At 40.5% G+C, this 72,089-nt stretch overlaps 1 protein-coding gene across 2 annotated transcripts; it reads left to right on the forward strand.

Annotated features, from left to right (window-relative positions):
* The first annotated feature begins 32,864 nt into the window (after positions 1 to 32,864).
* On the forward strand, positions 32,865 to 49,883 carry LPAR4 (lysophosphatidic acid receptor 4). Of its 2 annotated transcripts, none has more exons than XM_051968367.1 (3): positions 32,865 to 33,148; positions 38,907 to 39,065; positions 47,040 to 49,883. In XM_051968367.1, exon 3 carries the CDS (start codon positions 47,211 to 47,213, stop codon positions 48,258 to 48,260), a length of 1,050 nt encoding a protein of 349 aa, XP_051824327.1. In that variant the 5' UTR covers positions 32,865 to 33,148; positions 38,907 to 39,065; positions 47,040 to 47,210; the 3' UTR covers positions 48,261 to 49,883. The 2 variants fall into 2 exon arrangements, with proteins under 2 accessions (XP_051824327.1, XP_051824326.1); XM_051968366.1 differs by lacking the exon at positions 32,865 to 33,148 and adding an exon at positions 33,579 to 34,086.
* Positions 49,884 to 72,089: the final 22,206 nt, after the last annotated feature.

Genomic DNA, 72,089 nt, shown 5'->3' on the forward strand with positions numbered 1-72,089 from the left:
TGACAATTTGTTCACTCCTTTATTATCTTCCTCTCTTTTAAATATATTGCTAAGAACAAGTGTAGATAGATTGCGAATTCTCTCCCGACATCCTCCAACTTGTGTCGCCTTCAACACAGAAATGAAAAGTTAACTGAGATCTTTTCCGATTTTCATGTTTGTTATTCTTCCAGTTTAATATTTAAATGACCTTGGAATGATTTAACTTAATGGAGTCTCATGCCAAACTCACTGCAATCTTGTTTTTCCTTCCACTGCTTCTTGTTGTTTAATGAGGTGATACTCCTTGGAATATTGCGTCATCCTCCTTGGTAAGGTTTTCCAAATGAATTTATATTTTAAACTGCTGTCGTCCTTGGCTGCCACATCTCTCTACTTGGCAAGAAGATTAAGTGTTTGCTGGCTGAGATGCTTTGTAGGCTCCTTTGGCCTTAATATTGGGGTGACTCATTCACATTAAACTTCTGTAGGAAATGATAATAACCCACATGTAGATGTCTAGTCTTATATCAATTTCCCATTAAGGTTTTTGTTTTTAAATTTTTATGGGTACATTTGTTTTTGACAAATTAGTCATTTCCTAATAAACATTCCCCTATATCCATAGTATTTTTCATATTAAAAATCATTAAGCAAAATTTTTTAATGTAATGATTGTTACTGATAGTACCTGTAACTTTCTATTTTTGTAGTTTATCTCTCCCCATTCTTTACTTTTTCTCATATATTTTTATTTGGATTCTCCCCTTGAGTTTCATTCATAAATGTTCTTTGTTCTCCCAATGATGATCAAAGATAGAAAGGCACTTCTTTTTCTTAATTTAAAATTTTAAAAAGATCTTATAATTTTCTCAATTACATATAATTTTTTAAAGATTTATTTTTTTAAATTTTGAGTTCCAAATTCTCTTCTTTTTTCTCCTTCCCCCTCCTTGAGAAGGCAAGGAACTGTATATAGATCACACATGTGCAGTCTTGTAAAAACATATTTCCATGTTAGCTATGTTGCAAAAGAAAATGCAGACCAAAAAAACAAACAAGAAAAAGAGAGTAAAAAAAGTATGCTTAAATCTGCTTTCAGACGCCATCAGTTCTTTCTCTGGAGAAGGATAGAATTTTTTTTATCCTAAGTCCTTTGGAACTGTCTTGGATCATTATTACTGAGAAAAGCTAAGTTATTCACAGTTGGTCGTCACATAATATTTCTGTCATTATATACAATGTTCTTCTTTTTCTACCCAGTTCATATAAGTCTTCCAAGGTTTTTCTAAAAGGATCCTGCTTGTTATTTCTTATAGCACAATAGGATTCCACTACATTCATGTACCACACGTTGTACAGCCATTGCCCAATTGATGGACATCTTCTTAATTTCCAATTCTTTGCTATGACAAAAAGAGTCAAATACATATTTTTATACATAAGGGTTTTTTTTTCCTTTTCCTTTGGTCTCTTTGGGATACAGACCTAGTAATGATAATGGATCGCTAGGTCAAAGGCTCTGCAAAGTTTTATAGCCTTTTGGACATAATTCTAAATTGCTCTCCAAAATGGTTAGATCACTTCATGACTCTATCAACATAATGGTCTGAAAATAAAAATGGCTTTGTTTTCTCACTATCTACCCTAATTCTTTCAATGTCTTTTCCTTCTATTATTGCTATAGTTAGCATTTCTAGTATAATATGGAATAATAGTGGTGCACCCCTCTTTTTTATAGCTTCATTCCGGTTTTGGTTTTTTAGATAGTCATCCCATCATAGTCAACTCACACCCATGTCCTCTCTCTATGTATATGTAGTCCTTTTAATTGCTTTACTAATGAGAAATTTCTTAGGAGTTACAAATATCATTTTCCTATATAGGAATAGAAACAGTTTAACTTTATTAAATCCCTAATGATTTCTCTTTTCTGTTTGCCTTTTTGTGTGTCTTTTGAGTCAGATTTGAAAATCAAATTTTCTTTTCAGCTCTGCTGTCTTTTCATCAAGAATGCTCTATTTCATTGAATATCCATTTTTCCTTCTGAAGGATTATACTCAATTTCACTGACTGTGTTATTCTTAGTTGTAATCTTAGCTCCTTTGCTATCTGAAATCTATTCTATGCCCTCTGATCCTTTTATGTGAAAGAACTTGAATTGTTTCTTTCTTGCTACTTGCAATATTTCCTGCTTGACTTGGGAGCTCTGGCTATAATATTCCTGGGAGTTTTCATTTTGAGATCTCTTTGAAGAAGTACTTAATCCTTACTTTATCAAGCTCACTAAGTTATAGCTATCTCTAGTTCTCCTTCATCTAACAACAAGACAGAATAAATATAAAGAAGCAAAGAATAAAGGCTCATATTCACAGGTAATATATTGGCTTCAAATAGGGAGGTCCCAATGCTCATCCTCTTATATCATCATCTCTATGACCTGAACAGGAGTTAGGATGGAAGAAGCAGCCCAAAGCAATGCTTTGCTTTTGTTAGTTAGACCGTTCCAATTTATTCAACACTTTCAACCAACAGTCCTTTATCAACAAACAGTCTTTATCATGTAAATATGTGATGGTTATCTGATTCACATACAGGTATGGTTACATCATTTCATCAGCTAACCACTTGATTATTAGCAGGCAAATATGTTCCAAATTTGGGAGTAGAGCATTTCTACTATATAGCATTATATCATTCTGGTAGTAGGCTCCCCAGTTTCTTTGACATGAGGATTGCATACTGTACCTAAGCACCAGCCCCTGTTAAAATTTGAAAATGAAATATAGGTTTTCTATTTATAGGATTTATATCCATTTAATTATATATTTCTATATTTCTTATTAAAGCTTTTTATTTTCAAAACATATACATGGATAATTTTTCAGTATTGACCCTTGCATAGCCTTGTGTTTCAGATTTTCTCCTCCTTCTCCCCACCCCTTCCCCTAGATGGCAAGCAACCCAATATATGTTATACATGTTAAAATATGTGTTAAATCCAATATATGTAAATATATTTATACAATTCTCTTGTTGCACAAGAAAAATCAGATAGAAACGAAAGAAAATGAGTAAGAAAACAAAATACAAGTGAACAACATCAAGAAGAGTGAGAATGTTATATTGTGATTCACATTCAGTTCCCACAGTCCTCTCTCTGGGTGTAGATGGCTCTCTTCATCACAAGATCTTTGGAACTGGCATCAATTATCTCATTGTTGAAAGAGTCACATTCATCAAAACTGATCGCCATATAATACTGACGTTGCCATGTACAATGATCTCCTGGTTCTACTCATTTCACTTCGCAGCAGTTCATTTAAGTCTCTCCAGGCCTCTCTAAAATCATGCTCCTGATCGTTTCTTCTAGAACAATATATATTTCTATATTTCTATCCATTTAGATAAAAGAAGCACTGCAAGCACTGTGCCCACCCAAAGCTGGATAACCAGGGGACAAAAGCAGTTGGCAGCCTCACTGAAGTGAATATCTTCTTTACTGAAATAAGAACACAATTTTGCCTAGGAAAATGTATGCTGTTCCATAAATTATAGTGTATGGTCCAGTGGGAGAATGCCCAAGCAAATTTAGCCTGAGAAATAATTGGCTATGTATGGGCATAAATCAAAGAGAAAGAAAAATCGAGGCCAAGGAAGACAGATGATGTGGTTTAAAATAGTCAGAAAACTTGAGTTTGAATTCTATCTCTACCACTTTGAAGCTATGAGATTTTCCACAATCTCTTCTGTCCTTTAAAAAAAGAAGACTTTGGACTATGTTGCCTCATATGATCATAGGATTTTAGGGCTGGAAGCCACATTGGACATCATTGCATCAAATTCCCTTATTTAACAAAGAAGTAAATTGAAACTTGAATCAGAACACTGACTTATTCATGATCCTAAACCAAAACTAGTGTTTTTGCTATGACACTGTACTACTTCACTTAGAATGCTCCAGTAATCCCATTGTTTTCAGATCTGTTTAAAACAAGTTCAGCTGCTAATTCTAAAATTCTGCATTGCAAAACTGCTGAAAAGCAGCAAAAATTGTTAGTTCTTCATTGTTAGATGCCAAAGGTTAGATGCCACAATTTTTCCAAGTTCATCTAAAGAAAGGAAGGTAGGGAAGGGCTATTGTGTTTCTCAAGTAAACAACCAGGCTTATTAGCTGTTCTTCAGGCAGAGTGGTATTCATGCTGGGTTATGCCCCAGAAAAACTGTCTACAAAAGCAAAAACACAAGTAGTAGTAGGCTGGTAGTAAGGGGTCAATGATGGATAGGGCTTCTCTAGCAGAGAACACCATCAAGGATGTTTTTTCCAATCATCTAGATTTAAAAACAAGCTATTTGCTTTTATCCAGGCCATTTTGACAGACTGTGAATAGTATTCCCTAATTTGTCCCATTGGAAACAAGACAACAAGAAGCAGTGTGACAAAGGACAGAGGATGCTGGTTTTAGTGTCAGGGGGCCAAGGTTTCAACTGTGGTTCTGCTGCTTGTGTGACCTTGAGAAAGCTGTGTAATTTCTCTGCATCCTGGTGTGCTTATCTCTAAAATGAAAGGGTTTGACTAGATCTTGGACCAGAAATTTGGAAGCCAATCCCTTAATTTTACAGATGAGGAAACTGAGTTCCAGAAATCATCCCTTTTGAATCCTATGATCTCTAATGAGAACTTACTTAATAATAGCTTAGTTTTATGTGAGACTTCATAATTACATAGTACTTTTATCTCATTTGGTTCTCATGGCAAGTCCATAAGATAGGCAATAAAAGTCTTATTATCCAAATTTTACAGATGAGAAAGCTGCAGCTCAAAGCAGTGAACTGGGGCCAGAGTTAAGCCTCAAGCCCTTGATTTCCTTTGCTAGATCATCCTCCATAGTACATACCCTAACTGTGGGTGTTCCTCAAGAATTTTGCCTGGGCTCTTTTCTTTTCTCTCTGTATTTTCTGTACTTTCAACAGTTTAACTATTATCTCTCTGCAAATGATTCTTTCAGTCCCAGTCTCTTTTTCCTGAGCTTTGGTCCTGCATCTTTTATTATATGTTGGATATTTCAAACTATTTCCCTATGCTTTTATATTCCAGCTAAGAGTGATAGACAACACAACAAAGTGGAAGTTCTGGAGATATCTTAAAATCAGCGGATTTGAACTAAATTAATTATCTTTCCCCCAAAACTGTGCCCATTTCCAAACTGCTCTCTTTTTGCCTAGGACATGAAAGCATTGTAGGAATTAAGAACTAATCATAAATCAGTATGCTTGGAAGCTTGGCTTGCTCAGTTTTGTCTTTCACCCCTGATTGATGGTAATGGCTCCACCATCTTTCTAGTCTCTCAGGTTTGGAACCTTAGCATTATTCTGGCCTCCCAACTATCTCTCACCCAACATATCTAATCAGTTGACAAATCTTGGACATTTCTATTTTCACCCCATCTCTCACAACCAAGCCCTTCTCTCTACTCCCACAGCTACCATCTTAGGCAGGCTCCCATAGCCTCTTGCTGACATCACTGCAACAAGCTCCAGTTTAGTTGGTATCATTGCTTCAAGTCTCTCACCATTCTAGCCTGCCCCCATGTTGTTGCCAAAGTAATTTTCCCTAAGCACAGAGCTGATCATGTCATTTTTGCATTGACATGATCATGTGACTCTCCTACTCAATCAATTCTAGTGACCTCTGGAATAACATACGTAAACTCAAGTCCCTCACTACCTGGTGTAAGTCTCTCTCCCTAGCTTCCCTGGACATTACTTCCCCAGGATTATACTCTGCTATCCAACCAAAGTGGCCTTCTTTCTTTTCATCACACACAAAACCTTTTTTCTCATATCTGTGCCTTTGCATTGACAATCTCATATCCTTGGAATGTATTCCTTCCTTATAGCTGCCTCAAAGCCTCAAAGTTACTCTCTTCCTTTGAGATACAGTTCAAGCATCATCTTCTTCATGAAGCCTTCCCAGATCCTCCCAACTGCGAATGCCATCCTTCCCAATCTACCTTATATGTATTTGTATGTATTTATTTTATATTTGTGCTGAATGTATTAATATATGTACTCGTTGGCCCCTCCCTTTAGAATGTAAGTTCCTTGAGATCAGAGATTGTTTCATTCTTTGTGCTTCTATTCCCATCACCTGAAACAGTGCCTGGCACACAATAGGTGCTTAATAAATGCTTCTTGACTGATTGCTTCTGACTCTAAGTTGAGCATGTTTTTCATTGCACAGTGCTATCTCTCTTAAGTCCTGAGGGGCCATGAGTTTCAGTGGCTACTCTCTTAGAAGGCTCTGAAAATTAGAAACACCTACAAAAGCTTATATGCTGTAATTATTAGAGGAGTTGGTAAATTCATAGAACCACTCCCCTAGTTAAAGTAACGAAAGGCATATAAAAAGAATAATGGACCAAAACTGGGAAAAAAATCAAACTCAGACTTAAAGTCAGGGACGAGTTTACAGAAACTAAAAAGCATTTGTTCAAACAGTATTCTCTACAACATTATCTAGAATATTTTTTTTAACAAAGCCTTAGGAGAATCAGCCTTAGATTATCCCAAGAAAGACCTAGAGCCCGTGGGCTTCTTTGAGAATCACAATGCTCCCTTACTGCAGACTTCTTCTCAGCCCTCCCTCAAATTTCTGGTATAATGGTGCCTCCTCTCCTCATTGAGTGGTCAGGATGGACAGGGTTCTTTCTTTGGGCCCAGTGTTCTGAATACTGCCCATGTGGCAGCTGGTACTGGGGGCTACAAGTAGATAAGTTTGTGTTGGGGTCCGTGGCAACTCCTGCCTTTTTTACTTCCTTTTTTTGAGCCGGAAACTGAGTTTCAAGAGGTCTAGAAGTATGGGATTCAGTGACAAGGTCATCTTCCAGCGGGGGCAGTTCTATCCACCTGAGTGGCAGTAATTGATTTGGAGGGAAAAGAACAGTCAGAAATTAGCAAAAAAGAGGAATAGGTAGCTTGGCTATTACACAAACAGGTATTTAAAAGTGATTGGACAATACCAATCTAGATGAAGTGGTAAATGGCTAATTAGGAGCTTTTCAAACTCTTCTGTAGCTTGATGAAGTTTAAATTCCTGCCTCCCTGCTTATTGTTAGTATAGTTGTAGGTTAAACTAACGAATCCTGTTGAAATCATTTTGGTTAATGTAGGCTATGATTCTTATGCTTGGCATTCCTTCTTGGTTAAGTTGAAATAAATCATTTGTCCTATACTTGATTTATGCTGTACCTTAGGTAATTTTTATTCTTTCCTCTTCTGGGGTGACCCAGACGTGATCCCTCACTTTTATAGTAATTAGCATGTCCTTAGGACACTGGGGAAGGGGGTTGTTATTGAGCCAATGAGTGTGAAAATGAGCACTAGGTAATCCTCTAACAAGAGGTCAGATTTTCCTAGAAGGGACCTAGACAAACCCATATTGGTTGGTATATATCATCAGCCCTTGTTGTCTCAGACCTATAAAAGCAAGGACCTCCATGACCCGTCAACGGAGAGGGTTCTGCCTTTGTAGGTAGAGGATTGGACTAGAACCATGAGGTGCTTTCTACCTTGGAATCTACTATCCTACGCTCTTATGTTCCAGCTAAGAGTGATAAACAACACAACAAATATGGAAATAGGGTCCAAAGTTTTGCACAGATTTAACCTCTATCACATTGCTTGCTGCCTTGGGCAGGGGAAGAGGTGAGGGAGGAGAGGAAAAAAAAAACTTAGAACACAAAGTTTTACAAAAATGTAAGTTGAAAACTATCTGTACGTGTATTTGGAGAAATAAAATACTATTTTAAAGACAGAGTAGTGCTCAATGGAGTTAGTTGTGCTAAATCCAAGGGAAGTTTTTTTCCAAAGGACCATAATCACTTGAGTCCCTTTCCTTCCTTCTGAAATGCTACTCTTCTTCCCTTCCTGTCCCTGTCTGTCTATGTTTTGCTTTATGCACTGAACTTTGGCTGGTGTGAGTTTAAATTTGAGATAATACAGGTCTACTGCTCTGTGCTTTACTGGTCTGTCTAAGCTTTTGGTGAAACCCTCTTCATATATCATAACCATTCTTAAAAACTGGGATTGCTTGTTAGGTTCTTTCAATATATTTTTCTATGGCATGGCCTCCAGTCTTCTTATCATTCTGATGCTCTACTTCTGCATGTGTTTCTAAAATGTGACACCCCAAACTGAATAAATTCATCTGGTCCTGCAAAACATACTGGTTTCTCTCTTTTTGAGGCATTAAAATAATGTTACCAACTGGGCCAGTGTATTGAGGTCTTAGAGGTAGGTTAGGGAGTGGGAAGGGCTGAAATGCAAAGCCCAAGTCCTTACTTAATCACAAATTACTTCTTTAAAGGTCATCTCCTTGACTGCACAGCAGGTTGAGTCTCCACTAGACTCAAATCAGACCAATTACAGATTTCTGAAAAGCAAGCGGTTGAGAGAACACTTTGCATCTGAGTTCAGAATTTCTTTCTGATTTTAATCCCAAGTTGGCCATGGTTCATTGGAGAACCCTTTAAATCACTCAGAAAAGGTTTCCAGCCTGGCTATTAAAACACTCTGTCTTTCAGGTAGTTTCTCCTCATTCGTATATTCTTGAAAACCAGATTCACTGGCTCCCTTTGAAGTAGGTGTCCTTGGTCCATCTGGTCAAGTTGTTCTTTCTGTTTCTAGAACTAGTCCTGAAACCTTTGGAATTGTAGCTGCAATATAGATTCTTTGCACCCACTCACTCCTCCCCCGGCAATCTCCTAGTTCCTAAATGAGAAGACCCTGCTATTCAACTCAACAAGCATTTATTAAACCCCTACCATGTGTAAAGAATACCAGGCATGAGGGATGCAGAGATAAAAATGAAATTGTTTCTGCTCTGGAAGATTGCAGAATCATAGATTTTGAGCTCAAAGAGACATCAGCAGCCATTTCATAGACTCAACTAATTTTAATAAATAGGGCGCTGAGGCTAAGATGAGTGAAACGATTTGCCTTACATCACACAAGGTAGGGTTTGCATCCTATCCGGGGTATATAACATGTACATCAATAAATACAAAATCTGTCCAAAAGTAATGTCAAGGTGGGAAAGAAATAATGGGTGTGGGGGCAGTGACCAAAAAAGCCTTGAATGGGAGACAGCATCTGAGCTGAGCTTTGAAAGAAGTTAAAGATTCTACAAGGTGGAAGGAAGAAAGCAAAGCACTGGTGATGGCTATTACAGTGAGAATGTGCACGTTTTTAAGAATGGGTCTTCACGTCAAATGACAGTCTCCTTCCCTGTTATACCTAGGGATTTGGGACTGTCTAGATAAATCCTTAGGACCACTAGGGGGCGCTGCTGCAGAGACCCGAGTTCTGTGTCACTCTGGGCAAGTCACATCACCCTATTTGCCTGTTTCCTCATCTGAAAAGTGAGTTAGAAGAGGCAATGGCAAACCCCTCCAGTATCTCTGCCAAGAACACCCCAAACAGGCTGATGAAGAGTTGCACATCACTGAAAAACAACTAAACCACAAAAGAGAAATCCTTTGATCTATAATTTACCTCTGGAAAAGAGAGCCTAGAATTCTTAGCAACAAATCACACATCATTCCATAGTGACTAATGGGCAGAAAAGGTAACTTACCCCTCCAGACACTTCCTCCCTTTCAGAATCAGGATCTAGAGAAAGAAATTCCTTAAGAATACCTTAGAAATCATTTAGTGTAATTCCTTCATTTTACAGATAAAGAAACTTGAGACTCAAAGAGGGGAAGCGATTTGCACAAGGTTACAATGGTAAGAGCGTCAGAATTCATACCCAGGTCTTCTGATTCTAAAACCAACATTCTTTTATTATATTAAGCTGTGTAGGCCAGGAAGAGGTCCAGCTGAATATGTATGGTGGCAATGAGGTTAAAAAAGATGTGAAACAGGGTCTAATTGCATTACAGGAGAAAAAATTGTAAGTCTATAGTCGGGAGAACTATATTTTGGTCCCTGATCCTCCATTCCCCAAGCTGAGTCAGGCATAGAATTTTCCTAAATTAAAAGTATCTCTAAGAATATGTCTCAGTTTGGCCTACCAATGCCAATTCCTTGCCACCTCGGGGCATTTCTTTATAACTCCTGTAAACTTTTTTTTTTGCATTTCTTAAAATCATAGCCAGCATTTTTTAGGTGTAGCCTACTCCGCCCCTTGACTATATTAAAGGACACAGGTTGTATAACATGTCTCTTTCTGTCCATGTGAGCTATTTAAGAGACTTTCTTTCTTCTAGGTGAAAGGTATTTGGGGATTAAATGATCTGTAAGAAGCCAAAGACTTGGGTATAGAAAGAGCAGCAGAGATATAAACATTATGAGAAAAAAGAACAGGAGACAAAGACCAAAAGTAAAATCAAACTGGCTGAGGATGCTCCCAGGGGCTGAGTTCATTTTCAATCAAGGTCCAGATATACCCAAGGACCTGACAGGGTGTGTGCTCGGCCTTCATTTCTGAACAAGAAGAAAAACTGGACTTCAGACACTGGCGTGTCAGTGAAGGTCAGTCCATTTCCACAAGCTTTTGTCAGCTTCCTACTGAAAATGAGCCAGATTAGTGACCAGGAAAGGGTAGAGGCATCAACCTCTTATAGAATGACACCATTCTTTCCATCAAATGACATAGCATAGAGACTCAATCTCTCTTGCTGTTCATAATGGCTAGCAGTACTCAAATACTTCAGTGGCTCCATGGGTATGAAAACATTATCCTGGGCTGCAGTGAAGAAGGTTCCATATCCATTCCTTCTCACCCTGTGGGATCCTGGTCCATATGTTCCCTTAAGTCTCAAGAAGATCCACCCAATATGCAGAAAGTCATATATTGATTCTTCTGATATTTTGCAAATACTAATACAAATGGAATCCCTGATTAATACATCTCCTTTCCCAGTGACACATCCTTAAGGATGTCTTTTACATCACTTCTTTCAATTAATCATTTAGGGTGATATACTTCATGCATTGCTCTCAGGTTACCTGCAATTGTCAGCCGTTAGAGTTCATAATACCCAATGTTTCACAGTCATATAGCACCACTGGGAGAGTATTGGTGCTAATTAAATTGATTTTTGCACTTGGGAGGCACTTATAGGGCTCTAGATTTTCCCAAGTGTGATTCAACCCACTCTGCTACTTAATTTGAGGTTTAGCTCACAACTATCTGCAGTGCCTATCCTTCGTCTACATGGATTACAGATGGTCTAATTGAATGGACTGCCCTTTTATGTGCATCATGAACTGAGCAATATGATATCTTCATCTATTTGAGTTTTTCTATGTGTGTTGCTGGGCTGATCTATTTTGAGAGTCCAGGGAGCTCAATGAGGAAGCATTGTAGCAGACTAGGGCATCTGTAAAAGGCCTCTATTATCCCTCTTCCCTTTGGACTGTTAATATCGTGACTTTACTAGGACTTTTACAGTCACAGTACTGGATTTGTAGTCAGAGGAAGAGGGGATTCAAATCCCACCGCCATAGACAATTTCCTTCTCTTCCTTGGGCCCCAGTTTTCTCATTTTGGAAAATAAGAAGTTGGACTAGTTGGTCCCTATAGTTCCTTCCAGTTCTGAATCTCTTAACTATGATCCTCTAATTGTGGGTCTTTAGTCAGTTTACTGGGCAAGTGAACTTCGAGGTTCTATGAAAGTTGTAGTACTTGAAAGATTTGTCCTCTTGACAGCTTTTTCTATGAACAGACCTGATCAATTGCTGCCAAAATTAGCTTTGAGGATGAGAGAGCGAGAGTGAGAGCATGGGCGAGGGTGATAGGGAGAGTGAGAGATTGAGAAAGAGAGAGGGATGGAGAGGCAGAAGGAAAGGGAGATTCAGCAAGGACTCAGCAAGCTCACTGTTTCCTTAAACTCAAATGTTTGCTGTAGACTAGTGACTTCTCTAGGTTCTCTCCTTTGATTTTATTTTCTAATTGAATAATAATGGACAAGGGAATATGGGAGGAGTAAGAGCAATGGCAGTGGCCATAGTTGACAGAGCCAGGAATCTGCTGGAAAATGTTTAATTACCACTTCTTTGAGGGGGCAAATGTGTGCTAGATTCACTTTTTAATTTAATCTGCAATATTAACATTTTCTCCATTACTTTCTCAAGTCTAAACAATCAACATAAGAATAGATCATCCTGGTTTAAAGCACCAAATTTCTAAGGTATAAATGCTCACACTGAAAATTTAACAATTGGCTCTCATGAACCAGCATAAACTGATTTCAGCATATCTCTGGATAAAGCTATTAGTGGCTTAAGAAGACCTAGGTGTGAATCTCACTTTTGGCACATTAGCTGTGCAAAGCAGGACAAATCATTGAACTTTCGTTGGCTTTAGATCAAGGTCTCAAATTTCTTCTCCTTGTGACCCTTTTTGCTCAAGAAGTTTTTATGCAACCCCATCTCTAATCTCAGCTGAGATATTCCTGGCAGCACAATGCAAAGTGCGCATTTGGTGTGTTCAGAATCAAGGTCACAATGAAGTCGCACAATGCAACATGGGCAAGCTCTGCCAGAAACACCTTGGATTCATTACACATTTAATTTTGAATTAATTTTTGATTGTTGTATTCAAAACCCTTTTACTGTTGCCAGATTTTTCTGTACCCCCACATCTAGTTATGGGACCCCTTATACAGTCGAGACCCATGATTTAAGAAGCTTTGTCTTAGCCTGCTAAGAATTATCTACTAAATCAATGGATGGGACAAATCTGATAGAGGGGAATTCACACATCAGGACAAACGATAATCACAGATCCTTTGAATATTTGGATACGGAAGTCGACTTGCTGTGACCTTGAGCAGGTCCCTTCCCCTCTCAGTGCCTTGTACTCCTACTGATAAGCCTCAAACTCGCTGGTGAAGTAGGGGGTGTCTACCCCCAGAATGTGAAGAATTCCACCTGCAAAATGGGCAGATGAAAAACATTTGCTTCAAAGGCCATATAAGTGGCTGAAGCAGATGCTGTAGAATGCTTAGATTTTCATCAGACATCCAAGATGCCAATTTGGGGTCATCTACTAGATCTGGGGCCCATCGCCAGTTGTCTTGACTCTTGACCTACACTGAACTTTGATGGCTCTGGAAGAGAGAGTGAGGTTGACCACTTTGTGAAACTCTATCTCACTGAACATTATCTACCACCTCCCACCCATCTCTCAATTGGCTAAGGAAATTCAGAAGCACAATTTATAGACAGAACAGTGATTGGGTTGGGAGGCAGGAGGTTAGAGTTCTACTCCTGGCTTTGCAGCTAACTCACAGCATAAATTTTGGGGATGTCATTTTCCTTTTCTGAGCCTCAGTTTCCTCATTTGCAAAAAGAAGGGCCTAAAATCTGGATTTAATATTATATGCTTTTGACATTCTATACTCTAATGCAGGGCTTCTATACCTATTTTGTGTCATGGAACCCTTTTCAGAATCATGTTTTTAAATAATTGAAGGAAATGCTAAACTTCAGTTAAAAGTCAGTGAAAATAAACATAGAATTTTTCTAAGTTCATGGGCTTCCTGAAATCTATTCACGGACTCCAGTGGACCCCAAGTTAAGATCCCTTCTCTAAAGTCTTTTCCATCCCCTGTCTGAGGAGCCGTTCCCTGAATAAACATCAACATTGAACATGACCTAAGGAAACCAAAGCTGGAAAAGTCCGTAAGAGAAATTACGGATTCTCTTCAAATAAAAATAAGCAAATTGTCAAATGACCCATGCTGGTTTCTTTGGCATTGTGACGACAAAGTCCTCCTATACTCTTTGGTTAACATGCTTTAAGTTTTTAGGTCTCAGAAGTGCTACTGAGCTCTTCACCTAAACTCAGCAATACTCTTGAGTTTTCTTCATTTGTTCAAATGGATTGATCTGTGTGACCAGGTATGATAGGCTCCTGGAAAATCTGTGTTCCTTGTTACTGATGGTTCAGTTATCCCTTGTGGAATGATGATTTGTTTATCTCTGTCCTGGGATGTTACCTGCCAGCTGGTATCCGTCAGCAACCCTTTTCCCTTCATTTGGATGGGGCTGCTACTCCCTTTTCCCTTTTGTTTATTCACATCTCTGGTATTCCTCAGACTTTTCAAGCTCTTTGCCCACCACCTCTCAGTATATTCATCATTCTCTAGGCCCTTGGAAAACAGATCACTAAGGTCTGATGATTTGCATAGACAGACTCAAAATATCTGAGTTTCTTCTCCTGAATTATTCCAGAATTCTCAGGGGAAAGTCCTCTTCTGGCCATAGCCCTGATCAGTTCTCTCTTTCCCTTACAATGCAGAAAGGAGAGAATCTCAGGTGGCATCTGTTCTTTGCCTTCAATCTCTGATTTTAGCGATTACAAGGATTCCCCCAGAAACTTGGCTGGTCCCCTCAAGGCAAAGAATAGGGAGCAGGAATTAAGACTTATTTGGAGACTTGAACAAAAGGGGGAGGGTTTCTTACAGTTACTAGAGCTCCTAAGCCAGGGGTTCTTAACCTAAGGTTCATGAACTTGGTTTTGGAAAAATGTTGATAACCCTTTTTCAATAAATTGATTTCTTAGTAATCTTAAGTATTTTCTTTTGATAATTTAAAAACATTATTCTGAGAAGGGGTTCGTGACAAACCAGAAAATTTTAAACCTTTGGCCTAAGCTATCATATTATTGCTGAAGTAGTCTGATACCAACTGTATCTTGGTTGCCTCTTAGCTATCGACTTGAGTTCTAGACACTGTGAGAGACAGAATTTTTATCTTACCAGTAAAATAAAAGACCTCCTTTACCTCCAAAGCCACAGCTAGCAAGGGAAGACCATCTGGTAGACATTTTCCATTTCCCAAACTAAAGTTGCCATATGCCACCACTTGAGGAGCCAAGCATCATGGTTCACTTCTTCTAAGGCCTATCTTCCTCTCACTGATGACTCCCTTTGAAGTTGACCATCAGACTCTGGGAAATGGACTGGCTCTTCTTCTGACATTACACCTGGATATGGGCAGTTCTCTGCATTGCTTTCCTTTGGTTAGTCTAATTCCAGTTTTGATTACACTCCAACTATTCCAGATATAATTAAATACAGATCTTTACAAACACAACCACTGGACTAATTTTAGCTTCTAGATTAGTTCTAGTGGAGCTTTTAAAAAATGTTTATACTTTCCCCTCCCTAGTCTTCTCCTAAAGGAACTATTCCAACACCCACCCAGAGTTAACACCCTCTCCTCCCAGTTTCTTTGTTGATTCAATTAACTTTATAGCTTTCCCCACATATTAAAGCTTTTAGCTTCCTTTCTTCTCCACCTCTCCCAACTCTGTCATAGTGTAATTGACCTTAGGCAAGTCCTTTTCCTTCCATGTGCCTCATTCTCCTCTTCTATTAAATGAGAAGATTCAACTAAATGACCTTTAAGGTTAATCACCTAACCTCTGTGGGCCTCTTAGATCCCAATCCAGTTTTGAATCTATTACTTTAGCCAATAATGTCTGTAGGACCACTCTCTTGTACCCTACTTCCAGGTTTTTGAGGTCCACCTTCTTGATCTTATTGTGTATTATTAAGACTATGACTTAATTATCAGATTATCTGAGCTTTGTCTTACAGTTCTATCTTGAAAATTTTTGAAGATTATTTTTTCTTAGTTGAGCTGTCTTTTGATCTTGTTGTGCTGCATTTCCAGCTGCTTCTGCTGGTCGACTTTCCAGTATGAGAATTTTATTAGATTCCATTCTTTTATTCAAATTTTCCACTGCTTTCTCCAAGTTGGTGAGTTTTATTATGAATGCATCTCCTTCTGTTTTTAACCAGTGATATATTTCTCATTACAGATGCCAGATCTTTCTTTATCAACACCAAATCTTTCTTTACTAACATTAGACCCCACTTTATTTCCTTTAAAGATTATCCTATTTGATGTTTCTTGTGTTAGGTCCAGCTTCCTTTCTTGGGCTACTGGCTAAGGTGATTTGTTTTTTCTTTCTGCTGGCTTCTCTTCAGGATCTTTAAATCCATGGGATTTATTCATTGTGGTGCAAGACTTATTCTGTTGATGGATCATTTCCTTGTTCTCTTATCTTTTGAGGATCTCTGATTGTTCCCCTTCCTTTCTCTCCTTGTCCTTTTAAAAATATTTGTTTTTCAATTTGGTAATATTTTATCTATTAATTTGGGGAGAGAGAGGTTGAAGACCTGGGTTCCTCCTGACGCCTTTATTCCACCATGTTGATTCAAAAATCTGAGTTTGAATCTTGCCTCTGCCACTTACCACCTGTGTGATATTAGGCAAATTACTTAACCTCTCTGGGTCTCAGTTTCTTATCTATAATATCATTCAGGCAGTAACTTAGGGAATCTCCATAAATTCCCTTCCAGTTCTACCATTCTGATAAGTGCCACAGAAGGTCAAAGGGTGAGAATCAATGTAGGCTAGAACTGTGGGCAGAAAGCTTCATCAACTAGAGTCTTAGCTGAACCCTGGAGTATGGGAAGAGTCTGACTAGGTATAGAGGGGTTAAGAACCCTGTATGCTAGGGGAATAACAGGAACAAAGACACAGAGATGGGAATATATATAGTGTGGGAAGTTGAGCGCAGAGATTTGCATGAAAATACATGTAGGGCTAATTCACAGGTCTGGCTAGTGTGGTGTCCACCACAGGTATGAACCTGGGAGAAGTGCAGTTTACCTGCCCTAGATACGCTTCCAACCAAAGGTCAGAGAACAGGTTAAGTTACTGCCATCATGCCGTGCTCCAACTTCCTGATTTAGAATCACTGGAAGGGGAGCACTGGCAGTCATTTGCTACATATTTACATTAGCTATATTCATTTTGAAGAATCTTATATTAAAATAGTATTGCGCTACACAGGAACCAAAGGGTCCAAGGGTCCATCTCAAAGGGACCAGTAGTGCCAGAATAGAGACTAGAACCTAGATTTCTTGACTCCTAGTTCCTTGTCTCCCTCCTACCAGGTGGCTTCCTTTCTGGTGCCTAATTGGCTAGAGTAACATCATGTTTAAGAGAAGGGACTCCTTGTAGGCCTTTCCCAACTCCTTATCTATCATGGATATTGTTTCTTCATTCTTCTGCTTTGCTCTGAAGCACAAAATTTTGATGCAATCGTGAAATTTATTCAGAGGTCCTGGGTTTGGAACCCAGGGAGCTGACGGCATTGTGGTATAACGGAAAGAATATTAGATCTGGAGTCAGAAGACTTGAGTACAAAACCTGCTTCAGTTTCTCACTTCTGCCTCTGATGATTACTACTATGTTACCTTACGCAAATTATTTCTCCTCTCCATGCCTCAGTTTCCTCCTCTGTAAAAAGAGGGGATTGGAACAGATGATCTCCAAACTATACTTTAGCTGTAAATCCTATGACAGGCTCACAATAGTAAGTTTTTTTCTGACTCTTGTGGTCCCAGCCCCTTTTTCCTCTCCTTTGTAATTATGCCCCAGAATAGGGCAGAGATCAGTTTACCATGTCATTGGTCTACCACTCCCTGGAACATCTGGTCTGGCTGCTAGATGTCATCACCCTACCTGACAGTGGAAGAGACCCCAAGATCAAGTTCCTTCAGAAACCCTGGGTTCTTGGTTTCCACTGGGCCTTGGGGGCCCAGCATTGTTCAGATATACAATGGTCTAGCAGAGAAAAAGTGCCTTCTTCCATCCTTTTCTTCCTCTCTTCTATACTGCAATAAAGAAACCAGCAAATCCTCTTTGAAGGCCAGAGGCTCCACCTGCACCCGAAAAAGCTTTGTTGGGAAACACCTGCTCCTTGGGAATAGGGGAAGAGATAAGGTTTCTCTCCTGGTAGCAAGGGGCACTGTAGGGGTATGGATTATGCTAACAGGGCTAGGTTATACAGGTAGGCAGAAAGGAAAAGAGCTGTTCCCCTCAAATGGGCAAGGTTTCCCTTTTCCCCTTTTCTAACATTTCTCCGCTTGAATCCTATCTTAATCTTTGGTTCTTTACTAGCATGTCTCCCTCACCTCTTCTCCCACCTTCCTTTCCTCCCTCTCCTCCCTGTCCTCATCCTGAGTCTTGGGAATTCATTTAGTTGCATCTTAGCTGCACCTATTCAGAGAAAACGACACAAAGTGTGTGTCTGGAGGACTGAGGTGATTTTTCCAAGTGCAACCCCCTCTTGGCTTCTGGTGTGATGGCACTGGACGCTCCATCTGGTCTGGAAGGACTGGAAACTCTTCCTAACTAAACTGGAAAAATGACTCACAAGCAAGTTGCTCAGCTCGAAGATGAATTAGCCCTCAGTGGAGAAGAACCAGAGGCGTTGAATGAATTAATGATGCCTATTTGGACAGCCTAAGCGGAATCACTGTAACAGATGAAGGCCAGGATAGACAGATGCCAGAAAGCACACAGGAGGCTGTCCAAAAGATTGGTAATGGTGTGAGGCTCCCAAAGTCTACTCCCTTTCAGTCTCACAGCAAGTTTAAATCTGAAAGGCACACTGGTACACAGAGGCTACAAATGAATCCTTGTTTCCTGTTGGCAGAAGGTGCCAAGTGACTACATTGCTTGGTTCAGGCTTTAAAGACATACAGCACATGGAATTTCTTTGATAGTCCCCTTATTGATGTGTGAAGTGTTTTTTTAAACCAAGTCAATGAGTACTGGTGGAACACTTATCCCGTGCTCATCCCAAGACCAGGGTCCAACATCCAGAAGAGCCAGTCTCTACCCTCATGGAACTTCCCAGTCCAGTTGGGGAGACATGACATACAAAATATTCAGGAAATGTGAAATAACATTTCAATGACAGTTCAACCCAGGACTGTATGCTAACTGCTAGAAGAGGTTATGGTATAGACAATAACTGCTACCACAGTTCAGGGAAGAGATCACAGAATCACATAATGTCAGAGTCCAAAGAGATCTCAGAGCCTCCAACTTACACCTCAACTATGATCTCCCCTAAAACATCTAAAAAGTTGGTCATCCAGCCCCATTAATCAACAGGCATTCATTAAGTTCTCAAGATGTGCCAGCCACAAGAGATGTTCTCTGCCCTCAGAAAGTTCCCATTCCAGGGGGGAAGACAGACAAAGAGCTATATACATACAAGATCAATACAATGCAAACAGAAGGGAATCTCAGAGGGAAGTGAATGGGGAGAAGGGCCACGAGGAAAGGAGAGCTGGGAAAAGTTTCTTGCAAAAGGTGAAATTTCAGCTGCATCTTGAAGGAAGCTATGGCAACTAGGAGGTGGGGGTGAAGAGGGAGAGCATTTCAAGCATGCGGGACAGCCAATGCAAAGGCAGAGAGAGAGGAGATGGGGGTGTTGTGTGTGAGGTCAGTGTGGCTATACTAAAGAACGCGCAGAGGGGAGTAAAGTATAAGAAGACTGAAAAGATTTGGAAGGGTTTTGAATGCCAACTAGAGGATTTTATATTGGATCCTGCAGGTAACAGGAAGCCACTGGAGTTTGTTGAGGAAGGTAGCACTTATACTTTTGGAAAATCACTTGAAGATCGCTAGGGAGCATATTCCCACTTATTCCCGAGGCAGCCAATCCCCTCTGGACAATTCTGACCTAAGGAGTGAAATAGCACTTTGAGTTGGCAATGTCAGGCTGAGAGATGACTGAGCCGAGCTGAGCCTTGAACGTTGCCCAGTGGGCAGCGCACCGGTCCTGGGGACAGGAATACTTGGATTTGAATACCTCTTCAACCATTTACTGGCTGTGTGAGCGTAGAGGGGTTACTGAGTATCTCTGAAGCTCAGTTTCTGTTATGGGCAGAACTCTGAAACCAAGATTCTTACAAGGTGCTAACTCAGTGGAATTGATAAGACAATGGACATCTAGTTTAGCATGGTGCTTAATAGTTCTCGAGTTCAGTATATGTACTTAGTACTTAATATAGTTCCACAAGATTGACACCTATTCTACAAGATTCACACCTAAGATAACGTAATTAGAATAGAGCATATAAGCTGGGACAAACTCGGCCAGGTTCAGATTCAGAGGGACTCAGAGACAGATTCACTTCATCTCACACCACAGTGGTGGCTGGCCTCCTGCACTTCCCCCACTGAGACCAAGGCCAGTCTGAAAGGCTCTCCAGAAAGCTGCCCAGCCCCAGGCAGTTATCCTATCTAGTCCCTTCCATTCACCATTTTCTAGATCTCTCCTCATCACCTGGCAATTACATTGGAGCTGCTTGCACTAGACACTGCCCTTCTGTTGGGTTAAAAAGCCTGTATTCTCCCCAACTGTGATCCCTTTCTGCCATCTGATTGCTTCTCTGCTGATCAATCATGTGATCCCTTTCTCCCATCTGATTTCTTTTCGGCTGATTGATCATATCAGAGTCCTGAACTTCTAAAGACTCTGTGGGTGTAGCCTCGGCTGCCATCCAAGTTTCCTTGCTTATATATAAAAGGGCATAGTAAGAGCACCTGGTTCACTAGGTTATTGTAAGGTTTGAACAAGACAAGGTCTCTAAAGCTCTATAGAAGGGTGGACTATGATGGCAGAAGGAATAGATAGATGGGAGTGGCAGGAGAGTTCATTTCAGATAGGAAGAAGCAAAGGCACATGCAGAGAAGGCAAGACAATAACCAGAATGAAGAATAAACTGTCTGCAATTGAGTGTATGAATGGAGGTTACAAAGGAAGGATGGAACCAGAATGCAGAGGCCCCTGGATACCAGAGGAGGCAGTTTATACTTTACTCAGAAAGCAATGGGGAGTCAGTATAAGCTTTTAAGTAAGGAAGAGGGCAGGCAATCACAGCTGTGTTAGGATGAGTACTTGGGTAGCAATGTAGAGGGTGGAAGCTACAGACAGGAGGATAAGTTAAGGTGCTCCATGTATCTATTCAACATGTGCCCATGGAACAAAGTAGGGTGGAAGCCGTAACAGTAGCAGTAAAGAGTCAGGTGGACCAGATCACACAATCACAGAATTTGAGATGGGGAAGAGAATTCTGCAGTCCAACCCATATGCAAAAGAATGTACAAGTAGTTATTTTATTTGTAGCCAATGCTCAAGGAGAGGGCAAGCCTTCACCTCTTGAGGCAAATCATTCCCCTTTTGTTACAGTGATATCTAGCCTTGATTCACCTAACAATCTCCCATCCAGAACTCCTGGTTCTATCTACCCTCTGGGGACAAACTGAAGCAGTTTAACTCCTCCTTCCACAAGATAGCCCTTCAAATACTTGAAGACAGCTAAAGATGGCTGTCATGGATCACCTCCATCAGTTCCCTTCTAGTACCCCCCACTTCAGTCTTCTCTTCTTTACACTAAATATGCCCAGTTTCTTCAACTTATCCTCAACCTGCAAGTCCTTCAAGCATAGTGGTTACCCTTTCTCTGGACTCTCCAATCCATTTACATCCTTCTTAAACTGTAACATCCAGAGTTGAACACAATATTCCAGATTAAAGTCTGGCCAGGCTAGGGGCAGGGAATGATGACCTCTCTATTCCTGGAAGTTCTGCCCCTCCTGATACAGTATGAGATGAATTAGTTTTTTTTGGCAGCTACAGCACACTGTTGACTCATATTGAGCTTCACTAAAACACTAAAACACCCAGATCTGTTTCAGATAAAGAGGTTCACAGTCATGCTTCCCCCATCTTGAGCTTGTGAAGCTGATTTTTTTTTAGTTTTAGTAAGACTGCCCTACTGAATTTCATCTGAATATATTTAGCTCAATGCTATCATCTGTCAAGATCTTTTTTGGATCCTGATACTTTTATACCTTATGTTAGTGCTCTCTCTCTCTCTCTCTCTCTCTCTCTCTCTCTCTCTCTCTCTCTCTCTCTCTCTGTCAGTCTCTGTCTGTCTGTCTGTCTCTCCTGTATCAAATGCAAATCATATGAGCATGCCATCTATGCTTTTATCCAATTCATTGATAAAAATGCTCAGTATTGTAGGAATAATCACCAAAAAACCACAAAATATTGTGTTATTCTATTGGAGGCTTCTTGCCATTATGATACTGAAATACTGGTAACTGTTCTTTCAGTCTGACCATCCAAAAAGTTTTGAATCTACCAACTTGTATTATCACCTAATCTACATCGCTCCACCTTTTTCATAAGAAAAACAGGACACACTTGATCAAAAATATTATAAAAATCTGGACAAACTCTATCCACAGAATTCTTTTCATATACTGGTTCAGGAATTCTGTCAGAAAAGGAAATAAGGATAGTCTTATATGACCTGTTCTTGATGAAGCCACTTCGGTTCTTTGCAATCATTGCTTTCCTTTCTAGACAGTTAACAAACATCTCTTTAATTATCCATTTTGTAATTTTCTAATAAATCAAAGTCAGTGGCTTGTTTGTACTCTCTGTTCCCTTCCCTCTTTTGAAAATTGGGACGTTAGCTTTTCTCTACTCATTTTATGCTTTTTCATATCTCACTGATATGAAGGAAGTTCAGAGGGAAAGCCAGACAAGCAGATCAGCTTTAAAAACTAATGTGTTGAATTTATTATATACTTTTAAAAAGAAGCTTTATGTAATAAAGTCCCCATTTTTATATATGATCTCCCTTTTTAATTTGGAAATGTTCATGTTTGTTACTGTTTATGCTCATAATAACAAAAATAAACATTACATTTAAAATAATAATAATTTTATATATCATTGACACTAGTTCAACAATCATATCCACCAGTTCTTTTAGTAGCCAAGGATGTAGCTCATCTGAGCCACATTATCAGGGAGAACTCGATGCTCTTTTAATATCTCTTTATTTACCTTAAGTACTAACTCCCAGGCTGTCATTTTTGTTTTATAATTTTTACTGCAAAGGAAAGTAGCAGATGAAAAAAGGAGTAAAATAAGAGTTGAATAATTCTTCCTTCTCTCTCATCAGTTACCCTTATACTTTCTACTCCAAGCACAGTTCCTTGTATTTGATCCTCCTTTTTCTCCCAATATAGTTTTGAAAATTCCCCTTCTGTTGTCTTTAGCTATCCTCACTCCTCACATAATCGTTATAGGATCATATCATACCCTTATACCCATCAAGTCATCTATTACTTGGCCTTGCTTAGATTTAAGGAATGGGTTAAATATCAGAGGTGGAGTCAAAAGAACTTTATAACTAGGTATATATCTTGTTTCCCCTCCTGGAGAGAAAGACTAGGCATCATACTTCATTTGTGTCTTCATTCACTTGTGGTGCTTTGTACAAATTGGTTATTCAATAAGCATTTGTTGAAGCTGTAAATGAATAGTCAGAATAGTCCTCAAGGCAATAAAATATCTTCAGATACTCAGGACACCTGAATCATCAAACAAAGGTTCAGTTATACCTAGCAATATTTTAGGTTGAAAACAGGCAATCTTTACATTATATAGCCCCTTTCTGTTAATCAGAACATTTATCGTAGACCAGTCTGGGTTGATAGAGCTAAGTGTATTCATCTTATTTTTATCTTTTTGGTTGTAAATCTTTGCTCATCTTCTTTTCTGTAATCACCCTGGATCAAATACAGCTTTCAGTTTCATAATTTAGAGAGCACTGGACTGGGAGCATATAACCTGGCATCTATTCCCAGCCTGGCCTTTAACCAGTTAGGTGAACTTGCTTATATTCCTTCTCATCTCTGAGTCTCAGTTTCCTTTCCTATAAAATGGGGAAAACGGACAAAATAATCTTTATAATCCCTCCCAGCTCTAACAGTCAATTACTCTACAACTGTATAATACTACCTCTGTCAAATGCTAACTATTGGCTGAGGCCATGGCCAAAAGCCCACAGGACAGACAGAACAAGGTATCAGATTTAAGAGCACTTGTTGAGATATAGGAGATTGGTTCTTTGTTTTTGTATTTTTGTAAGCCAACAGGCTAGGTAGTATAGTACTAAAGTACTCTGGTTTGGGATGCCTGCAGAAGACCTAATTCAGTGCTTATGTTTATTATCTATGTGGCCCTGAACAAATCATTCCCCCTCACTGAGCCTCAGTTTCCTTATTCATAAAATGGGGACACTAATACTGAACTCCTTCCCTCATAGGGTTGCTTCAAAAAAAGTGTTTTTTCCTATTTGGAAAGTACTATAAAAATGAGATCTATTTAATGGTTCGTGGGATTACAGGGATAAGAAACACACAGAAAGCAAAGAAATATGGAGCTCATTTTTTTTTTTTTTGCTACAATACCTCGATTAGTTTGGTGAGTATAAAAATCTAGAGTGTTCTAGTGTCTTGAGCCAAGAATCCATGCTATTGATGAGGCCATATCGCAGCATAAGCCTACTGGTAACTCTGGTAATTAAAACTCCTTGGATAGCAATCCTGTGTTATGTTAAAATTCAGGACCTAGAAAAACACCAGCATCTTTAAGACAATTTCTTAGAGTTTCCAGGCATACAACACCAATCTGGATACTATTTAATTTTCCATTATGCAATTGCAACATACAAAATATCAGCCAGAGTTTATAACCACTAGGTGCCAAGTCAGACCAATCGAATACAACAAGGGATTAGAAAGCAGGCCTAACTTCAAATACTAGTGATTGAGGATTTTGGCTGAGGTGAGCACCTCCACTGCTATGACAATGTGAGCCTGATACCTTGTTCTGTCTGTCCTGTCCTTTTGGCCATGGCCTCAGCCAATAGTTAGCATTTGACAGAGGTAGTATTATACAGTTGTAGAGTAATTGACTGTTAGAGCTGGGAGGGATTATAAAGATTATTTTGTCCGTTTTCCCCATTTTATAGGAAAGGAAACTGAGACTCAGAGATGAGAAGGAATATAAGCAAGTTCACCTAGCTGGTTAAAGGCCAGGCTGGGAATAGATGCCAGGTTATATGCTCCCAGTCCAGTGCTCTCTAAATTACGAATGTGAGACAATCCATGTTAGAAAAAGGCATCAAAAGGCTAAAACGCTTGTGAGCTGCTTTCCTAAAGATGGGGAGTAAAATCTGGTGAAACAAGTTTTCATCTGGATTCAGAGGAAAACTTCAGGCTGTATTTACCTAAGTGCAGAGATTGTTTATTAAAAGGTGACTGTGTACTTGGAGTTATGGCTGAAATGCTGAGGACACCCACCACTCAAAAATAATATCCTTGGGGGCAGCTGAGTGGCGCAGTGGATAGAGCACCAGCCCTGAAGTCAGGAGGACCTGAGTTCAAATGTGACCTCAGAGACTTCACACTTCCTAGCTGTGTGACCCTGTCTGTGCAAGTCACTTAACCCTTTTGCCTCTGCAATAATAATAATTAATAATAATAATAATAATAATATCCTTGATCACATACCATGCTGCCTGAAATTCCACCATTACTGTTTCATTCCTTTGTGATAAGAATTGGATCTTCCTAACGTATGAATTTCTCTGAGAGAAATAACACATTTAGTTGGTAGCACAAAGAACTAACAGCGTTGGAATTCTGGCTGGACAAGCCTAAACAAGCCAGTGCCTCATTTCTCATTTCCCTTTTTCCTTGATAGTGGGTTTGCTCTTAGTACATGATCAGTAAGAAGTAATCTGGAACAAAGGAACATAGACAGAGCTGGGGGCTAGCATATACCATCGCCACCATCACTCCCACTCTCTAATCAGTCTAATTTCCTCAAACTACAGATCAAAAAACTGAGGCCCTAATTAGATCAGAAGAGTTAGCCTAGGTTAAATAAGTAAAATATTTCCCAAATAGCAATGAGTCTTCTTGTTCTAAACCCCAGAAGTCCTCAGACCTAGGACAGAGTCAGGCCCAGGAATTTTAGAAAGTGTTCCATTTGAATTTGTTTGCTTACTTCCAGCTGTGGTCCTTTGATGGGGGGAAGGGGAAGTAAAGAACAGAGTTTATATAGATGTTGGACACAGCATATAGGGGATTGGAAGCAGAGGGTGAAATGATGAACTTGGGGCCTGGGATTCACAGTATGAGAGAATAGACTTGGGAGACAACAGAAACTCCAATGGGCTGATGATGCCCTCCTTGGTTTTGAACACATTCACTTGATCTCAAAAGGACCTCTGACTTCTTCTAGAGCCTTGGTTTCATCCTCTCCTTACTACCTATCTGGCAAAACTGTTGTGAGGATGGTGCTTTGACAATTTTAGAGCACTAACAAAAGGACCTAGAAATTATTCTCATTAGAGTCATTAGTCTCACGTAGGAACCATAGAGATTATCTAGTCCAAGCCCCTCATTTTCCAGAGGAGGAAACTGAGTCCCAGAGAAGTTAAATAATTTTCCCAAGATCACATTGGTAGTGACTAAAAGAGCCAGAGGAGATAAGCTTCCTCTACACTTCCAAGGATCCAAATTTAGAAGTGAGGGGGCTATTTACATTCAATCTGAGTCAATCAGGACCTAAAAGGGCTCAGCCTAGGATCTATGCGTAGACAATTAAAATAAGATTGCTTTTGCTTTAAGACCTGGTCCATAAGGAATCTAGTAAGATATCCCTGAGAGTCTTCCCCTCCCAGATTCATTCATTCACTTATTTAGATCTTTTTTGGATTAGGTGAAAGAGAAGACTCTTCACCTCAATAGCTACATAGACTTAATGACTAAATAGCTGCTGCCTCAGTTACACTGAGACCTGTTGAAGACCTTAGCTTAAAAAGACCAAGGTCTCCCACTGCATGCAGGGCCATCTCTAATACCGATTTATATCTAGCCACTGGATCTTGATGACTCTGGAGGTAAAGCGAGGCAGGTGACCTTACTCAGCCCTCCCTCACTTCAATCCAAGTCACTTGCATGTCATGGCATCACCTCCCTGATGTGATGGTCCTCTTCAAGAATGAAGCATAAACAACTTCTAGGCATAAAACTGGCCTGGAATTGGTCAGTTAAAAGATTCTTTCTTTCCTTCCTTCCCTCCCTCCTTCCTTCCCTCCCTCCTTCCTTCCCTCCCTCCTTCCTTCCCTCCCTCCTTCCTTCCCTCCCTCCTTCCTTCCCTTCCTCCTTCCTTCCTTCCCTCCTTCCTTCCTTCCCTCCCTCCTTCCTTCCTTCCCTCCTTTCCTCCTTCCTTCCTTCCTCCCTCTTTCCTTCCCTCTTTCCTTCCCTCCCTCTTTCCTTCCCTCCCTCCCTCCTTCCCTCCTTCCTTTCCTCCCTCCTTTACTTCCTCCCATCCCCCCACCCTTCTTTCCCTCTGTCCACATAGGACTTCATACCCTTACCTAGTGATGCTCTTAAAAGAATGGTTTTTTCCTCTTTTGCACCTCTGAAGTAGAGAGGATTTGAGATCAAAAGGCTGACTATGCAAAAGAGCACTGAAAATGGACATCTTCATCAGACATCGGACATAATGTCATTCAATGAGCACTTTGCATCTGCTGCCAGAAATTGTATATACTTGCACTAAATAAAATGATTTCTTTTGAAATATTCTATAGTTCAGACTATTGCCCTCCAGTAAGTATAAATTGGAGAATTTTTACAGAGTGCTCATTGAATACCACTATGCTTAGGAGAATTGATTTAATTGAATAGATAACAATGAACCATAATTAGCAGAGAAACCATTTGTAAAGACTGTAACAAGCCACTTTGGGCCTCAATTTTCTTATCTGCAAAATGAAGTGTATGAACAAGACTATATCTTAGTTAATATTCTCTGGTTCACACTTTAAGTCCTTTACATCTTTTCTTCCTCCTCAAGTCTTCAGCTATATTTCTGATCTTATGATCAAATCCCAGATAGATGCTACTTAAGCTCTTGAGGAGGTGTAAAAATCAGGACATTAGATTTTGGTTTGGAGGGGAGAGTAAAGGCTTCAGAAGTGCTCATTTGAGGGTGCAACGTCAGTCCGACAGGAGGAACATTCAGTTGACTTCCTTTTCAAACAAATACAAAATGACATACTTGCTGCTCCCCAAGTGCTCTTGAATACCCCTTTTCAGTGTCAGAGACATTTTTTAGATTCAGAAACCCGAATAGCTGATTTTAAGGGCTTCTTTTAGTGGAGGATCAGTTTTGGACCTTTCTAGCTGGGAAAGCTTCCTTCTTGCTCTTTGGCCTGGGACTCACACCGTAGTGCAGTTCTGAATGGAAGAGACAGCGCAGGCTCTCAGAAGCAATGTGGACATGGGCACAGTTTTGCAACTTCAGCTGGGCAAGGAAGAAGAATGGTGAGCCTGTGAAAAGCATGAATATGAATCTGGGACTAAACAGATACTGAATCTTGGTGCACTAGACTTATTGACTCAAGAGGTAAATATTGACCGTTGGGCAGCAACAGAATTCCCACTTTAAGAATTCCCTTTGGATGCAAAACAAAGGTCAACACTCAGCAGAAAGCACTATAGGAGCTGTGAGAGTTGGCCAGAGTGAGGAGGACATAAATATAGGGAAGATTTCTTTGGCCATCACTATTTCCCTAGGACTAGAGCATGTTAGAGCTGGAACAGATGTTAGTATTCAACTAAGCTGTCATGTAGTAGGAAGAGGAGCAGATGTGGTGCCCGGGGACCTGGGTTTGATTCCTTACTACCTCGTATGACTTTGGATAAGTCCCTTTGTCCTCTATGAGGTTCAGTTCCCTCCACTTTAAAATGGGGGAATTGGCCTCTGTGGTTTTTAAGGTTCCTTTCAGCTCTCTCTATTTTTTGCTTCTAATACCTTTTAATTTTATTTTTCTCAATTACATGTACATTTTTTAACCTTTAGAAAAAACTGAGTTCCAAATTCTCCCTCCCTTCTCTCTCCTCCCCTCCCTGAGAAAGCAAACAATTTGATACAGATTATACATGTGCGGTCATGCGAAACATTTCCCTATCAGTCATGTTGCAAAAGAAAATGCAGACCCCCCCACAAAACAAAGAAACTTTTAAAAGTATGCTTCACTTGGTATGTGGACTGTATCAATTCTTTCTTTGGAGGTGGATAGCATTTGTCATCATGAGTCTTCCTAATTATACTGGATCATTGTATTAGTGAGACTAGCTAAACTGTTCACAATTCACCATCATACAACAATGCTATTACTATATACATTGTTCTTCTGGTTCTGCTCATTTTACTCTGGATCAATTTGTGTAAGTCTTCCCAGATTCGAAAATCATCCTGCTCATCATTTCTTTTTTTTTTTTTTTTTAGATTTTTTTTAAATTTAATTTTATTTAATAATAACTTTGTATTGACAGAATCCATGCCAGGATAATTTTTATACAACATTATCCCTTGCAATCACTTATGTTTCGTTTTTTTCCCCTCCCTCCCTCCACCCCCCCCAAGATGGCAAGCAGTCCTATATATGTTAAATATGTTGCAGTATATCCTAGATATAATACATATTTGCAGAACCGCTGCTCATCATTTCTTATAGCACGATAGTATTCCATCACAATCCTATCCTACAACTTGTTCACCCATTCCTCAATTGATGGGTATCCCTTCAATTTTCAATTATTTACTACCACAAAAATATATATAGCTTATAAATATCTTTGTGCATATAGGTCCTTTTCCTTTTTAAAAAATTTCTTTGTGATACAGACTTAATAATGATACCACTGGGTCAAGGAGTGTTATAACCCTTTGGGCATGGTTCCAAATTGTTCTCTAGAATAGTCAGATCAGTTCACAATTCCATTAATAAGGTATTAGTGTCCCTATCTTTTCATATTCCCTCCAACATTTGTCATTTTCATTTTCTGTCATACTAGCCAATATAATAGGTATGAGGTGGTACCTTAAAGTTGTTCTAATTTGCATTTCTCTAATCAATAGTGATTTTTTCATGACTATGGGTCAAATCTTTATTTCTTGGGAGGTTGCAGCTCCCTATTTTACAAGAAAGACAACTGAGGTCTAAAGAAGAAAATCATTCATTTTTTTTTTTTGGTCCAAGGTTGCAAAACTTATAGCATACTGATTTTTTTTCTTTGAGTTTCCAGAGGAAGCCCACAGGGACACACTGTTTGGGGTAAGGTCTCTCATTTTCATGCATATCTAGCAGCATATATAGACTTTTCAGCAAGATAAAGACCAAATTATGTTGCTTTCAGATTTTTCTTTATTCCTGTTCTCAAGCCAACAAAAGCTGATGACTCAGGGGCACTGCCATAATATTTTTAAGATATTTTGAAAAAGATTCAAAAAAATGACTTGAGCCCACTGGAAGCTCATGCAAGAAGCCCATGACAGAGAGGCATAAAGCCATAGAGGCACAGTACAGAAAGATTAAGAAAGAATCCCTGCCTCAAAAATGAAAGTAACTAGTGAGGTAGGGAGATAAGATATTATAGTTGAAAGATGGTTAGCTTTGGAACCAAAGGACCTGGGTTCAATTTTGTGGTTTACCACTTATTAAGTGAGTGATCTTGGTCAAGTTTCTACCCTTAAGGTCTTAGTTCTGTCCTCTGTAAAGGTCTCTAGGAAATCGCTAAAGTCGGACTTCAACAAAAATGCAGAGGATTAGAGAGGTTCAGTTCCTCACTGTCCCCTTCTGAAGCCATGATCATTTTTTCCCTCTAGTAGCTCCTCCCTGAAATCTCTCGTTATTCCAGGGCACACTGATCTTGTTAGATCCACAAAGCTATGCATTTCCACTCCACTTAATATCTGCATAATTTGCTGATTTGCAATTACCCCAGTTTCTGTTTCACACACATGTGCCTTGTTCCCCTAAAGAAGCTGTAATAAGAATTATAAGGAAGACCTGTGATTTCATCAGTATAGGAAACTACCTGCGTGAGCTATAGCTCCCTCTCCTGGAGATGCAACATAGCACATAAGTCCTAGGGAGTTTATGGAGGCATACAGTTATTAAACTTGAATTGACTTTATAGTTTCACAGAGCTAGTAGAAATCAGAGGCAGGATTTGGACCCAGGTCTTCTTTAATACAAGCCCAATGATCTACCCACTACGCCATAGTTGCCTCTGAGGTTGCAACAATTGCTTATATTTCTATAGTGGTTATTGATTAGAGAAATGCAAATTTAAAAAATCTCTGAGGTACCATGTCATGCCTATCAGACTGGCTAAGATGAAAGGAAAAGAGAACGATAAATGTTGACGGAGATGTGGGAAAAGTGGGACATGAATATGTTGTTGGTGGAGTTGTGAACTGATCCAGCCATTCTAGAGAGCAATTTGGAAACTATGCCCAAAGAATGAACAAACAGTGCATATCCTTTGATCCAGAAGTCTCACTATTGGATCTGTATCCCAAAGAGATCATAAAAAGAGGGGAAAAGATGTTTGTAGCAGCTCTTTTTGTGGTGGCAAGGAACTAGAAATTGAGCAGATGCCCATCAGTTGGGGGAATGTCTGAATAAGTTACGGTATATGAATATAATGGAATAGTATTGTTCTATAAGAAATGATGAGTGGGCTGACAGCAGAAGAGCCTGGAAAGATTTACATGAAGTAATGCTGAGTGAAATGAACAGAACCAAGAGAATACCATACACGGAAACAGCAAGATATGTGATGATCAACTATGACAGACTTAGCTCTTTGTAGCAATACAGTGATCCAAGACAATTTCAACAGACTTGTGATGGAAAATGCTTCTTGCATCTAGAGAGAGAACTATGGAGATTGAAAGTAGATCAAAGCATACTGTTTTTACCTTTTTTGTTCACTTTTTCTTTCTCGTGGTTTTCTCCTTTTGTTCCTATTTTTTCCCCAACATGACTAATATGTAAATATGCTTAAAATGATCGTAGATCTAGAACCTACTTTGCTTGTTGTCTTAGAGGAAGAGGGGTAAGAGAGGGAGAGAGAAAAAAATCTGGAACTCAAAATTTTACAAAAAGGAATGATGAACACTATCTTTACATGTTAATTGGAAGGACAATTCTAAAGTGGTTTTTATGGTTACAAAGTACCTGAACATCTTATGCCCCTATTTCACTGATGAAGAAAGACAGTAAGGCTCAAGTAATGTGACTCGGATGAGAATGAGGTCATACAGACAGTAAATGGCAGGGCTGGGACTCAAACCCAAGTCTCCTGCCTCCCCTTCCTGTCTGTATGCTCTGCCCCAGCACAATGCTGTCTCTTCCCTAGGCTCAGTAAGAAAACCTTGGTCATACTGGTAGCACATAGAATTTTGTCCTAGGAGGGATCACATTAGTCATTGAATTCAATATCTACCTTGTACTGAGGAGGAAACTGAGGTTCAGGGAGGGAAAGTGATTCGTCCAAGTTCTCAAAGGGAGTACATGGCAGAGCATCGATTCAAACCCCCAACCTCTGGATCCAAATCCACTGTATCATTACTCTGGGCTGCCTGTGGGAGTTTATTATTCTTTGGGTACACTGTGGCACAGAGAATAGGACTAGATACATAGTAAACACCAAGGAAAGATTGAGAGGAGGCAGAAAAAGAGATAGACGACCTATAAGCCATGTTAGGGACAGAAATGGAAAGTGGAGGAGAGGGTAATTCAGAGGGAGCAGAGACCAAGGGACAGACAGAGTGTTTTGCAGTGCCTTCTATCATCAGTCAAGAGGTGTCGAGTTAGTGTCAGTCTCACTAAAAATGACTTCTGGACCCGGCCTTGACTCCCAGTGAGAAGAGACCCAAGAGAACTGAGGGAAAAGGCCGGGTAAACAAAGAGAAACATGTCCTGTTTGGAAGGCAGCTAATTGGCTAAAGCTGGATTTGAGAAGCAGATAGAGGATTTCCCCCTCCCGATGCTCCTGGGGCAGGGATCTACCCAGAGAAGGAAAGAAAGCATCCTACCCCTGGTTGGAATGTTTCATGCCAGAGAAGGGGGAGGGGAGAGGGGTGCTGGAGGCTGGTGGAGGGACAGGCTAGAAATGAAGTTGCAGATGGCTGGGTACAGTTCTCTAACAGTGTTCAACCGAGAGGGGGGATGCAGAAGGGAGAGGGAAGGAGGAACGGAGGGAGGGAGGGAGGGAAGGAGGAAGGAAAGGAGGTGGGAGGATAACATTAGAAGCGTGGACGACCCAGTCAGCAACCTATAGCAGCAGAAAATACTGAGGGGAGGAAGTATATAGTTGGAGATCATTCCATTATAAACAGGTTTCATCTGTCCCCTTTACTTTGGTCACTAGCAAGCCCCTGAGCCTTTCGGCTAATTAGACTTCCTCTCAGCCAACTACTTAAGAAGAGGGGTGGCCCTCCTCTGGCCTCAGAATCGGAGCAGTTTTCCTGGAGAAGGTGTACATGTGGCCCCTGGGACCGAGGTGCTTTTCCAACGGTGGTATTCCCAAGTTTAAGACAGTAAGTACCCGTCAAAACTTCTTTCTTGTTTTGCTCCCCTTTTCCCTTTATTCTCCCCCCCCTTTCTTCCATCCGTGGCCCCTTCCGCTCCCCCCTTTCCTTCAATCTTTCTGCGTTTTTTTTTTCCTGGAGCGTTTTGTCCTTGTGGCCTTTGCCCCTCTTTTTTCCGTGTTCTTTCTTCTCCTTTTTGTGCTTTCTATTTCTCTTTCATTCTTTCTCCTCCCTCTTTCTTTCCGAAGAGACGGGCCGGTAAGTACCCCGACACAGCCTCCCAGCACTCAATCGTTTCGCTCCTCACTCCTCATTAGGCTGCTCCGGATGAGGCAACCCCGTTGCACGGGACACAGGCTCTCTCTGCCCATTAATTGGCCGGGAGAGAAGCTTTAGCCATTGTCAAGTGGCACTTAAGCTGCCAATTCCGGCCTTTCCTGGGCAGTGAGCTGGGAGGCCAGCGCGCTGAGTTCGGCAGCGCAGTGATTGGTGACTCGGGAGCGGAGCCGAGCGCGGCTGCAGCCCCGGGGATTGGGCGGGCTCTGGGCTCCCAACGAGACCTCCTGAGCCAATGGCAAGCATTTCCTATTGAGACCCCCAAGTGCTCCCCGGCCCCTCGGTTTCTTCCCCAGACATTGGGCCCTTTCTTGTGTCCTGTTTGCCAAAGGCACGCCGGCTCTGGCATTCCGGAGCCTCGGTGCCTAAACAAAGGCTGGGCGAGCAATGGCCCCCGCCCCCGCCTGCCCGCTCCGAGGATGAGCGCTCGGCAGTGAGAAGCTGGGAGCGACCCAGCTGGGGCTGCCTTCGTTCGTTGCTTTGCGCCGGAGGACATGGAGAAAGGCACGCACTTTGAAAGAGCCTGCCGTAGGAGCGGGGCACCTAGAGCTTGCTAGCTAGCCGTCTGCAGCCAGGAACGTACTTTCTTAGCTAGCCCACACTCACTCGGGGTAAGTCTTCTTGAGTCTGCTGTTTGGGAGTGGGGCTGGGAGGGGGGCTGTGCTCAGTGGGCGCCCTGCCTCTCGGAGCGTACAGGGCCCCGAGGCTCCCCTGCAACAACCCGTCGATTTCATTCGTTTCTGCGGGGATGTAATGAAACTACCCTAGGGTTCTGAGGACTTTTTGTAAACGGCCCGGGAAGCTGCTAGTTGCCTAGGAATGAAGACAGCATGTACCTTGCCAGCAAGATTAAAGGCATCTCCGTGTCTAGCACTTTAAAAACTCCTGTTGCTCTGGGTGACGGTCCCCTTTTTATCCTCGAGCTCAGAAGTTGCCTTTGGGGAAGAGGTCTCTTTTCGGATTTCTGTACGTAAGACTAGCATCAGGCTGAGGGATTTATGGGAATGGGACAGCCAGCAAATCGAATCATTCATCAATACGGTCTCATCCGTGTCCAATGAAAACCTGTATCTTGGGTAAATGTGACGAGCTGTTTGGAATGAAATGACTAAGATGCCTAATTCAAGAACAAAGCCAGAGCCTGGGTAATGGATGGGGCAGTATTACTCCTTGCTGAGAAAACCACTCCTGGGTTTTTACTTCTACCGTTCTTCGTGGCCAAGCTCCTTCTGAGTCGATCTGCATTCTCCCGTATTAGCTCGCAGGGCATTCTGGCCATTTAATTCGGCAAGATTTCAGTGGGGGAAGCGGCCAAACAATCCCTACGGAGAGATGGCTCAAAGCTTGGTGGGCTCATTCACCATCTCAGCCAGCCTCATCATACCAACCCCTCCTTCCTAACTAGCATAAAGACAACAACTAGAGATCGGAGCCAAAAGCTCTGCCCTTTCAGGGAGCTCGAGACACATTCAAAAGTAGCCCCCCCCCCCCCCCATACACACACTCACATACCCCGTGAAGTCTTTTAACTTGTCATAAGCTAAAAATCAGATCCCTGCTAGGAGGGTATTTGGTCAGCTGATAAAATCACTAGCTTCAAAAATTTAAGGCAGCCTTCGAAAAGCAGAGAAGGATGGGGCTGGGAGTTCAAAAATACCCAGACGAATCTGAAGCCAGATGGCTCCCTCTTTGAGGAAAACTTGGGGGGTTGCTGTTGCTGTTATGGTGGTGAGGTCAGGGCCACAACTGTGTAAGTATCATTCTGCTCATGTTCCTATGTTCATGCCCTTGACTTGTGTGGGAGAATGAGACTTGTGAAAACTCGAAGCTTAGCCTTTGGTCATTGACCTCAGGGGGAAATTAGGCTCAGTTTTCAGGGAGGCTGCTTGGTCTAAAACAAAGAATCTTAGCCTTGGAAGCAGAGGCTGAGAGCTGGAAGGGATTTTAGAGATGATTTAATCCAAATTCCTCATTTTACAGGGAAAGACATTGAGGTCTAGAGAAAGAGTGGCTTGAGCAAGCCCACATGGCTAAGAAGTAGCAGAGCCAGGATTTGAATTCAGAGCTTCCAAATGAAAATCCAGGGTCCTTTCCATAATTCCACCTTGTCTCTCTATGGTTAATGTCTGTGGGCAAGTCCCTTCGTCTCTCTAAAACAGAGATAACTAAGACCACCTACCTCACTGGGTGAATATTGGCAAAGAGAGATAGGGGCTAGCATCCTCCAAAAGATAAGAAATGTCTGAAAATCTTTACTTGTTACTACATAAAAGGGTTTGCTCTCTTTTGTCTCCTTCAGAGTGGGTGAAGAGTGACTTCATCTTTTGAAGGAAGGTGATAGATTCTCTGGAAGAGAGAAGGTCTATAGATTTGAAGGCTGGCTAACAAAAGGATCCTAATATAGACTCAGGGACTTATGAACAAAGAAAAGCAGTGCTAGATTGGACAGCCGAAGGACATGTCCAGATACAGGGGCAAGTCTACTGCTAGTGGAGCTGATAAGAATGGTATACAGCTCAAACATAGAGATAGCTTACAAGGTTTCTGACTGCTAGGCTGATGGTCTTACATCATCAACAGGACATTTAAGAGTCAGAATATCAGGTAATCAGTCAAAACTTCTAGTCTGAGGGGGGACCTGAAGATAAATAGGATAAATTACTTGCTCTCAAGGAGCTTACCTTCTAGAAAGAAAAGCAAATTATACGCATATAAAATTGTAAGAACCGTATGAGTCATGATAGATGTAAGATTTTAAGGAAGTGAGAAGAAAGAAGAAAAGGAGATGGGAGACAGACAGACAAGGAGGGAGGGGTGGAGAAGGAGAGAGGGAGATCACTGTAATAAATATAGTTCAAATACCTGGGTGCCATGGCTGCTTATGCTAACTCTGTGAACTCTGGTAAATCCATCCTGGGCTTCAATTTCTTTCTCCTAAAGTTGGGGAGCAAGGTAGATTACCTATAAGGTTCTATCTAGCTTGAAATTCTATGGTTGAAGAAATCAAGGAAGGGTCCTTGGGTGCTCAGTAATAGCACTTTGAACTAGAGCTTTAAAAACGGATAAGAGTTGATCCGGTGATGTGGGTTGGGTTATGGGAATTCTAAGCAGAATAGCATGAACAAAAGTATAGGGGTGTGAGATGGTGTTCATGGGGTGCTTGGAGACAAGGAAATCAGCCTGGCTGAAACAGATTTTGTACAGGTGAGTAGTTAGGACCAGATTATCAAAGAGTCTCGAATGAGTATCCTGTAGACAGTTGGAATACTCTTCAAGGTCAAATACAACAGGCCAGCTTTTTGTGTCTTATTTGACAAAAATGCTTTTCCTCCTCATTTTCTAGTGTCTATACACATGCTAGAGAAGGAATTTTAGATAAAGCAGCTTGTGAGCCTAATCTCTTTGGCTCACTAATAGCCAATCTGGAGCCCTCTGTACAAGGAGTGTCACCTCTTTGGAAATAATTAAATGACTAGTAAATTGGCCACTTGATGAGCTGTTCCCCCTGGATTAATTCCTCACCAAAAGGATTATTGGCTGCTAAGCAGACTTAGGCTTTGAGTAATGATTCTCAGTGGCTTGGTCCCCAGAGAAGCTTCTCTGGGTGGCTGGACATAAAAGGATGTAATCTTCATGCTTATGGCATGATAGTGTCCATGTGGTGATATCTGGCCTGATGAATAATTGGCTTTGCATATTGAAAAAAACCCTTCAAATATGGTCTTAAGCCTCATTCACAGCAATACTAATCTTCCTGAATCGACAGGAGGGAGCATGTAGCCTTCAAGGCATTCTCTGCCAAAGTGGGCCACTGACAAAGTATTTAAGAATACCTGCCTCACCAACCTTGATACAACTAGGATGTGTTAAAAATCAGTATAGACTCTCAGCTACGGGGCTCTTCCCATAGGGTACTCAGTTTTACAATTGTTCTCTGCATACAATTGACACTCACATAAATGTTTGTTGTGTCTTGTGGGGGAATGACCAGGATATCACCTTCCCTAGTTTCTATAACCAGAGGAGTATTGGAATGGTGAGTATTTCTAAGGCAGTAAAAGAAAGGAAGAAGGCGCTTACACATTATGGTACGGTCTCGTGCTATTCTGAGACTGGGATTTCAGGGACTTAAAACAAATCTATTCTGATCAACCCAACTCAGGTAATCAACTCACTTTGGAAGTATGTATTTTTTAAACGCTCCAAGGAAAGTTGTAAATTATTAATCGTGGAGCATGCAATCAGCCATTCATTTTTTATGGTTCATTCAAGTCAGTAATGGTATAGTATAAAGGGAAGGATATACCTCACTCCTAGTCCTTTTAAGAAATGAAGAAATCTTTATACTCATCTGGGAATCTGAACATTTCTGGAGGTTTTACATTCTCTTGCAGGGAGGAATAGTGTGCTAATCCCATGGCAGGGTGCGGCTTTCCCCTCCCTTCTTCTTTCCCACTTCTTTTTTTTCATTTGGCCTTCATACAATAGTTGAGAATGTCAATGCCAGATGAAACCTTAGAACTGGAACCTAGAATATATCAAGAGCTAGAAGGGACGATAAAAATCATCTAGTTCAACCTCCACCTTTTACTGATGAAGAAACTGAGGACCAGAGAAAGGAAGCGTCATTGAGCAAATCAGGAATCAAACTTTTCTGAGTCAGAGTTATTTTTGCTAAACCGTGTCTTTTCCCAAATATTTGAAGTCATCCCAGAATGGGGTCTTCTGGTAAATTAAATATTCTTGTTAACTGAGGCTTCACAATTACTCACAATTTTAAAAAATTAGAATCATCTGTTAGTTATGTGATAAGAGTGAAGGATAGCAAGTTTCTAGATAGACTATATGTTCTATGATATTCTTGTAATGTCAAGAAAACACAGGGAAGGATTTTCAGCACATTGGGTAGACCCTTATGGCAAATTTCTGGAAGGATATGGACAAGAGTTGAGCAGGCTGAACATGTACAGAGAGACTAGGTTACATTGTGGGAGCAAATATCCACATCAGTAAATTCAAATAACAATTTGGACCATTCTTGGAATACTCTTTCTTCATGACCAGTTACTCTTTCCATGTGGGGATGTGGCAGGTCTTAGGGAAGAAAGCAGGCCTGGGGTCGATGGGCCATGGGGGTTCCAGCACAGCCTGTTCCTCCCCACCTTCCCCTTCACCTGAGTTGGCTCTCCTTCCTCTCCTCACACTTATATCTCTATATGGCCAGAATAGAACATGTGTTGGAGGGAAAGGGGGATCAGGAATGATCACTATCACCAGCAAATTCACATCAGGAGAAAAGAGGGATATTTATAATACAGTTTCTCTGTGGGGTGTCAGTGTGAAAGGGAATATGGCACTTAAAAGATGTGAATTTCCAAGAAAACCACTTGTGCATTTCTTTTTCACTGGGTATTTCTCACAAAAATTTCAGATTCTTTAGAGCCAAGAACTGTTAGAATCTTCAGCCAAGGCCTGAGTGCCAATACAGCCCCAGCTATTGAAGTGAACAGGTTTGGAGAATCTGCCCGAACACCCTTCGCTTCTGCAGCAAACAACTCAGAGGGTCCCCACGTCTTACTGGATCCCTACGGTAATTCTTCTCTTTGATTAAAGTCCTGTAAACATGAACTCTGTCTTCTGTTCTGGGTCCTAGCTGACTCTAAAGCCCTGACTCTGACTCAGGTATAACTCCTTGGCTGGAGGAGGAGCTGACCATGGTGCATCCTAGCGGCTCTGGCAAACAGGCTATTTAGGCAATGTCGGAGGCGGCAGAAAGGGAGCCGGATCTGGGCATGTGCTGTCAGAGGGCCCATCTGGGCCCTGCCGCTTGGCTGCTCGGATGACTTTGGTCAAGTTACTTGCCCTCCTCAGGCCTCTCTGTACAATGAGAAAGTTGGACTGTATGACATCTAATATCTCTCCTGGCTCTGAATCTTACAGATCAACCTGTTCATTAAAGTAGCTGTCCACTCCCACCAGTGCTTCAGATCCCAAACCTCTGCGCTGTCACACCACCTGGGGGGTATAGCCCAAATTTACCACTCCTCAGCTAATCTGATCAAGAGCCGGCACTAAATCCAGCTGGTTCTCTGATAAAAAACACATGGCTCAGCTCCAGAGCCAGACTTGAGGCTTTTCCAGCTGGGCAGGATGAGCCTTCGGGCGCTTGGGGTCCTCTTCACAGCACAGCAAGGTACTGGGGAGAACATCAGAGCGGACAAAAGAATCCCATTGTAGGGATTAGGCGTGCTCTGTCATCTGACAAGCAGCCTGGTGCAGGTAGTACAGTAAGAATCAGGAAGGTCTGGGTTCCTTCTATCCCAGCCTTTGACACACACTGCCTGGATGACCCTGGGAACTCATTGAACCTCTCTGTGCCCCAAGCAACTTTCTATAATTTGAAGTTACAAAAGGGTTATTGTTCTACAGTAGTAGAGGGACTTTCCACACTAAGACTTTCCCAAAAGGATGAAATCAGGTTGGGACCAAAAGCAACATTTAAAAAAAATGACCAACACATATCCAGACACTAATGAGAGCCCATGGTAATGTATACATTATAAGTCAATAACATCTATGAAAAACACAAATTCACCTTAGATAGGGAGTCTCCCTCATTTACCTCACAGCACTTCTCAGAGGGTGCTGCTAGTCACGGTTCCTACAATTTTATAGATGTACCTGCATATCATTAACATTTTAGGTCACTTGCCAAAGTATTATAACAACCGGTACCTACAGTGGGCTGAAACTCTGGTGATGTCAGTCTCCTATTTGGTATCTTACCAGATTCTCCATTTCATTCTCTGCCTTCTTTCCTTAATCAGCCATTCAGAATTATTCAAGGCAATGCCACCCCCAGACCCAGGACAGAACAAAATGATCTTATTATTTCTTGTGATTCAGTTAATGAAGCTAATAGAAATGTGAGGTATTATTGTAAATCTTGATTCCTCAGTCTAATTTGCTATCATACATACATACACAAGGTACTCACATCTTTAGAGTCTCAGCCCCCTTGGTCCGTACTCATGTCCCCTTGCATCAGTGCACATGAATATTTGATAATTAAATGTCCAAATGAAAAACTGTTAAACTTATCTGGACAGTTTGGAGGCGGTAAGAAACAAAGCAGAATTCCCAGCTGATATAGAGGTAGAGTGCAGAATTTGGAAATGAGTGCGTCCAGGAATTCCCCTAAAGCCTCTAGCCCCTCTATTGTGATGAGATACCAAGTCTCGAGGCCCAAGACAATGCTAAAGCTGTAGCTTGAGCAATCACTTTACTTCCTAACCAAGTTGGGGCAAAAGACTACATTACTGAAAGGAGGCTGATGCAATTCTTTGGCCCGCTGCTTTGGAGCAGTCGTCCCTCTTCTTTTCCAAGTGATGGACCAGGTCAGTGGGTGAAGAGTTATTGGGGAAGTGAAGCCACTTTTGGTCAAAAGAGGAGGGAAAATCAGCTTGGCCTTTGGGACGGGGTAGATAGAATCTGATTGGATCAGGGGCCCAGTCAGCCCAGCACTCTAGTTAAATAAAATAGATTTGGGGAGGCGGGGAGAAGAGCCAGGAGGGCAATGCAAACCAGATCTAGCCTGGGGAAGCCACCATTTACAGGAAATACCTCTCAGCTCTCCCAGGAGATCTTCTGGAACATAGAAACCAGGTTGAACAAGTGAAGCATTTAGCACAAAATGAGAGTTGCCTAGAATTTGAGCTGATAGGGATCCTAGCTCAATTGTGAACTGAAGCCTTTAGCAGTTTTCTCCATGTGGTGTGTGTACATATAACTAGGCCATGTTTGAGATATTCTTCTGAAATATCAACCAAAGAATAATACAAGCTGAACTTCGGTAGTGGACATGCCTTGGCTTTGATCTGGGAAATGTCCTAATCTTGTCAATTTTCAGCTTTCTACTGTTCTACTGCACCTGATGCTTTACCATCCCTTGTCCAGGATCTTGTGGAACTCCCTGGATTTTCACAGCATTTGGGTATTCCTTAGCTCCCAACACTATTTAGTATTTATAGGCAAGAATACAATGGTGTCAGAGGAAGTGCTGGACTCTATTGTGTCAAGTTTCATACACTTCCACCAGATTAGAAAGAGGAAATACTGGAGAGAGCTGAACCACTCAAAGCTGAGCAAATCCTATTCAAAATGAATCAGTGGGAGAGACTTCAGGTTTCCTCCACCTTCTGGGACTTGGTTTCCCAGGCTCTGATTAATTCTGCTCATGGCACTTTGTGTGCAGACAGTGAGAGAGGGAATAATCACTTCTATATGGTACCTACAGTGTGCCAGGTATTGCGCTAAGCACTTTTTACAAATATTATCTCATTTGCTCCTCATCACAACCCTGTGAGTAAAATGGCAGAAAACTCTGCTTTTAAGGTACCCTTTGGAAAGTTCCCACCCTGTAAACTGCAGAGATTGATTTATTAACTGAGGAGAGGCTAAATATTCTGCAGAAGTTGGGGAGATCCCAAGTTTAGCATACTTCATTATTGTTAAAAATCAAAAGAAAGAGTGGAAAATGGGAGTACCTGCAATGAGCTGTCTGAATTGAGTCCATATGTGTGGGTCAAAGTTAAAGATTCATTTTGGGTTGGATTTTCTTGGTCCACCTTCAGCTGACCTGCTTCCTGCCCATTGTCAATAGAAAAGCATCTCTCTGATGAACTGAACTCACCAAGTGATTAATTGTGGGAATAATTGGCTGTAAAAACACGGCATAAATGTGTGTGTGCATATAATTTTTTTTTCTTTTGCAACTCATGTGAAGCACAAATGTTGGCCCATTGCCTCTGTCTGCTGTACAATCTGTTAACCATTTATGAAAAGCCCTAGTGGTAACTATGTTCTACCTCCTTCACAAGCAAAAGCCATTCCTTGAATCCAGCTTATAGAGGCCTTATTTTTTCCCTGGGGTGAATAAATACCCTTCCTTCCAGAGTTCTCCATCTGCAAAGTCCAACCCTGGTAGAGCAGAGAACACCACTGAGCATCATGGGCTGGCAGGGCTGGGCCGCAAATAAAAGGCACCTTTGGGTCTCCCTGGGCTCTCCATGGCTGTTGGATATTTCAGAGAAGTGCCAAAGGTACAGGGATAAGTCTCTTCCAAAACCATACAAGAAATATTGACTCTTGCTCCATTCTGTTCAGTTAGCTTAGACGTGTTCCCTAAGGATAGAAAAAGCCCAGAGGGCTGTTTTCAATCTTTGTCTAACGGGTTATGTGACTTTGGGTAAGCCCCTTATCCTGTCTGGATGTCAAGTTGCCTCTGCTGGACTAAATTAGCTCAAAGGTCCCTTAGCTCAAATGTGCTCTGGTCTCAAATATAGTACCAAGGGTGGAGACTCTGAAAGTAGTATTTGAAGGGAGAAGACTCTGTAAGCTTATTATTCTAATGTTGAGACAACTCTTCAATCCCAAGCCATTCCAGGGACATGGGTTTAATCCAGGACAGGTGCTGAGAACAGAATGAAGTCCCAGCTGCTGCATAGGCTCTGTTTCCAGCCCTGACTCACCCTAAAGATCCCAGGGACCCTTAGGGGAATTCAGTCTTCCCTGAATTTGGTTTTCTTTGAGGTCAAATGAGCTATCTGAAAATCGTTTATCCCAGTGGTACATGATAGCTGCTTCAGAAATGGTTGATATCCTCTCAGTCCAAAAGCAACCTCGAAGGAAACTTCAAATCTTTCTCAGCCTGGAGTTCTAGTCCCAGTTCTGCTGATTACTGCCTGTATGACCACTGGGCAAGTCATTTCTCTGCTCTGTGAGGTCCAGTTTCCTCAGACTCAGGACAAGGTTGGACTCATAAACCCCTATGACATTGTGAGCTCTAAAATCCCACGATCCCAGTTTTGGCTGAAACTCAAAAACAGGATTTCTAAATAGAAAGGAGGCTGAAGAAGAACGGTGTCTTTTTGGATTGAGACAGAGGTGCAAAGGAAATGCCAACATAAGTGTTAAATTGTGTCAGGGAAGGTTTAGAAAATGTCACTTGGGTAGTATTGCTCACTGTCAGGTTCCTAAGTTTTCCACAGGTCTGACCGAATCCTTTCAAACCCAGCTCTAAGATGGGGACATAGGTGGTATGTATCCAGAGAAGAGGAAGGGTATAGCCAAGTTACATACTGAGTCAGAAATAGAACTCAGCTAATGATCTGGGTAAAATCCCAGGACCACACTCTTACTGCTAGACAGACAAGGTGCTATGTGCTGCAGCAGGGAGAGTAGGCTGGCTGGCAGACGGGTGTCCCTCCCATTTTCTGAGTTCAGAATTGTGAAAAGACTATTTTCTTGCCTGTGTTCTTTTCTCTCTTACAGGGTTTGATTACTTAGAGGACAAATTTAGCAAGGTAACAAATATTAGTTGAGTGCCTTTCCAGGACAAACTCTTTACTAGGCATTCTGGGGTTTGCAAAAATAGAAGACCCTGCCCTTCTGGAGCCAATGCTTTGGGTAGGGAGACAGAACATCCCCATGTGAATGCAGCCTAGTAAGTGCAAGTAATCTATTTCTGCTGATTTTGGTCTGGACCAAAAGGAAATTCTCTCCATTAATGCAGACTTAAGAATTGTTTAGCAACTCTTTGGGGACTCTGAGAGCTGAAGTGGCTAACCCCCCACTCTCTATCTACCACACACCCTACTTGCCTGTGTGTCTCTGTCTCTTCCTGGAAGAAGAATCAAAGAATAAAAGAGGAAGAAAAATGTTACAGCATTAACTGAAGAAAGCTATACTTATGAAAGGTGAAGGGGATTCAATCTCCTTTCTGGACGAAATCATTTGGAAGGAAGTGGAAAGGTGCAATTTGGAGAGGAGGAAGAAGGTGGGCCAGAGTTTTAGGTTTAAACACCTGGCCAAAAGAATGAATGAATGACAGAGCAGTTTGTTAAGTGATTATTAGGTGTCAGCCACTGTGCTAATGCCGAGGATATAAGCACAAGCATGGAAGACAGTCCTTGCCTTTAATGAACTCTTCTGAAAACAAGGGAAGACAAAACATAAAGGAGTAAGAGGGGAGCTAAAAAGGAGTAAAAGGGGGAGAGTATGGATGCTTAAGCGTGCTTTGGAAAAGGTCAGAAGTAGTTTGGAGACTTCTCCTGAGGAGAAGGCAAAATCCCAAGATCAGAAGCCAAGGTTCAGGTGGGAGGGGAATAGTTGAAATGCAAGTGGTATGATTTAGAAGTGACTGGGAAGATAAATAGCTGGCAGGAAAGAACCTTAAAAGTTTCCTAGTCCAATCACCTCATTGTACTGAGGCTACTAAGGTAAGGTCATTTGCTTAGGGTCACACAGGTAGCGAGTGGTGGAAATCTGAACATTTGGCTTCTGACTGAATCCAGGCCTTATTCAGCTACACCCCAGTACAAAAGTACAGAAGCACAAATGCCTTGGGAGTTCTTGCTAAAACCACTGGTTGTCCCAAGCACAAAAAAGCTACTCCTTCAGTGTCCTGTTCTGCCATGTTATCTCACTCAGAAGAATGTTGGGTTTGGGGCTGCCTTGCTTTTGGCTACCCTTGGCTTGGAGCTCTGTTTTCCCTCTAATATTCTCTCCCATCATAATGCCCGAATCCCTTATCCTGCTTTCTGTCAAAATCGAATCCTCCCAGACAGTGGATGCTACCTTTTGGGTTATATTGCTGAGTATCTCATTCTCTGTCCTAGCCTCCATGTGTGGTGGTGACAATACAAACTATAGGGCACTGATTTTTAGGAAAATGTGGGCTTATGTAGCCCAGGCAAGGGTTCCCCCCCTTTTTTTTCTGGCTTAGCTGCAGAAGTCTTTTTAACCTAATTTTTGGGACTGAGCATTTTGGTGTAATGGATTTGGAATCAGAAGATGTGAGTCCAAGTTTTTCTCTGACATTTAGTAGCTGGGTGATCTTAGCTAAATCACCTCCCCCTCCAGCCTCAGTTTCTTTATCTTGAGATAGAGGACACAACACAAAGGTTTAGATTAGATCTAATGTCTATGGCATAAATTTCTTTGGTCATTAATATAAGAAAGAGACATTTCAAAGGAATGGTTTTTACTATTAGGGTATTATCCATATGAAATCCATTTGTTTTCTCTGTGGGACAAAGAGACCACTTTTCTTCTACAGGCTTCTCATCTCAAAGGCTTGAAAACTAACTCTGTGCACACAGTATCTTATGGAGCACTTCCCTTAGCACTTCTCAAGCTAAGACAGTTCATAAATATAAATAAAAATTCCCCTCAAAATATGTACAGATATTGAGCAATGAAGATTGAGTCAGTGACTTCGCTATGAAGAAACACTACTCCTGAGGAAGCAGGGTGCAGGCAGAAGGTTGAAGAATAAATGTCCACAAAGGATCAGCCTCTACATTCTACTCAGCTAGGGTGAACTCTGTTTAGAGGCTAGCAGAAGGAGGGGGGACACTGCGAAAACAGGAAGTAAGGAGATACTGTAGGTGTGGGATACCAGCTGGGAGAGTCAAAGGATCAGAGATTTAGTTCTAGAAGGACTCTCAGAGACCATTTAGTCCATTCCCCACATTGTGCATAGGAAAAAACTGAAACTCCAACAGGTTCAATGAATGGCCTGGAGGTGGTGGAGATAATGGGAAAAGAACTAGAGACTCTTGGATTTCACTTCTTTCTTTGAGCACTCCTTGGCTCACCATTGCCTTGTAGTACACTAGCAATAACGTTCCCAGAGTATCATTGCTCACTTTCACATCCTAGCTAGAACACCTCCTTTTTCAGTCTTTTAGGGTATCTCTCATATATAATATTGGACCAGTAAAAAGAAAACTAAGGAGACACTGTGGCAGTTAAATGTCAATCAATCTGAACCCTTAATTAAGTAGGACTTAACTTTGAGGAGAAAGCCAGGTGATAAGACTATAAACTCATGGCAAGGATTTAGTAAAAAAAAAGAATAACAAAATTGCTACTTCCAGAATGCATCTTCGAATCAATATAGGGTCTGTCCAGACAATTCCTGTGCTTTTTCTATGTCAAGTCCTGCACAGTGGGCATTGATGTTTAGATCTGGAGGCTGTACAGGTTCTCCATTGACTGATGATTTAGTTTTGTTTAGTACACTGTCCTAAAGAAGGCCAGAGGCAAACATATTTTAGAAAGGGCAGCAAAACACAGTGAAGGAAAAAAGCTATCCTGAAAGGTCCAGAGACCTAAGTTCTGGCCTCAACTCTGCTCCTAATTAGTCATGTGGAATTGGGTAAATCATTTGAAGTCTCTGAACTGAGCTCCATTCTCCCATCTGTTAAGCAAAAATGATAACACTTGCACAAGGTTGTTGGGAAGATTTGATAAAGCAAAATGATGAAAACTGTTAAGTGTTTGAAACTATAAAGGATGATTATTATCAATAGTGATAATAAAGAATATTTTTGCTCAAACTTTCAACTAGACCAGAACCCCTGTTGCTTATGAGTGCCTTGGCTAATGGTTTCTTCAAACCTGGGTAGACAGGAAGTTTATCTTTTTTCTCTCCTGCAATAGTAATTGAAATCCAGGTGATTGGTTGCTGTGCTAACTGGTTCCACTTTGTCTTATATAGGAGAAAAATATCTTTCTGCAATATTCAGGTCCCAGAGAAGTTACCCTTTTGCCAGGCAGGTGGTTCAAGCAGCACTTGACCTCCTCAGCTCCCCCCAAGGCTTCCGGACCAGTGTATGGACACCACAGAATTCTACTGCAGCAGCTTCCAGAAGCCCAGCCTGAAATTGGAATGGGAAACTCCAGCACCAACCAAACATGTTTCACTGATGACTCTTTTAAGTACAATCTGAATGGCGCAGTTTACAGCGTCGTGTTCATCCTTGGTCTCATAACAAACTGTGCGTCCCTCTTTGTTTTCTGCTGTCGGATGAAAATGAGGAGTGAGACTGCCATTTTCATCACCAACCTGGCCCTCTCTGATCTGCTCTTTGTTTTTACCTTGCCATTTAAAATTTTTTATAACTTCAACAGACACTGGCCTTTTGGTGACACCCTCTGCAAGATTTCTGGGACTGCTTTTCTCACCAATATCTATGGAAGCATGCTCTTTCTCACTTGCATCAGTGTTGACAGATTCCTTGCTATTGTCTATCCCTTCCGCTCTCGTACTATCCGAACAAGAAGAAACTCTGCTATCGTCTGTGCAGGAGTGTGGATATTGGTCCTCAGTGGTGGGATATCTGCCTCTTTGTTCTCCACAACCAATGTCTCCAACTCCACAACAACCTGCTTTGAGGGGTTTTCCAAGCGCATCTGGAAGACCTATTTGTCCAAGATTACGATATTCATTGAAGTGGTAGGCTTCATCATTCCTTTGCTCCTGAATCTCACATGCTCTTCCTTGGTACTGAGAACTCTCCGAAAACCTGCAACACTCTCCCAGATTGGAACCAACAAAGAAAAAGTGTTGAAGATGATCATTGTGCATGTGGCCATTTTCATCGTCTGTTTTGTGCCATACAACTCTATTCTCTTCCTGTATGCTCTGGTCCGCTCCCAAGCCATAACCAACTGCTCCTTGGAGAGGTTTGCCAAAACGATGTACCCCATTACACTGTGCATTGCAACACTCAATTGTTGCTTTGACCCATTCATCTATTATTTCACATTGGAGTCCTTTCAGAAGTCTCTCTATATTAACACCCAGATCAAAATGGAGTCGCTTTTCAAGACTGAAACACCACTGACAGCAAAGACTTCTCTTCCAGCAATCCAGGAGGAACTCAGTGAGCAGGTGATGACTAACGGGGGAGAACTCATGTTGGAATCCAACCTCTAACCATGCTACAGTTCTTGCATTCATTCCATGTCATACAACAGTTTCCCAATGTTGAGATCCTGAGCAACAACTTTGAGTCTAATATCACAGAAACTAGTGACACTCTGCCTGCCTCAAGGAGGACCCGGATTCTTGGAGTAACTCACATCATTTTTTCCAAAACCTACAGGTCTGATGCCGTTATAACATCCAGAGGGAGTACCAGATTTTTTGCTCTCCTCAAGTTTTGCTATGTGAAATGAATGAGTAGGGGAAATCTTTGTTATCTAGCGATTTTCATTCAAATGGTAAGTGGAACAACCCAACTGGACTTGGAATCACAGAATTGAGTCAGGAAATGGAAAATCAAGCCTATCATCTTACTATCATCTTACAGCTACATGCTAGTTTTTCCCCTTTCTCTACAAAGGCTAGTGGTTCCTATATTAATTTTGAATGGCTGTTTTTTGGAGATCAAATCAGCAGTTTTCATCCATCTTTAAACTGACTCTAAGAATATATTTTAAAGTTTTATTTTCATTGAAATATTTGAATGGGAACACAGATTCGATTCAATAACAATTAAGTACCTACTACATGCAAGGCACAGACCAACTAAATTTGGCTTGTATGTCTCTGTGTGTGTATTTGTGAAAACAAAAAAGATTGTGTTAGTGTAAGAGCAGGAAAGAAGAGTTATTGAAGTAACTGGCTCTTCTGATCAGAATACTTGCAATATAAACCATAGTACATGCCGATGTATTCAAGTGCATGCTTATTTTACCTTTATATTTGTGTACTTTTCTTACTAGCAACATTCAGATTGAAAACTTGGGCACATTATAGTTGAAAATCATCTGAATTTGTGCTCAAAGCAGGGGTTAAGTGGGAGATAGGGGAGGGGGGATCATATTAAAAGAACATTCTTAAAACATACATTTATTGTATCTTTGCATGATCTGTAGCCTTGGCAAGTGTGTGCTTCATTTTCTTATCTAATGGAGACCTCGGCTACGGAGTAAATATAGGCACTAAACATATAGATAGCGGCTAAGTTAGAAAATCAGATAGAACTAAATCTTCTTTGCTCTTGCCATTTACAGCAATATACCTGACTGGACATGCATCTCTCCTACTACTTTTAGAGCAAAAAAACCAAGCCAAGTTGGTCTTTTCTTTGTTTCTTTGCCACATGCCTGCTTCTTTTGCAACTAACTTATTCAATATGCATTTCTTTCAGATTTATGAAACCTATATCATATATATATACATATATATATATACACACACACACATATATATGTATATAAATGAGCATGTATTTGTCCATTGGGCCAAACACATGAAATTGAACGGCCTAGGCATAAAAGGATTTGATGAGAGAAAAGGACACAGATAATGAATAGAGTCTTTTTAGGCAGTGAGGAAGTAACTGCAGTGGCTCTTGCCGCAGTGACCTGATGATGTGTCCATAATAAAAATGTAACCAACCATTGACAATGGACTGAATGTATATTTATATAGCAAATGGAATTTTAAATTACGCATGAAAATAAAAATGATGCTTAAACTCTAATTTCTGCTTAGACTGACTTGGATTTTAAATGTTCATTTGATGTAATAAAACACATTTGAATTAGCCAACTGCTTCAGTTTCTTGTTGCTTTTCCTTTGAGTAAGCCCTAAAAGCATTTTCTTCATCCCCCTAAGAAAGTTGTTAGTATAGGTTTGATCTCACACCAAATCCAACACCTCATTTTCAATGCTATCTAAAGTCTCCTGGAGAATTGGCAAATGGCAAATCCCTAAGCAATTTTTGAGGGATCAAGTCAAAAGATTAAAATCCTCTTTTCCAAGCTGGCTTTGATTTATTTGGGGTTTAGAAGAAAACTGAGTTTTTAATCTAGTTTCCAGGACTTGATGAATGTATATTAAGAGTCACAGGGCACCATGCAGCAGCCTTCCAGGATCCAGGAAAATGTGGACAAACAGACCATCTGACAACAATGAGAGATGGTTGGAGCCAGTTGGCTGGATAAATCAATAGCTAGAACAGGTGGTGGTCACAGGGCAGGGCCATGCAGTGAATTCCTGATAAACTCACTGATTTCTTTTGGCTATTAGGGAACTAAATGGAGGAATCTAGAAAACGGACATTCCATATCAGCTCCTGATGACAGAGAACTCAAAATTTCTTTAGCGGCTAGCCCTGGGCAACATTTAAAAGCAGAGGAAATTTGTTTTGTTTTGCCCTCCCATCTTTCTTTCTGCAACCTCCCAGACTAAACCAAAGGCCAGAATCCATCCATCAGGGTCCTATATGAGGTTGCCACATCGATGGACTATCTAATTGAATATTGTCTTGATTTTCCTTTTTGCTCCTGTCCACCCACAAGGTGTCTTGTGCCCTTATGCTGTCCTCTGACTGTCCCAAAATTCCCCAGTGTGATGTCTGCCCTCCTCAACATCTATTTCATTCTCTCCCCTTGCTGTTCCGAGGCTCTACAATCTACCCCCAAACTCCCTTATATTTTAGCTAAGGGTTAGGGAGGAGATCTGGTCAACATTTTGGTGTAACGGAAGGAGTACAAGATTTGGAGTTGGAACAATTGAAGGCCTGTCCCTGCTGCTTATCTGTGAAATCTTCAGTACGTTACATTTTTCTCTGGGCCTCAATTTCTTGCTCTGTAAGGTAAGGAGGTTGAACTGGATCTGGGGTTTAAGCTTAATCCTGATTTCAAGGAGTCCATGAATTTGTATGGGAAAAATGTGAATATGGGAATAATCTTTAGTTTCCTTTGCAATCATATGTATTTTATTTTCTGCACTTAGAAATGTGACTGAGAAGGGGTCCAGAGATTTTACCAGACTGCCAAAGAGGGCCATGGCACAAAAAAGGTGAAGATTCCCTGATCCAGAGGATAACTAAGGCTCCTTTCAGCTCTGTCATTTTTATTTCCCACTTAGGTTCCCTCCCTTACCCACAAGGTACTTGCATTTGTCTCTAGTGGGTAGAATGCTTACCTTATTTACTAGCACAGCCCCTCCCCCTGGCTCAAAAGCCTACCTCTCCTATCCATCATCACCACCAGACACCTACTTGGAATAAATGTTACAATTTAAATTCAGGTAGCTTAGAATTGGAAGTTTGGGGTTTGAATTTTAGCTCTATTAACTGAGTATTTGCCCCTATAGTCAAGTGACTAAACAATTCTAGACCTCTGATTCCTTATGCTGCATTATATACTTGCTAGATATGTTATGAGAATAAAATGGACATAGGATCAATAGTTACTGCTATTTAATAACTGGTTGAGGGGCAGGTAGAGATTTACACACACACACACTTTTAAATTTAATCTGTATTTTAACATGTTCTCTATCACATCTTAAGTCTTAGATGATCAAATGAACAATAAATCAATCTCTGCTGATTTCTGGGGTGTAAATGCTCACACTGGAAATTTAACAATTAATTCTCTTGAGTCCTTTACTCAATACTCCAATACTCCCTCAAGAGAGTGCTTCTTAGCCTTTTTCCACTTATGACCCCTTTTCATCTCAGAAATTTTTATGTGACCCTGCATATATAAGTATATAAAACAGATATACAAATCATCATGTGCTGATAATGAATCATAATTGTGTGACCCCCATATTCAGTTATAAGACCCTATATGGGGTCTCAACACATAGTTTAAGAAGGTTCGCTCCAAAGGATCATAGAGTAAGAGCTAAAAGAGTTCTTATAAGTACTCCAAATCCCTCATTTGACACATTCATTTCAATGGGTGTTTTAAAAATACTCACTGTGCCAGGCACTGGGAATATAAAGGAGAAAATGTCCCTGAACATTGATAATTAAAAGTGAAATTTCTATGTGATAAATGCAAAGTAATTTTTTGAAGTGGGAGAAGCACCAACACTTAGGGAAATAGAGAAAAGCCTCTCCTCTTGCAGGAAGCAACACTTGAATTGAGCCTTCGAGGGAGCTCTCACATAGCTAAGTAAAGGGTTCATGCCAGGCATTTCAAAGGTGTTGGGAAAGAAATGGGAAATCGTGTGCACAGAATAGCAAGAAGCCCTGTTTGCTGAGACTATAGAGTATGGGAAGGGGAGTCATTTGTAATCAGTTTGGCAGTATCTGGGAAGACAGCTTGGAGTCAGATTATGACGGACTTAAAAGGTCAATTGGTACTTATTCTAGTGCCAGTAGGGAGCCACTGAAGTTGCTTAACCAGAAGAGTGGTCAAATATGTGTCAGAGGAATACCATCTTGGCAGCTTCAAAGATTGGAGAGGAAAGGCTGGGTACAAGGAGACCAATTAGGAGGTTCTTGTAGGAGACTGAGGTCTGAGTGAAGAGAAGGGGAGAGATGCATGTGATACCCAGTGCAAATGAAGGGCATTCAGCTCACAAGTGCCAAAGAAAGGATTCCAACGGAGATCTGTTAACTCCAGCTCCATGACATGACATTTTTATAAATGTGAGCTATTGAAAACACCAATCTATATGAGACTTTTTAAAAAGAAAGCTAATATAGGGGAAAGTGGATTGGGTTTGCAGTTAGGAGACTGACTCACGTCTCAACTCTTTTATTTGCTACCTATGTGGTGGGCAAACTCATTGAGCCTTGGTTTCTTCATCTATATTATGGTTATAATACATGAACTATTTATTTCATTATTATAATGAAAAAGATCTATAAATGTGAGTTTATTAATAAAAATCTTTAAATAACAATAATAAAAGAAAAATACTTCAAAATAAAATAACTTCCTCATTCTGGTAGATTCAGTTGAAGAACAGAATTACTTACCAATGATTGGAGGCATGAGGCATCACGAGGTCAAAATTTAACATCTGCCCAAGTTGTTGGGGCTCTCAGGACCCCATTCAAGTTGTCAAGGTTTGCAGGACTTAGGGAATTAGTTGGAATGCCAGAAATCAAGAGAATAGACCAACACCAAAGTAGCAACCTGTAATAAATGGTAAGAACATCAAAACTCAGAAACGATGTCGTTGTTGTTTATCCTTTGTTCTCCAAGAGGCCCATGACATCAGGAAGGTGATGCCATGGCCTGTAAGTGAACTGGATTGAAGTGAGGAAGGGTTGTGTGAAGTCGCCTGCCTCATTTTCTCCTCTGGAGACATCTGGGTTCAGCAACGAGATACAGATGAGCACAGCTGGAGATGGCTCCAAATGTTAGGGCTATGTACACAAAGAGCCAAAGAAGCAGCACGCAGCAAAATCAGGTGCTTAAAAAGAGTATACAGAAGCAATAAAGGTAGCCTTTCTGTGGCTTCTTTGTTTAATGGTGAGTGGAAAACATTTTTCCTATAATCTTTTAAAAGAATCACAAAATCTCAGTTATAAAGGATTTCAAAAGCCATCGAGTTCAACCCATACCCGACCTTAAATTCTCCATACAATACCCTTAACACATTCATCTAGCCTGTGCTTAAAAATTTCCAATAAGGGAAACCTGCTCCTTCTTCAAACAGCCCGTTCCACTTTGGCACAGCTCTGATTGTCAGAATATTTTTTCCCCTTATAGCGAACAAAAAAAATCTGCTTTTCTGCAACTTCTTTGCATGACTCTTTTGAATCAACCCAGGACAAGCAGGATAGAGCTGATCAGGCTTCAAGAACCAGATGACCCCTGTTTATAGCCTCTCCAGAGAGCTGCTGGGGTGACAGCTGTGAGAATGGTGAGCATGAGATGTTATGAATGACCCTGGCAACGAGCTTTGCTCCCTGTTTGTCAAGAAGCATGTTTACTCCATGTTTCTCAGACGAAGTAATTGAAAAACAGGGATGATTTATCAGGTTGCTCAGGAACTGCCAGCTAACTGCTATTCACTATGCCACATTCCTGAAGACTTTAAGGATCCTAGAGCCATAGAAGGAACTTCAGAACACAGAATGTCTGAGTTGGGAAGGATTTCAGAACATTTTTAGAACTAGAAGGAAACTTAGAGATAATATATTTTAATCCTTTCTTCTTACAGATGAAGAAACTGAGATTTATTTAATGGCACAGATGAAGGAAAGGCATCCTAACTATGTTCAGGACAAGAGGAAGATAAAAGAAGATAAAGGATCTTTTTTATGGGATGGATGGGACAATTTTAACTGACAAGGGAGAGAGAAGACAGAACAATGCAATTTTTACTTTGCTTCTGTTTCTCTGCCAAGAAGAATGATCTTTGGACAGAGAAATATGTACTAAAAGTGGTTAACAGAAAGTTGAAATCCAAATGTACAGTTAATATTTATTCAATGCTTACTATGTACCAGGAGATGTGAGGTGTGCTAGGGAAACAAAGAAAGACAAAAAAATTGGATATAATTGACAGAAAAGTCACTAGAATTAAGATGGATTGGAAAAGGATTCCTACAAAAGGTGAGATTTTATCAAGGATTTGAAAAAATCTGGGGAAGCTAGGAAGTAGAGGTGAGCAGGAAGAACATTCTAGGTCTTAGGGACAGCCAGTGAAAATGCCTATAGTCAGTTTGAGGAATAGCAAGGAAGCCAGTGTCACTGAATTTCAGGGAATGTGGTTGTGGGGAAGGGATTAGGTGCCAGAAGAAAAAAGAAGGGGGCAGGTTACAAGAGGATTATGTTTGATCCTGAAGGTGATGGGGGCTACTGGTACTTAGTGAATAGAGCAGGTGACATGGTCAGACTTTTAAGAAGTTCTGTGCTTCATGCATAACCTCTATTGGATTACTTGCTGTCTAGACAAGGTGGGAGAGAGGGAGAAAAATTTGGAACACAAGGTTTTGCAATGGTCAATGTTGAAAACTATCTTTGCTTGTACTATGAAAAATAAAAAGCTATTATTATTATTATTTAAAAAAGAAAAAAGTTCTGGACTTTAGGGAAATCACATTGACAGCTGAGTGGAGGATGCACTGGAGTGGGGAGAGATTTGTGGCAGGGAGAACAGCCAGAAGGCTCTTGCAGTAGTCCAGATGAGAGCCTTCAGTGTTAGAGGAGAAAAGGGGGCATATACAAGAGACTTTACAAAGGAAAATCAATGGGTTTGGCAACAGATTACATAAGGGGAAGGGTAAAAAAGGAGTGAGAAGTTGAATGTGACATCTAGGTTGGGAGACTGTATGAGTGGAAGAACAGTGATCTTGACAGTCATAGGGAATTTAGGAAGAGGTAAGGGGGTTTTGGGGCAAAGATAATGAGTCCAGTTTTAGATATTTTCATTTTAAGATATCTATAGGACATTAAGTCAAGATGTCTAATAAATAGTTGGAGACAGAAGACTGGAGATCATCAGATTCTGAATAAGATTTCAGAATCCTCAGCACAGAGATTATAATTGAATTCATGGGACTTGATGAGATTACCTGTGAAACAGTATAGAGGAAGAAGAGAAGAGGGTCCAGGACAGAGCTAGGGAAGACACCCTTGGTTAATGGGTATGACCTGAAGTTCTAGCAAAGAAGCTAGAGCAGGAATGATCAGACACTTAGGAGGAGAATCAGGAGAATCTCAAGAGAACATGAAGGAGAAGAGAGAGGGTCACTGACAGTGTCAAGAACTGCAGAAAGATCAGGAAGGATGAAGATTAAGAAAAGTTCATTAGAGTTGGCAATTAAGAGATCACTGGTAACTATACAGAGGGTAGTTTCAGTTGAAAGAGACAGGAAGCCAGCCTGTAGAAAGCTAAGCACAGTGGGAGGATGGGCAGCTTTAGAGTGATGCTGTGGGGAGGGAGGAGGTAAGTGAGAAGATGGTAATAGCACCTCGCTTCCCTCAATGATAATTATTGTCATTTATATGTAACTTGACATACATATACATTTTGATGATGATAATGATGGTGAGAACTAACATTATTTACTATGTATCAGGCACTTTTTACAAATATCTCATTGGATCCTCAGAACAATCTTGGATGGTAGATGCTATTATTAGTCCATTTTACAAATGAAGAAATTGAGGGAGACAAAGTTTCAGTTTCTTGCCCAAAGTCGCTCAACTATTAAGTGTCTGATCCTATATTTTGAACTCAGGTCTTTCTGATTCCAAGCCCTCCAATGTGCTACCTAGCTGTCCATTTTCTCCTTATGTGAGGTAGGTTCTATGGCTATTATTATTCTTACTTTAGAGATGAAGAAATTGAGGCTCAAAGAGGTTGTAACTCACCTGTGATCATACAGTTTATTTTTTTATAATAACTTTTTATTGACAGAATCCATGCCAGGGTAATTTTTTGCAACATTATCCCTTGCACTCGCTTCTGTTCTGATTTTTCCCCTCCCTCCCTCCACCCCCTCCCCTAGATGGCAAGCAGTCCTATATATATTAAATAGATCATACAGTTCAGTTAAGGGTCTGAGACAGGATTAATAATCTGGCAGTTCCTGACTAAGGTCAGTACTTTTTTCACTCCAACATGCTGCTAAGAGCAGGGCTTCTTCAATTTTTTCACCCAAGAAATTTTTGCTCAATCCCAGATATAGAGATAAATAAATTAGGTATACAGATCAAACATTGATAACAAAACATAATTTTTTGAACCTCATATTCAGTTATGTAACCCAATGTATAGTCAAGAATCACAATTTGAGAAGTTTTGTCCCAAGGAAATGAAAGAACTAATTAAGCTGAAACTTCCATGTCTCCAAGTTGCCTTGAAATTTTTAATGCCAAATATAATGGCCTTTCCCAAATTCTCATGCTTCTCGAGCTCTCTGCAACCTTTGACCCTGTAAATCAGCCTCTCCTCCTGGATAAAATTTCTTCTCTTAGGTTTTTACAACCTTACTCTCTCCTAGTTCTCTTCCCATCTGTCTGATTGCTCTTTTGAGACTCCCTTTCAAGATCTTCATCCAGGTCACATCTATTAGGTGTCCCTCAAGACTCTGTCCTGAGTCCTCTTCTCCTTCTATACCAGGGGTTCTAAGCCTAGGGCCTATATACTCCCAGGATGTCTGCAGATAAGATTTCAGAAGGGCCAAGAACTTGGTTAGAAAAAAACTTATATCTTTACTTTCATTAACTTTCAATTTTCTCTGAGTGGATGCTCAAAAGTTGGAGAATGGATGAATAAGTTATGGTATATTAATGTTAAAAAATATTATTGTTCTATAAGAAATGATCAGCAGGATGATTTCAGAGGGGCCTGGAGAGACTTACATGAACTGATGCTAAGTGAAATGAGCAGAACCAGGAGATCATTTTACATGGCAATAAGAAGACTGCATGATGATCAATTCTGATGGACCTGGCTCTTTTCAACAATAAGATGATTCAGACCAATTCCAATGATCTTGTGATGAAGGGAGAAAGAGAATTGTGGGAACTGAATATGGATCACAACATAGCATTTTCTCTTTTTTTGTTTGCTTGCATTTTATTTTCTTTCTCATTTTTCCTTTTTGATTTGATTTTTCTTGTGCAGCAAGATAATTGTATAAATATGTATGCATATATTGGATTCAACATATTTAACCATGTTTAACATATATTGGATTACTTGCCATCTAGGGGAGGGGTGGGAAAAGGAGAGGAAAAATTGGAACACAAGGTTTTGCAACAGTTATTATTGAAAAATTATCCATGCCTATGTTTTGAAAATAAAAATCTTTAATAAAAATTTTTTTAGTTTTCTTTGTAAGCCTGTTGCTACTACTATCACTGCTGTTGCTGCTTTTCCTCCTTCTGCTGCTGTTACTACTAATACTCTTGCAGCTTCTGCTACTACTAATTGTTGCTTGTTGCTGCTGGTGCTACTGTTATTGCTGCTGCTGCTACAACCACTTATGTAGCATTTATAAAACACTTTATTTGCAAAGGTGATTTACAAATATTTTTCTATTCTCACAATAGACCAGGGAGGCAAGTGACCTATTATCCTCATTTCATTGATGAAGAAACTGAGGCAGTGACTTGTTTAGGGTCACACAGATACAAAGAGCTGAATTTGAACTCAGATTACTTAATCTAGGTCCAGGGCTCTATCCACTGCATTATTTAGCTACTTCTTATCATGTCTGCATTGATTGCCAACTCTAGTCTCTCTACTGAGCTGTAGTATTAACCACAAATTGGGTTGAGATTCTGCTGTTAATCTTTAGACAATGGGAGAACTACCACAGAGTTTGATTTACAAGAAAGGGAAGAGGGTGGTGGTTCCTTATAGGATACCCTCTAAGTCCCAATTCTGTGCCTTTGCATCAACAATCCCTCATCTATGGAATAGTCTACCTCCTCATCTCCCTCTCCTGGTTCTTTGAATTCCTTCAATACTCAGGATTAAAATTCTACATTCTGCAAATGGCCTTATACCAGTTTCTGCACACCACTGCTAGTATCTTCCCTCTGACATTACCTTCCTGTTGTACCATATATAATCTCCTTGTACATAGCTGTCTACATGTTATCTCTGTTTGAATGCAAGTTCCTTAAGGACAGGGACTTTTTTGCCTTTCTCTGTATCCTGAATGCAATTTGAACTCAGGAACTGACATATAGTAATTCATAAATTCTTGTTGTCTAGATCCCAAGTTTTTGTTGGCAGTCTTCAGACAAAAGGCGAGCTACCTCAGAATATGAAAAATATTATTCTGATGATCAAAAAAGGTTTGGAGCTTACAAACTTAAATAGCTTGAGTCCAAACAGACCCAAAAAGGAAAAGAAAAAATGAAGAGGAGAAAGAATCAATCACTCTCCCATGGGCAGAAAAACCAGTACTGGAATTGAAGTAATAAATAATGAAATAAAATTCTGATTATCATGAAGAAACACCACAAGGTAAAAGAAAGCAAGGAGAATGGTCCAAAAGAAAGGAATGATGCTTCTGTGAGTATATAACCAGACTTCAACAAACAAGGAGGAAGCAGCCACAGTGACTGGCTTACTATACTTCATACTTCAATTCTATCCCTTGTTTCATTCAAGCCTCTGCTTAAGTGTGCTAGTCCTCTATCATTATTGTTGTTGTTGAGTCCTTTTTCACTCATGTTGGTCTCTTTGTAACTCCCTTTGAAGTTTTCTTGGCAAAGATACTGAAGCAGTTTGCCATTTCCTTCTCCGACTCATTTTACAGATGAAGAAACTGAGGCAAAAAGGATGAAGTGACTTGCCCAAGGTCACACAGCGAGTGAGTGTCTAAAGCCAGATTTGAACTCAGGAAGAGGAGTCTTCCTGGCTCCAGGTTCTGAGCTCTATCCACCATGCTACCTAGTTGTGCAAACTCCAAAATTAATTTGTATTACCATGTATAAATAGTACTGGCTAAGTATGCAGCCAGGCCATATAGTCCAAACCTGTTATATGTAAACATGAAGTATATATGTATATGTAATGTATATATGTATGCGTGTATATGTGCATGTACATATACACATGTGTATGTATGTATGTATATATGTATCTTTCAGCTTCTTAAAACTGGGTGGCAACCTTATTTGGAGGTCATATAACTGAATTTGGGGATTCAAATTTTGTCATTTGATAATGTTTGATTTGTATACCTACTTTATTTACTTATATACCCAGGGTCATGTAAAAATTTCTCTGGTGAAAAGGGGACACGGGTGGAAAAAGTTTAGGAAGCCCTAATATAGATTACATGTATATGATTAAATATATGGACATCTCTCTCCCCTATACAACTTAAAGTCCTTGAGCAGAGATTGATTCTTTTTTTATTTTTTTGTCTTTATATCCTTGGTACAGTGTGTTGCGTTGTGGGGAAATAAATGCTTGTTGACTGACTGAGAAAAGCATTACAGGAAGATAAATATGGGGAAACTGCTGCACTTCAAAGATAATTTTAGGAGCCCGCGGGAGGGTGACTGATTTAAAGCAGAAGAGGATAATTAAGCAGCGGTTATTATTGACAAAGTGAATGGCCCAGGGGCTAGGCAAAATGGCCAGCCTGGTTCAGGCCAGCACACCTCGCCTTTCCTCACAAATTCCCTCAAGAACTACTCAGAGTAGCTTGCCAGAAGCAGGCTGAGTCGTGAGGGGGAAGGGCAAGCTGAGGAGCCTGAGGAGCCTGAGGCGCTGAGGCGGGGCAGGGCCACACGCAGGCAGACCCAAGGGCTGGCCTTTCAGTCGGGCTGGCTGAGTGAAAAGTTGTGGCTAGAGTCCTCACGGGCCCATTGACCCAAAAGGCTCATCCCCATAGATGGAGAGGGAGCTAGCAGAGAGAGACGGCCCCTTCTCTCCTTTTGTCAGGGTCTAGGAAAGGACAGCGCTGAGAGACCCTGTGCTCCTACTCCATTAGTCTCTAGGTGGAGTGGAGACTTGTGGTGGAAGGCCAACCGCACTTAAGCCTACCTGTCCTTTCTGAGTGGAAGGAGATGGGGCCCGAGGGTCAGAGCCTCGAGCAACTCCCTGTTGGGACTGAGGAAGGAGACGGGTGTGAAGGTCAGAACGTCGTGCTGCTACCTGTTGGGACCACTGAAGGAGACGGGGCGTGAGGGTCAGAGCCTCGTGCAGCTCCCCGTTGCGGCCGCGGAAGGAGACGGGGCGTGAGGTCAGAGCCTCGTGCAGCTCCCTGTTGGGACCGCGGAAGGGAACGGAGTGTGAGGGTCAGAGCCTCGTGCAGCTCTCTGTGGGACCGCGGAAGGGGACGGGGTGTGAGGTCAGAGCCTCGTGCAGCAACCCGTTGGGGCCGCGGAAGGAGACGGGGCGTGAGGTCAGAGCCTCGTGCAGCTCCCCGTTGGGAGCGCGGAAGGGGACAGAGTGTGAAGGTCAGAGCCTCGTGCAGCTCCCTGTTGGGACCGCGGAAGGAGACGGAGTGTGAGGGTCAGAGCCTCGTGCAGCTCTCTGTGGGACCGCGGAAGGAGACGGGGTGTGAGGTCAGAGCCTCGTGCAGCTCCCCGTTGGGGCCGCGGAAGGGGACGGAGTGTGAGGGTCAGAGCCTCGTGCAGCTCTCTGTGGGACCGCGGAAGGGGACGGAGTGTGAAGTTAGAGCCTCGTGCAGCTCCTTATTTGGACTTGTTGAGACCGCAGAAGTTGCCGCGGTGTGGTGTCCGAGCCTCGAGCAGTTCCTTTTTGAGACTGTGGAAGGAAACGGGGTGTGAATCTAGACAACCAACGTTCCTGTGTTGGCTTCCAATGTCAGGTAGGGCATACATAAGAGCGGCTGGGGTGGTCCTCAGGGGTGAGAAGACTGAAAGGAGACTGTCTCTACCTGTCTCCTGACAGCTTCAGGGTCAGGGATGCAGAGAAGGGGAGGAGAACTGGTCTCAACTACCAAATTGCCTCAGAGTAACTCCGCAAAGCGTGGGTGGAGCCTTACATAGGATTCCGGAAATGCCTGGTGAGGTGGGGGGAGGGGTACCAAAGTACCTGTGGAGGACCAAAAGCTTAGCTTGACTTCTTGCCAAACTTTGCTCCAGCCCGTTATGGCACAAAACAGTGAATTTGTAAAGCCAAGAAAAGTGCTAAATAAATAGTAAAGGAGAGGGATTTTTGCCAGAATTACCAAGTATAGAGTCTGGAGACTTCTAGTAAAATGAAGAAATACTATGGGCTAAAAGAGTCCCAAGATAAAATTCCAGAATAAGGAAATAATTTCATATGAATCACAAATAGAAAAAGAGAAAGATTTGGCCATAAGTAATCCATGAAGGCTTGAAAAAAATGCAGAGTCAAAACAAGTTTAAAAATAATGAATTTAGAGTACTTGTAAGGAAAATAACTAAACTGGAGGGTAGGAAGCCTCACCTAAGTAGAAGACTCTCTGAAAACCAGAATAGAACAAACAGAATCCAGAATTCAGTTGTATAAAAAAACATATTACAAGAGTATTAAAAAAATTAGAAAAATCATGAAGAGTCTGCTATTAAAGGGGAGAAAAAACTTAAACATGGTGGAGAGAATTTAAGAATCCTAGAGTCAGGAATATATCAGATTGAACCAGTTTGCAAGAACCAAATGTTAAATTTTCAGTGTGAGCATTTATACCTTGGAACCTGAACAACACAAATAAGAGACTGATTTGTTGTTTTGTTATTTTATTAGACTTAATAAGGCAATGAAGAAAGTGATTGAACTTTTAAAAGTGTTTTTTTTAATAAGACAGCTGGTTATTAAAAAATATACCAGCACTCTCCTGACTATCGAGGTGATTCTTGTTCAGGTTCATGTTGCATTACACAACCTTTCACTCCTAACATTCTGAGCAAACCACCCAAGGATATGACTATGATGGATATGTTTCCCATTTTTAAGTTGGTGAATTGTTTAATAGAACAGAAGTGTATGTACTTGATAACAAGTTATCCAGTGTATTTATTTCACCTGCACTTTGTTGTCTTTACACTGCTGTCACTGTGGATACTGTTCTTTTGCTTTCTTTTAAGCCTTCCAATGTTTCCCTGAATTCTTCCAATTTGTCTTTCTTTATGGCACAAGAATATTCCATTATATTAATATAACACAGTTTGTTCAGCCATTCCACTTTAATGGGCACATCGTTTTTTTCCAGCTGTTAACCACCAACAAATGTTGCTATATATTTTTTTCTGTTAACTTTGTAGATAGAGCATTGAACCTAGAGTTAGGAAGATTGAATTTAAATCTGACCACAGACAATTATCAGCTAGATGACACTTAAACAGAAGTCACTTAACCTCTGTTTGCCTCAGTTTTCTCAACTGTAAAATGGGGATCATAATAGCACCCATTAGATGAGATCATATTTGTAAAGTGCTTTTCAAACCTTAAAATACTATATAAATGTTGACTATTGTTCAAGAGTACAGACATTTTAGTCACTTTATTTGTGTTTTGGAAAACAATTTGGAATCGTGAATAAAGTGACTAAAATGTCCATACTGGATTCCATTACTGGGTTCAAACCTTAAGGAGGATTTCAATAAGAAGAAAATCCCCATAAGCTTTAAAATATTTATAGCAGCATTTTCTTGATAACTAAGAATTGGAAACAAAATAGAAGCCCATCAGCTGGGGAGTAGTTAAACAACTTGTGATACATGAATGCAATGGAATATTACTCTGCTGTAAAAGTTGATTGAACATGAATACAAAGGAGCATGGAAAAGTCTCTGTGAACTGATGCAAAGTGACACAAGTGGAACTAAGAAAACAATATACAAAATAACTACAACAGTATACTTGGAAAGTACTCAAAACTCAAAAGTAAATGTAACAAAATGATAAAGATCAAGTGGAATTTGAATGAAGAGCTATATGAAGACACCCCATTCCTTTGTGGGGATGGGAGGTACACAAATGCTACGTATTTTAAAACTTATCATTATTTTGATCAATTGTGCTGATTTCTTTTCTAAAAAATGGCACAATTTATCCTAGGAGATGGTCCTATGGGATACCCCTACCGAATTTGACATTCACAAAGATAGAAACAAAATAAAATTGTCAGAGATTGCATTAGACCCCCCACTACTCCTGGAGAGAAAAAAATAAAAATAAGTTTAAGGAGCAGATAACAAAGCTGTTTTAGAAGCATGATACAGGAGAGATTATTTGTGTGGTCTAGGTCAGTAAATTCAGGGAGCTCCTAGTAAGGAATCTCCTCCTCTTGGTACACATGAGCAATTGTTCTTCAACTTTATGATCTGAGAATTGTCTGGGGCACTTAGAGGTTAAATAACTTGTCCAAAGTTACACACCCTAGATATGTCAGAGATGGGCCTTGAACCCTAGTCTTCCTGACTTGGATTTATTCTCTCTCCAATATATCACTTTGCCTTTCCATAATCATGATAGGGGGATTCACATATCTGGACATCTGCTGGAATTTTCTCTCTGCCAAAAACAGAGCAGCTAGTAAATTCCTGACTTGCCTTCAGGATAATTTCATCCTTCAAAAGGGGGAGAAACAAATGAAGGTAACTGCTTTTCTAAACCTGATTCTCAGAAACAAGATGGAACTGGTTGCTTGTATGGAAATCATGAGAATCTTGGGGAAAGTGACAAAACTTGCTTTTGGGGATTTGACTTCAACTCCTCATTTTAACTCCATGTTATTTTTTTTTCTTCTGTATTTTTCATAAACATGTTGTTGGATTCTGCTTTCTAATTTTTTCTCCTATCTCCCTCCATGTCCTAAGTGAGTTCATCTCATTAATACTCACAGTTATGGTTAAATGTTTCCTTTCCAATATGTTTTCTTTTCCTACTTTCATCTCCCACTCTCCTCTTTACAGAAGCAAAGAAGGTAGGGAAAAATAAGTAATGAAATGGACACTAGTAACCTATAATTGGGATGATCTGATCCTACTTGTCCTTCCCATATTTGCTCAGGGCCAGTTCATTGGCTAGGACTTAGCCTTTCCTCTCTCATTTTTAAATCTTCACTTCATAATCAACAACAGTAAACTGAAATTTGTTTTACTTGTGGCCATTTCCTCCCCAAATCTAATCTCTTTCTTAAATGCTCCTCTTCTCTCTTACTGCCCCCACCTAGTTCTCTACCCAATTTCTGAGTTGTAAATGCTCACATTGAAAATGTAACAGTTGGTTTTTTGGAGCAGGTCTGAGCTGCCTCTGGCACATCCTCTGCCAGTGAGGGGAAAATCACTGATAATGCTGTCCAAAAAAAAAGTGAGCTCCAAAAGTCTTCCTTGGGAGACAGGGAGTTCTCTCTCACTGAAGGTCTTGAAGCAAAGGTTAGTTGACAAATGATATTGTCAAGAGGATTTTGTCCAGGTAGGGATTCATTTGGAGGGGGGTGTCTCTGAGGACCCTTCACATTCTGACATTCAGTGAAAAGGGGGACTGACTTGGCCGTCAGTTAGTAGGGGAGATAGGATTCCAACCTGGAATCTCAAATGCAGTGAGTCCCTGTTGCACTGTATTGTCTCCCAGGAAACAAATGCCTTATGTCGTTCCCATCAGTAGGAATCCCATGGACTCTAAGCCAGGCTTGAGTTACCCCAGTCCAAGATGCTCATGGAGAAAATGTGAGTTTGGGGATATTCTGCACTATTTGATGGGATTGCTATTTGTATTCCAGTTGTCATATCAGTGACCTAATCTAGGAAGCATTGTAGCGAAGAATGGGTCAGGACTCCCTCCTGGACTGGGTGTCAGGAAACCAGGATTCAAATACCTAAGCTGATCAACTGTTTAATCTTGGCTAAGCCACTACCTTTCTGAGCCTTTGCTTTCTTATCTGTATAAGGGTGATAACAACACTTGTATTACTTATCTTACAGGGCAACTGTGAAGAAAATACTTTATAAACTTCAAAGCACCAAAATGATCAATTATTGTTCATTTATAAATTCTACAAGGGTAGGAATTGTATCTTGCCTAAATAAGTTTGTCTTCTGACAAGCACAGCTTACCCTTTTATCTCTTGGGGTATGCGCTTTTTCCAACTATTAGCCTCTGATGTGCTCATCCTATATCCTTATTTCTAACATAGCCTGCCTTTAGAAAGGATATAAAACTCATTAGTACTAAAGTACAAATGATCGTGTTCAGTGTTAATTTATTTTTAACATGAAGCAAAGCCTCAAGTCAGAATGGTAGGTTTTCAGGTGTAAGGGAGGGATACAGAGATAGTTTGGGGAACAGGGGCTTCCCAAGTAATCCTGAAATTATACCATATAGGTGATTGGCTTCCATACTTGTTAATAAGGCTGGCCCTGGGCCAAGGGAACCGCATGAATCTAAAACTGGAAGGAATCATACCTTTAGAGCTGAAAGGACCTTTGGAGATTAGCTAGTTCAACCCTCCTCATTTTAGAGATGAAAAAAACTAGATTGTAAAGAGGGAATTGCCTAAGATCACATAGCTAGTAAAGTATTGGTAGATAGGATTCAAAGGCAGGTCTTCTGATTCTCAGTCCACTGCTCTTCCAGCTACCCCACACTACCTCCTAGTGGGGTGGGTTTTTAAAAATCTCCTAGGAGTGTAATCGTTCTTCTATATAGAAATAGCTGCTTGTTTTGATATTTAAGTCTGAATGCCAGAGTGAGAGAAATGTATTTTAGAATATAACAAGTAAGCAAGAAGCTCTTTCAATATTATTTTCATGGTGGTAATGGTGGAGAGGAAGCATGGAACCTCTAAATATCACTTCCAATAGGAAAGGGAGGCCATAAACATAGAAGGCAAGCTCTGTGCTTATTTCAACCTCTTAAGCTATATTCAGGCCACATGTAAACAGCTCCATCTCTCCCTCTGCAGTTCTCACCCTCAATTAATTTGTCCTTTCTGGCAGTAGCCTGGATTCCTGAGTCCACTGTTGGACCGGAGCCTTCAAGTCATATACCGTGTCACATAAAATTGATTACAGAGGCAGATCTTATTACTGGCAATCTTGAAAAACAAAACAAAAAAACAACCTTCTCATTCCTTTCAGGACACATTCTCCTGGTTTGTTGGCTCTTTCTTTACCTAGAAACCACCGTCTAGCCTTTGCAAGGAAATGTTTTTTAAAAGAAGAAGAAAAAGGGAGTGAGGGTAGGGAAGCTCTGTGTGATTGGATGGTATCCAGGTGGCCCATACATAGCTGAACTGTGAGAGTATAATGGCTGTCTTTTTCGGGGATTGACTCAGGCCAAGGCCCACAATTTTCTGTTTGCAGTTTTGCTGGGAGAGAGCTGTGGTGGCTTCTTGCAGAAGAATGCCATGCTATCATCATCTGCCAAGATGCTAACTGAAAAGATCCATTATTTGAAACTTAATACCTTATAAATTATATGAAGATCATGTTGACTGACTCTCATATATGTTAGGACATTTTGGGACTGTTTTTCCTTCTTAGGTCAGGTAGCCTGAGTAAATGTCTGTTTGTACATAAATAAACAATTGTACATTCAGGAAGAAAAAAGTCTTGTCTCTGAGCCAAGGAACTGGGATTTGGTGGTGGGTGGGAAGATGTAAATGGACATAAGTGGACAGTCAGGGTTTATGTGGACAATGTATAGCTGCTTATTTCTCAACAGAGGTCAATTGTCAGTTAATGTGTATAAAACATTCTGATATATTTCTGAGGCATAGCAAAATAGCCATCTTGGTTTATCCACTGTTGGGTCTGTCTCCTAGAGTCTTTTTTCCCCCTTCCTGCAGAAGCTCTCTACACACTGGAAGTGTTGTAACAGGGTGGTGTGATAGCCAGATTATTGGATTTAGAATCAGAGGACTTGGGTTAAAAGTACAGCTCTGCTAATTACTACCTGGACAAACTTTGGGCAAGTCCCTTACCCTCTCAGGGCCTCCGTTTCCTCATTTTTATATCGAGGGAGTTGGACTAGATCATCTCTGATGTTCTTTATTGCACTAAATCTATGATCTCATCACCACGGTACATTCTTGTTCTGTGAGAGAAAAACCTGTGATAACAATGTTTTACCTTAGTCAAAAGCCCTAATCCAGCCCAGTTTCCACTGTGTCTGAATGCTGTGTCTTCTAAATAAAATATCAAGATGTATAGTCTAAAAAGGAATTTTTTGGCAAAAATTTCCTTTAAATCAGGACTGTCCTAAAAGCATAACCTTTGTATTTATTTGGAGGAAGAATATATTCTCCTTGACAAATGTATCACACACAAAACTATATAGAATGTAGTAGGTGATGATGCAATCTTTGTATGGTCTCTGCTTGGGGAAGAACATCTCTAAGTAGGAGGCTGGGCACAAACTCTCAAGAAAACCATGGGCAATGCAAGAGAAATAGAGGATGAATTCAATACCAGAAAGCTACTGCGCATCTATGCCCAATTCCTGCTGTTACTACCAGAAAGCTCTCCTTTTTTCCTGTTAGGGAGCAACTGTTGCAGCCATCTTCCTTAATATGGTTTCCATTTTGTAGTTAAGGTGAGGGAAAACAGATGGATAGCCCTGATGTTTCCAGGAAATAAGACTTCAAATCTTTATAGTTCTGGTGCTGAGATTCAATGCTTTCAGATATTGATATTCATGGGTTCCTTTGCTGAGACAGTTGGTAATGCCCCTTTTGTCTCTTGTAGGTTGCTGTGATATGCTTCTTTTATAGCAGCAAAATGGAATGCCAAGAGTAAACCTATTTTTCTTCTTTTATTAGTCAAACTGATAAGCAAGCATAATAAGCAGACACGAGAGTACTCCCAACTTATATTCTCTGAAAGTTTAGGAGGTTGTAGTTTGGGAAATGAATAAAATAACTACCAAGGAAAGAACTCACTATTCAACAAAAAGTACTGCGAGGACTAAAAAGCAATCCGGCAGAAATTAGATTTACATCAAGATCTCACATCATATCCCACAACAAACTACATATAGATTCCTGACCCATATTTAAAAGGTCATGGAATAAACAAATTAGAGGCTTAAAGAAGAAAATATCTTTTGCAACTATGAATGAAGAAGAATTCAAGAACAGAAAAAGGGATTCAGGGGATCATTGAAAATAAAATAAATAGTTCTGACTATACAAAACTGAAAAGATTCTATGCACATACAAAATCAATGCAGTTAAAATTAGGAGGGAAATAGTTAATTGGGAAGAAATCTTCATGGTAAGTTTCATTAATAAAGATTTCATTTCCAAGAGAACATATCTATGTAAAGAAGAGATTCAAACATGTAAGAATGGCATTCATTTCCCCCATAAATAAATTGTCAAAGGACATGAACAGGCAGTTCTCAATGGAAGAAATCCAAGGTATTGGCAGTTATAGTTTTTAAAAAATGCTCCAGATCTCTAATAATGACAGAAATGCAAATTAAACAATGAGGTTCCACTTCATACATCTTAGATTGGCCACAATGTGGCCATTGAATAAAGAATAATGACAATTGTCGAGGAGGCTATGAAAATTTAAGTACTCTCATGTACTCTCGATGGAGCTATGAATTTTTCTAGCCATGTTGCAAAATCACTAGTAAATGAAGGAAATGGATGGTGTGAGTAAGTGTTCACATTTCATAGTTGACATTTCTATCTTGCATTCTGTTTTAAGTAAATGGCCTTTGGAATTGCTGTCATGTCACATGATTAATTCTGGTTGGTCAGGGAAGGGACTTGTGAGTGGTGACAGTTGAATACATGATTAACTTGATAACCTGAATGTGGTAGTAGAACACTATACCTTTCTTCTTTTTGGTGTCTCCCATTCCTTTTTTAGGCCTTTGGATCTTCCCACCAAAATTTTTTGCAGAATGAAAGAAAGATCTCTTCTTTAATGGGACCACTAAACATACAAAGAAAAGCTGAAGGAAGAATGTGTTATTTCCCAAACTATAAGAATATATATTTTCTTGTCTTCCTTCAATATGCTATGCTAAGCACTGGGAAAGGAAGGAAGGAAACATGCATTTACTAAGTGTCTCCTTTATGCCAGGCACTGTATGAAATGCTTTACAAATATCTCATTTGATCCTCACAATCCTGGGAGTAGATGCAATTATGATCCCCCTTTTTACAGTTGAGGAAAAGGAGGTTAATGACTTGCCCAGCATCACACAGATAATAAGTGTTTGAGACTGAATTTGAACTCAGATATTCCTGCCCCCAAACCTAGTGCTTTGCACCATCTAGCTGCCTCTAGGTGTATCTGGGGGTGGAAAAAGAAAGTGTGAAAAGTAGATCCCCTTCATAAAGTAGCTTTTTACTGTTGGGACATACAAGCTATAAACAGACAAGAAATATAAGTCAATTCAAAATTTGAGAAGGAGAGTACCATTACAGCTTAGAGGAATGGAAGAAGGCTCCTCATAAGAGGTGGCATAGGAGCTTAGCCTTGAAGGAAGTCAGAGATTCTAAAAAGCAGAAGTAAGGGGCAGTTTTGCCAAGTTAAAGAGATGGTATATGGCACTGAATGTTAGATATGAGGGATTACAAACATGCTCTGAGTTTGAGGGGCTGTACTACTTAAGGGACAGTGATGTACAAATACCTCCAGAAAGAAAGACTCTAACCAGATTGTAAATGATTCCTGTGGATCCTTTGTTTCTTATGCATTTTTGGTGCTGTGAAATAGACTTTCTATATCAAATAAACATTGAGTATTTTGAGAGACTTTTCAGGAGTTAGGCGCTTCATTACCCTTGTTTGAATATTACCCTGAATGCAGCCCCTTCCCCTTGAGCTCAAACCAAGTCCTGGAGACTTGACCAGAAAGGATTAATTTTTCTTCCTTTGCCTGATTGTTTTCCCTAAATTAATCAAGGAAGTCTCCAAAATAAGCTTAGTTATAGCCTATGTCTAAGGTATCCCAAATTTGAGTGGCAAACTCCCTAACTCCTACATAGGAACTCAAGTGTACAGTGTACAGTATTGTTATTGAATAGGGGCGGGGACCATGAACAAATACAGAAAAATAACATCAATTTCTCACTTCCTACCTAGAAGAGAATTGAACTTGGGGTTCCTGGCAGGGTTACTTTGTATAATTCTTTTGAGTGCCTTTTCTCTCCAAAATTCAGAGTACCATTGAAAGGTAAATGAGCTTTGGAATTTGCTATGAGTAAGCAAACCCCTTCTTATTGGACTTACGTTGTCTGATTTCCTGCTCTACTTTTCCCACCACCACTAAATTTCTTTTTTATTTTAAGCAGCCAAAGTCAGACTTCTTACCCTCCTATCTCACTCCTTTGTCTCAATTGAGAACATTAGAAAAACAAGAGCCATTACAAACATATATAGTCAATCAAAACAAATTTCTACATTGGGCATGTCCAAAAAAACCCATTTGTCTTCTTCTGTGCTCTGAATTTTTCACCTATCATGAGGTGAATAGTATGTTTCATCATTAGTCCTCTGGAATCATGGTTAATCATTACTCTGATAAAGAGATCAGCAAGGTAGTACTGTTATATATATATGTATAGATACACCTACATATATACAAATATATTATACACACACACACACACACACACACATATATATAATAACTTGTTCATCTGTTCCCTAATTTATGGGCATGCCCCATCATATTCCCATGATGTGGCATCTTGAAGAGCTAAAATATTTTTGTGCATCCTTAAAGTTTGTTTTGTTTAGAATTTGTTTTCCTGATCTATCTTCCTTCAAATTCCCCCCTCTCCTATTCTTGCCTTTCCCTCCTATTTCCCTATTCAGTGAAATATATTTTTGTATCTGCTTCATAAGTGTATGAGTGGGCTGTAGGTGTGTGTAGATGTCCTTCTTTTGACCAATTCAGATAAATGAGATTCAAGTGTTAGCCATTTGTGTACCCTGATTCTGTGAGATAATTTTCCCTTTCTTTTCTTTTCCTTTATTTCTCCACTTTCACGTATTCTGTTTCTAGTCTTCTCTCAAGATTATCAAGACATAACAGAAGCACTCCCAAGTAATTGTACACCATCTCTGGCCCTGATAATAGAATATGTATCACCTCATCTCTCCATATCTGAAAATAAAGTTTATCTTTGATACTTTATCATTGTTTATTCACATTTACCTTTTTATTATTTCTCTTCACTTGTGTATTTGAATTTGAAAATTTCTATGGAGCTCTGTCTTTTCATCAGGAATGCTTAGAAGTACTTTAAATCATTAAAGACACATTCTCTCCCCCGCCCCGGTAGCATCTTATTCAACTTTTATGGATAAGTTCTCCTTGGCAATAAGTCCATACATTTTGTCTTCTGGAATATTGTATTTCTAGTTCTTTATTTTTTTATAATAGTGGCTGCTAAATCACATGTTATCATGACTGTGGCTCTTTGGCACCTGAATTCTTCTAAACTACTCAGATGATTTTTTCCTTTGACCTGGAAATTCTAGATTTTAGATTTGAGGTTCCCAGGAGTTTCCATTTGGAGTTTTCTCTCAGCAAATGACCGCTGGAATCTTTATTTCCATTTTGCCCTCTAAGAGATCTGGGCAGTTTTCTTTTAAGATGTTTTGAAAAGTGATCT

This window comes from Antechinus flavipes, chromosome X (genome assembly GCF_016432865.1).
Source record: "Antechinus flavipes isolate AdamAnt ecotype Samford, QLD, Australia chromosome X, AdamAnt_v2, whole genome shotgun sequence".
NCBI lineage: Eukaryota > Metazoa > Chordata > Mammalia > Dasyuromorphia > Dasyuridae > Antechinus > Antechinus flavipes.

Excerpts from the sequence above, each read along its gene's own strand:
- LPAR4 (XM_051968367.1), top strand. The coding sequence starts at position 47,211 with ATGGGAAACTCCAGCACCAACCAAACATGTTTCACTGATGACTCTTTT.